Below are 71,431 nucleotides of genomic sequence, written 5' to 3'. Positions count from 1 at the left end.
ATCCGGGCTACTGTATTTAGGTTTCTCTACGATGCTAGCAGATGCAAAGGTACTCTTGCCGGTAAGAACTTCCTTACGCAAATCCTGATCTAGATTGCGAGCCTTAAGCCGGTTCTCCGGCATCCTAGCAGCATGAGCGCTAACAGAAGCAAAGCCATGGGCAGCGTTGTACTCACGTAGGGTTAGGTTCAGCTCGCACTGCGCCCGGACGATGTCGGCGCCGTTCGCGAGCAGCTTCTGGCGTTGCGCTTCCAGCTCCGCCTGAGCCGCCGCCGGGTCGATGTTCTGCGCGATGGGCGTTGCCAGCACGTTCATCGCCGCCTGGAGAGGTGTTGCCGGTGGTGCGGAAGACGCTCCCGGTGCGCGGGTGTCGCGCTCCAGCGGTGGCTTGGCCGCACGGGTCGAAGCCGCACGACCAACACCTTCATCCGCAACCTCCTTGCCCGCGCCGGCCACGCCAGCCATCATCACCTCGACGCTGCCGACGGCGCGGCCAGCACGGAGCCACCTTGGCGGGTCCGGTGCCACCAGCACCGGCGAGAGGCGCTGGCGCACGGGGACGGTGCCGAAGTAGACGCGGTGGCTGCCGAACTCGATGATGCGGCCGTTCTTGGGAAGATGCCGCCGTTGGCGAAGCAGCCCGTGTTGTCGTTGATGAAGTCGATGGAGCAGAAGCGGCCGGACGAGCGCAGACACCGTCCGCTCGCCGGCGACCTCGAGGATGCCCGCCCGAATGTGTACTCCGGCAAGCGCCACTTCATGCCCCACGGTGGGCGCCAACCGTCGTCGTGGTGAACGGACGGATGCCATAGGATGGCTTAAGTTGGGGCCGAATGGACGCAAGAGGATTCGGGGGAGGGTTTGTGATTAGACGGGATGAACTTCCGGATGGTTTCCTCAAGAACTTAGCCAAGGCTAGAGGTTGAAGAAGAAAGACATAAGGAAGAACTCGCTCTAGATCATCTCCTTTATTGATCTCAACAGGTTACAAGTTTCTCAGTACAAGTGTTCTTCTAAACCTAGCTCTCTCCATGTGTGCCCGTGAGAAGGGCTGCCCCCTCTCCTTATATAGGGGAGAGGGTGGCTTACAGGGCAAGAAACCCTAATGGCATCTTTGACTAGACAAACTACTTTATAAAGCTACTTTAATCATAGATGACACCGGAGTCCTCTTTAATCAGGGATGTCGACGTCCTCCGGCTTCTTTGACCGTCATCCTCCTCTTTATCGTCAGCCCTTCGTTTAAAGCTACTTTGCTTAGCTCATCTTTGTCTTCTAGCTCTGGAGAGAATCTTTGACCAGTCCTGCCGACATGCTCTTCTTTCCGGTTGCCCGGTATCTTCTTTACCCGGTTCCGGCATACCCCTCTTGGGGATACCGGCTTAGCCTCACTTAGCTATGTTCCGGTATGAACATTAAACCGGTATCTTGATGGCTCAAACCATCCGGTTTGGCATGCCTTTGGCATACCGGGGGTCATCCCCCCAACATTCTTCTTCATGATGATAGTCCCCGTCGACATGATGATAGTCTTCTTCATGATGATAGTCGTCTCGCTCGACATGGTCATCATGCGCACCATTTGATGGGGCCGGCCACGCCTGGTTGTCTTGCATGAAACTGCGCCTCAGCAGGTGCTCCTCCAGTTGTCCGGAATCAGGGTTGATCCAGCGCTCGAGTTCGCATGATCGACACAGATATCTTATATGGCGTCTATTGTTCCGAATCATGTCCTCCTTCGCGTCTATCTTGTATCTAGAGATTCGAGCGGAACTCATCGAGAGGACCATGCTTTCCTGCAAATGGTATACATAGAACAGGAAATTAGAACCGCAACACATGCACATACATGCATGGGCCGTACCTCTCCTCAAGGTATTACATGGAGCGGAAAAATTCGGCATGACCTCTCCTCAAGGTAGGACATATGGGTAGTGCAAAAATTTGCCGAAACGGAAATGAATCAACATTTCGGCAAACATCCATGCACCACACCGGCACACACACAAGCGCTTCACCTGCAACAAGCATCCATACACACGACGGCCACACAAGATCTACAAGCATATGCATGTCTCCTCCAAGCATATGTATGTCTCCTCCAACTACTCACCTTGTAGATTCGATACCGAGACGAGACCGCGATCGATGAGTTGGAGAGGAGGAGAGAGTATGGAGAGCTTTCTCCTCAACTCCAATTATGTATCAACCAAAGTAAGTGCAATAAATACCCAAACAAGTGAAAAGTATGGCCAAAATGGTATGAGAGAGAAGGGGGGACGAGCTAGATGGAGGAAGAAGAATGGCATGGGTAGTCTTGTAGGTGGGAGGTTGGCTCTACTTTTGTATATCTGGTTCACTAATTCGGTGGCGCACCTGGAACAGTGCGTCACATAATAGCTTATTTTTGTGGCGCAGCCCAGCCAGTGCGCCACAGAATAACTTATTTTTGTGGCGCACCAGGGTCAGTGCGCCATAGAAATAGTGAAACCAATGATTGGGGTGGCAGGGTGTGGGCCCCACCAAGTTTCTTTGGCACATGGATTCCAGGTGCGCCACAAAAATAAGCTATTTTTGTGGCGCACCGCGCCTGGTGCGCCACAGAACAACTTTCTGTGGCGCATTTTTGGTTGTGCGCCACAGAACTAAGCTCCACCTATAAGCGTTTTCCTACTAGTGTTTGGCCATGCCCGCCCTGCTCAAGCCGATGTTGCCCCTCACCGCTGGTGGCCGAATCTGTCCGTGGCTAGGCAGATCTAGCCGTTGCCGCTCTTGCGGGGGCATGCTCCGTGGGATCCTCGTCGTCTCGGTCAGGGACCCGTTTGCCATGCTCGATCTGTTATGAGGCCTGAGAGTTTACTAAAAGAAATTAGAAGGAAACAGTCCACTATGGCATCCTCCTTGACGGGCTATGTCAGCATTCCTCGTTGTCCGGTGATTTTCGATGGCACCAACTATGTTGAGTTTGCCGGCTTCACGCACATTCATATGTGTGATCTTCGCCTCTGGGGTGTTCTCACTGGTGAGGTCCCATGTTCGTCGCGCCCTGTTGCTCATGTGGCTCTTACACCCCCCATGCAACAGGTCCTTGTTCCCGATGCTTCCTAGGATGCTAAGGATGTAGCCAAGACCACTGAGCCTGATGCACATGGTGTTTATGATGCAGAGTGCTGGAAACTAACTAACAAGAAATGATAACAACAAGCATAAAAGGAAGGAAATGAAGAGAAACTTGAGCTTTGTGTCCATTTTCCAGCCTTGTAGTCCGGTTGTATAGGAAGCGAAGTTGGTGAAGAAAACACCATTAAGGGATTCCCACCATCGTCAACCTCCAAAGACCAAGCAACATCCCATCGCCATCCGTTTCCACCTCTGAAAGAAAGCTCCCTGCATGCCCGGAAGTAGACAACTCTCCCTGAGCACGCATGGGCAATGGAAACCTTCTGTCGGGGAGGAGGACTCCGAGCACTCACCTCTCTACACCGCCTGATACGGGCATGGAGGCCTATGTGGAGGCCAATTTTAGGACTCCACCAAGCTAGGCGATACGCCATCGATGATTCAGGAGTGACATGCTAGGACGACCTACGCCATGTAATAATTAAATCTAAGGTTGTGTCATTCATTCTATGTTAGGAAATAATGTAGCCAAGTCATGTGGTGGGCCAATTAGGGTTAAATTAGTGTTGTGTTTGGTTTTGGGCCTGTCCAAACCAAACCAGGTCAGCCCACCAAGTGGGGCGCCCCAGCCCAATAGGGGCTGGCCGGCCACCTCCCCCTCATATAAGGAGGTGGGGCGGCAAGGGTTTGAGGGAGAGCTAAGTTTAGACTAAAGTTTAGGGTTTACCCTATTGCGTGTGTTCACGTGTATCATCCCTCCAGGGGTACGGCGCTACCGTTTATCTATTATATCCGCTGCGAAGGTTCTTGTGTTCATCAAGGATTGTCTAGCTCGAGGTTTGAGGCGTATCGTTCATCGATCCGTTGCTTGCTGGATTCGTTCCCTCTTCTCCAGGCTGCGTTTATCACGTTGTTGAGAGATTCTATCTACCCGGGTTCTCGCTGTGAAAGATCGGGCAACAACCGAGAGGATCAGGTTGGATTCTCGTATCATCTTGGTATCAGATTTCAGCGTTTCCTCGGTAAGCCATCCACAATCCACCCCATAGTTGAGTTGTGAGTGTTTCCTATACAGAAAAAGCCATAAAAAGTTAGGGTTAGGGTTTGCCATAGCCTTAGATTGCACTAATTTCGAGTTTTATTTGCTTTTCGTAGTTGTTTTTGCGTATCTTTTTCTTCCATCTAGTTGTTAGGGTTTGTGTTTCCATTATCATCTGGTATCAGTTTTCTGGGTTGCTCACGGCGAGGTTTTGTTGGTCGATCGCATCTAGATCGGTTTGCATCGGAGAAGGTTGGCTCTAGATCGGAGGAGATTGGCTCTCGGTCAAAGGAGGTTGAGTTGGAGGAAGTTTGGAGCTGTCTGGGCGAGGTTTTGCCATCGTTTCGGGCAGTTTCTGCGACCAGAATCGTGAATTTTCGAGTTTGGAATCGCGAGGAAGAAGAAGATTTCCGTCAGGAGACCGGCACTGCCGGCCTCCCAGAATTTTTGACAGTTTTCTCTGCCGCGGCAGGATTTCTGCCAGTTTCTCTGCCGCGACAGGAATTCTCTGTCGTGAGCCTGTTTTTGCTGTTTTCTGCTGATTGTTTGTTTCGCGCACAGCTATGGTTTCTTCACGTTTTGGTGCATGGAAGATAGGAAGGAAGATGTCTATCATGATTACCTTAGTATTGTGACGGGTTCGCACTTCGATGCATCTACCATCAAGTGGAGGTTGGCTAGCTCTACGACACCGGCGGAATTTCAGTTTTGGGAATCCCACATTGATGGTGGTTTTGAGCGATGCAAGGCGTTTGATAAGACATTTGGTGGCCAAACTGAATTTGCTATTGCATATCGGCGCGTTGATGATGTTCTGGCTGGTTGGTATCGTGATGCTCTGACAGTTGAGGGTATCATTGGTGTACGGTCTAGTTGGGCAGATTTCAAGCAATTTCCGCGTGCTAGATTTGTGGTCAAGTCCACGGAGATGGACAAGGAGGAGGTGTGCTCTAACACTACCATGGAAAAGGAACCTGGCTCTGATACCATGGGCACTACTGTGGTTATGGAGGAGGATGTACCATTGAGCGGGCTGAATATGCAACTCAAGAAGGTGCAAGATGATGCTTGCAAGATACTTGACAAGGGTCAGCGGTGGAGTTTGTTTCAGACTCAGTGCATTATAAAGGGCAAGGCTTGCAAGTTGATGATTGATGGTGGTAGCTGTACTAATGGCATAAGCAAGGCGATGGTGGCAGCATTGGGGTTGTCTACATGGCGTCTTCCTGAACCTAAGCGTCTTGAGTGGTTGAATAGCTGTGGTATGCTTAAGATTACTCACAAGGTGCGTGTGCCATTTACAGTTGATGACTATGTTGATGAGATAGAGTGCGATGTGTTGCCATTGGAGGTGTGCGGATTGCTACTTGGGCGTCCTTGGCAGTATGATCGTAATGTGACACATGCTGGGAGAGCAAATACATATTCTTTTATGCATGGTGGCAAACAGCGAACTTTGAAGCCTATGAGTGATGATCATATCAAGTCCGATGTGGAGTTAGTGGTGCGTAAGGAGAAGTTGCACAAGCCTAAAGTGCAGCAAGAGGTGCATGATGTTTCGAGCATTGATGTTGCTGTTGTTTCAGCCATGCCTGTAGATGACAAGCCAGTTCTTGTTGGTGACAAGCCGGTTGAAGTCAAGCCTATTGTTGATGAGGATATTGTTCTACACTTCCAGTTTGTGTTGATGCCGGTATTCAGACTGATGATGGTTGTGCTGATCATGTCTCAGTGCATAAGGCGCAGATGCGCGAGGGAGGAGCGGGAGGCGAGCGCGTCAGAGGAGATATACACCAGCGGAACTGCCGCCCTGTATCAGCGGCACTGCCGGCATGTGCACCACGGCACTGCCGCCAGGAGCACCCCGACACTGCCGCCAGGGGCACCCCGGCACTGCCGGCCTGTGCACCCCGGCACTGCCAGCCTCGTACCAGCGGCACTACCACCTAGTTTTCAGCGGCATGGAGGCTGCATAGAGGAGATGATGGTCGTGTTCGACAACTTTGTGGCCCAGGCATTACTCGTTTGCAGGGTTGTACAAAGAAAGTTCATATTCAGCAACACAAGGTTCCATCAAGACCTCACAAGAACAAGGTTTTAGCGCCGAAGTCCGAGTTCATGTGGAGAAGAAAGGAGGCGCCAAGTGCTGTATCGAGTCAAGCAAGCCGCGAGGGAGGATGTGGTGTGGAAGGCAAGCAAGACTTGAGGCCGGCGAGGACGTGTCATGTTCATATCACGTCACCTTTTCCAGAAGACCCTCACGCGTTGGGGACAACGCTTCTTGAAGGGGGGAGGATGATACGGGCATGGAGGCCTATGTGGAGGCCAATTTTAGGACTCCACCAAGCTAGGCGATACGCCATCGAGGATTCAGGAGTGACACGCTAGGAAGACCTACGCCATGTAATAATTAAGTCTAAGGTTGTGTCATTCATTCTATGTTAGGAAATAATGTAGCCAGGTCATGTGGTGGGCCAATTAGGGTTAAATTAGTGTTGTGTTTGGTTTTGGGCCTGTCCAAACCAAACCAGGTCAGCCCACCAAGTGGGGCGCCCCAGCCCAATAGGGGCTGGTCGGCCACCTCCCCCTCATATAAGGAGGTGGGGCGGCTAGGGTTTGAGGGAGAGCTAAGTTTAGACTAAAGTTTAGGGTTTACCCCATTGCGTGTGTTCACGTGTATCATCCCTCCGGGGGTACGGCGCTGCCGTTTATCTATTATATCCGTTGCGAAGGTTCTTGTGTTCATCAAGGATTGTCTAGCTCGAGGTTTGAGGTGTATCGTTCATCGATCTGTTGCTTGCTGGATTCGTTCCCTCTTCTCCAGGCTGCGTTTATCGCGTTGTTGGGAGATTCTATCTACCCGGGTTCTCGCTGTGAAAGATCGGGCAACAACCGAGAGGATCAGGTTGGATTCTCGTATAACCGCCACCTACAAACATCACCGCTGTCCGCAACACCGACCACAACACACTAGACCAAGCTGCCAGGAGCAGACATCTAATATGCAACCAACCACTGCCGAGATCGCCAACCACCCCGCTATCTCAAGGCGACGCCTCCATTGAGGGAATGACGCCGGGCGCCGTCGTTGCCCAAACCGAAGCTTTGGGTTTTCACCCGAGATAGGTGGGACATGGAGGGAGGGGATAAACCTCGATGTCGCCTTCAAGAATGTGAATGATGCGGCAGCATCGTCGATGTCATGGCCGCCACCGTCGGCCAAGGGTTGCCCCCAATCCATCCACCCCCGCCCACACCCACCAGCCACCAGAGCGAGATCCGGAGCGGGGGAGGTGAAGCGAGCACCACAAGGAGGATCCACCTTCAGATATGATGCATGAGGCCCAACGGGGTGACCTCCGCACCACACCCACGCCCACCGCCCCTCACCACCCACGCTACCAAAGAGCATAGTTTGCAGAACCAACGCCCGCCACCCACCGCCAGGTTGACGTCGTCTCAATCTCTTACTAGGGACCCTACTAGGGGCGCATCGAGCAGCACCCCCATCGGGCCACCCAAGCGCCGACGGGCCTGAGCGGAGGGTGGGACGGAGGAGAACCGCCGAGCAGCAGCTAGACTGCTAGAGGCAGAGGCCAGCCCCCCACACGACGACCTGCCTCCATTCCGCCGCACAGAGGTCCCACGTGCAGATCCCCACCGCTCCATCGTTGGTGCTACAGGGCTTCGCTGACAACGGCCTCAGGGGATGGCGAGGAGGAAGGGACTAGGTGGTGGGGGAGGCGGCGCCGGTGTTAGGGTTGCTCCCCTCACGTCGCCTAGAGGTAACGACACTAGGGAAATGGTTTAATTGGAGGAAGTTGCCACACCAAAGTATTTTTTTTGCGAAACCACATCAAAGTTTTTTTTAGGGAAAAACCACACCAAAGTTAAAATAGTTAATTAACGACTGCACTTACACAACCGTGCATCACTATTGTAGTCATCTGGCTATTTTTTTTTTGAAACACATATATATTAAGCCAGCAAGCCGCCTCATTAAAAACCTTCCAGCCCCCTTTGGTACCCTGGAAGGAAAAGAGTGCGTCTGGTACTTGCTGCTTTTCGAACACAGAGGATTACATCGTGAAGAGGTTTACATCGTTTGCTAAATCAGCCCCTATACAATCAGGTGGTTCATCAATCCAAACGACAGATTGATACCCAACGGCATTAGCAACTAACCTATGAGCAACCTGATTATTCTCTCTTGGGCGAAACTAAAGCTCACCTTAGCAAAACCCCTAGCTAGAAAAGCACACTCCTCAAAGATCGCCGCTGCTACCCCCGCTGAATTGCCGTTGTCTAACATAGTCTCAATTACCTCTATGCAATCACTCTCCACCTCAACCTTGGTGCAACCAATCTGTCCCGCCAGGAGTAGTCCATCCCGGACCGCTCTGGCCTCTGCCGTGGTAGCATCACAAATGTGCTCAATGCCGCAGCTACTCCCAGCTATGAAAACCCCTTTCTCGTCTCTAATCACTGCTCCCGTTGCACCCGAGCAAGAATCCGGGGAGAAAGCCGCATCAACGTTTAATTTCACATAGTCTTCCTTCGGTTTCTCCCACCCGAGGCTTCGGTCCCTTGCATTCTTCTTTAGCGCACGCCGATAATTAAGAGCAATGGCCGCTATTGCTCGCGCCGATTTAGCAGGCTTCTGGACTTTTTCATCATGAGCAATTTTCCTTCTCTCCCACCAAATGTACCAGCAAGCTATCGTGATCAGCTCCTTCAACCCGAGTTCAGGCAACAGAGGCGCCTTCTTGTCAGGAAGTCTGAGCATCGCCTCAAGAGCTCCAGACCCCTCTCTATCTACAGTGCATGCCTCCAAGATATCATTAGCTATACCCAGATTTTCCCAGATCTCCACCGCCCTTGAGCACTTGAAAAACAGATGCTGGGTATCCTCACAATGCACCAAGCAAACCGGGCAGACACTACTGGTGATGATATGTCTATTAGCCAGTGTTGCCTTACACGGTATAGCCCCGTGCGAAACCGCCAAGCAAAAATTTTCATCTTAGCGGGGATTCGGAGAGACCACACCTTTGCCCATACAGGATTCACACTTACCGATCCCTGCTGCATAGTTCTACGTAGCTTCTCCCCATGTTGGTGATCCCATTCCAGGTGATAAGCGGACCGAACGGAAAAGATGCCAGATTTAGTAGCATTCCAGGATACAAAATCATCCATCATTCCAACCGAGAGTGGAATTCTTAAAATTCTCATCACATCGACACTCCTGAATATGGACCTAATCAAAGGTTCATCCCAAGATCTTGTATCGGGGTGGATGAGTTCAGCTACTTTTGTAAGTACCGTATTACCTCGAGGAGTGATAATCTTCTCGGAACAAGCGAGACGGTATCCAACGGTCGGACCGGATATTAATATTTGACCCGTCCCCAACTCTCCAAATATGGCCGCGCTTCAAAGTTTGTAACCCGGCCCGGATACTCGCCAAGAGTAAGAAGATCCCTTTTTCAGCTGCGCATTAAGAATATCGCACGAAGGGTAATATTTTGCTCTAAGAATCTGAGCACATAGTGACTCTGGTTCACACAGGAGCCTCCAACTCTGTTTAGCTAGCATAGCAAGATTGAAACAATATAGGTCTCTAAACCCCATTCCACCTTTCGACTTCGGAACGCACATCTTCCACCAAGCAAACCAGTGCATATGTTTCTGCTCCTCATCATCTCCCCACCAGTAACGGGACATAGCATCTTGTATCCCTTTAATTACTTGTTTGGGCAGCTTGAAGACTGACATAGCATATGCGGGAATCGCCTGAATCACTGCTTTCAACAGCACCTCCTTCCCACCATAGGATAGTAACCTCTCCTTGTATCCTGCTAGCCGAGCACAAATTCTATCAATAAGATGTAAGAAGCAATCAGTTCTGTCCATACCAATCAGAGGCGGTAGACCCAGATATTTATGCGTTATCGCTTCCGTCATAATATCCAATTCAGTGCAAACTTCTTCCCTAACCTCCACACGAGTACACGGACTAAAGAATATGCTGGATTTCGCCCCACTCACCAGCTGACCCGAGGCATTACAGTAATCCTCCAAAATATTCTTGAGACACCTGGCGTTTTGTAAATCTGCTCTCATAAGAATAAGAGAGTCGTCAGCAAATAATAAATGAGAAACCGCCGGTGCCCCTCGACAAACCTTAACTCCGATGATATTGCCCGCCTCCTCCTCATACCGAAGCAGGCTAGACAGTCCTTCAGCGCACAATAGAAATAAATAAGGGGACAGGGGATCACCCTGCCGCAGACCCCTTGTTGGGCGGAATTGCTCTGTCTCCTTCCCATTAAAACGGACTTGGTATTTAACCGACTCCACACAAGACATAATCAGATCAATCCATACCTGGTCAAATCCCAACCTGGATAAGATCTTTCTCAGGAAACTCCATTCAACTCGGTCATAGGCCTAATGCATATCTAATTTGATCGCACATGTACCATATTTACCTTCCCTCTTCCTCTTTATTGCATGGTAGCACTCAAACGCCACCAACACATTATCAGTAATCATCCGACCAGGGACAAAAGCACTCTGTGTAGGTGAAATAATTTCAGGAAGAATAACTTTTAATCTTGCTGCCAGAACCTTAGAAATCACCTTGTATAGAACATTGCAGAGACTTATCGGCCTATACTGTGATATACTCTCAGGATTCTCAACCTTAGGTATAAGCACAATGTTGGTGTTGTTCCACCCATCTGGCACAGCCCCAGAATTAATAGCCTTTAGAACCTCATCAGTAAGCTCTTCCCCAATAAGGCTCCAATATCGCTTGTAGAAAATAGCATGAAGACCGTCCGGCCCTGGAGCTTTCAGATCCCCAATATTAAACAGCGCTTTCTTGACCTCCTCACGAGAGTAGGGTGCACAAAGAGCTGCGTTCATGTCGTTCGTAACACAGGGCTTGACCTTACTAATCACTTCCTCCTCTGGATCAGACACCTCCCTGGAAAACAAATTTTCAAAATAGTTATTAATATGCACTTCCAAGTCCTTATCATCTTCTATCCATCCTCCCCCTTCGTCTTTCAGCCGTTTTATAAAATTCCTCTTCTTGCGAGCAGTCGCAAAATTGTGAAAAAAGCTTGTATTTCGGTCCCCCGACTTCATCCAATTAGCCCTGCTCCTCTGGACCCATCTGATCTCCTCTTGCTCATGTAGATTTTCAATCTGTAATTGAATGTTTTGCGCTGCTGTTGTTGCTTCATCAGACAGTGGACCCGACAGTATTGTATTGAGCTCATCCTGTAGCTCCTTCAAGCGCCTCTTCGGCTCCCCCAAGACCTGGCGATCCCATGCATGGAGTGCTGCATGCACCGCTCCCATCTTCTGGGCAAAGCCCCTATTTTGCGGTATGTTGGCGTCCTCCCAGGCTCTCCCGACAATGTCATCGAAAGAATCCTCAATCAGCCATTTTGCTTCAAACATCCGTTTCCCTCCGCCAGCTCTTATTTGGGCAACATCAAAGTGCTCACTATCAACCGAAATTGGTCTATGATCTGATTTCCAAAAATCTTCATTAATGACCCCAGCCAAGGGAAATAAATCACGCCAGGCTTGGTTTGCCACCGCTCTGTCTAGGCGTTCTCTGATCCGTCCTCTTCTCCACGTAAAGGTATCACCCAGAAACCCCAGATCGGTCAAGTTACAATGAGTAAGAGCATCTCTGAATTGTTGCATGCATCTTTGTGGTCTTAAATTACCACCTTCCTTCTCACTGTTAGACAGAATTTCGTTGAAATCTCCAATCACTAACCAGGGTAAAGCATACATTCCTTGCAGATCACGCAGGTAATCCCAAGATAGGTGTTTACGCTCACCACTAGGCTCTCCATAGAAACCAGTAATCCTCCAAGCATTCGCTGTGTTCTCATCAATCCTTATATCCAGGTAGTTTGTGTGGACCGAAGAAGATGTGACATTAAGCTCTTTTTTCCATAGCATTAACAAGCCCCCACTCCTTCCATCACTCTCAGACTCTATCATATGATCATATCCTAGCTTCTTCTTTATAGTTACTGCCCTTGCTTTTGTCAAATGTGTCTCAGACAGGAAGAACACATCTGGTCTCAAACGCCTATGGAGATCCATAAGCGCACCAACTGCCGAGGTTTTACCTAAACCCCGACAGTTGCATCCACATGTTTTCATTGTGCCCGGCGGTCACCCTCGAGGGGTGCCGCCGATCCTGCATTTTGGTTTGTTTCTGATGTCCCATCCTCCTTTCGCTGTCTCTTGGAATCGGAAGAATCCTCCTTCTCAAATAATGGGTTTACCAAGACTCCATCCACCACCATATCTGGTGCTATGATAGCTAAGTTAGCATTAGCATTGACATCGCCAAACTCGAGTCTCCTCTTTGCCGCCTTCTCAGCATCTGTCATGATTTCATCCTTATTCTTATTGGGGCTATTCGCAGTGTCTAAAAGGTCAGGATCCATTGTTTCCATAGCTCATGCTCTCTCCGGATGCTGCCGCCAATCAACATAACCACCTCGACCTCGTCCTCTTCCCTCTGTATAGCCCCCTCTCCCTCCAGCTAGTCCATCCCCAAACCGTCTGGCATCCCCAAACGACCCCCTAGTATTGCTGTTCGCATAGGCATAACCACGTCCACGCCCTCCTGCATAAATCCAGTCCCCAAACTTCAGATTCTTTTCTTCATAAACCCCATCGCCACACTCCTTATACTCGTGGCCTAACAACCCACACGCAAAGCAAAATTGCCCTAACTTCTCATACTTGACTGCAAATAGAGATCTCTTCTTATCAAGAACAATGGAAACAAATCTCGTCAATGGCCTTCTCACATCATGTTTAATCCGGAGTCGCACATAGTCACCCTTAAATGCCCCAGATGGAATCATCTCCAAAGTTATAACTTGTCCCGCCGTTCTCTCTATCAAGGGCTTGATCACTTTTTCCTTCCTGTATGCCTCTGGCAGTTTATGAACTTGAATCCAGATAGGCATATGTTCAAGAAGAACCGAATTCGGGTCTGAGAATCCATCATATGGTGCCGTAACTAGCACCCAATCGCGGAACAGCCAGGGGCCTCTCTCCATAACTTTCTCCCAATCTGCCAAACAGAAACATTGTATCACAAACCTGTTATCATTGACAGCTCTGATACTTATCTTCTGCGAAGAATTCCAAGCAGCAGTCATCTGTTGAAAGAGCGCTTCATGGCTGAACCTCTTCCGACAATTAACTCTTGCCACCGCCAACCAGCGGATGCTTTCAGCCAACTCTTCCTCATCCTCTTCTAGAACGAAGTCATCGAATTCGTCTTCGCCTATCTCCAGGTTTCCAAACATGGAATCGATCCCATCGTCACCACTAGCCTGAGTATGGCTCGGCGTGGACCTGCTCCCGTTCCCCTCATTACCGTCCTTCACACCTCCTCCGCCTCCTCCAGCTAGCCCCGTCCCATCTGTCTCGCTCGCCGCAGACCTGGTTTCAGACATCCTGAGATCGGGGCACCTCGAGCCCTAACCGCAAGAGCAGCCTCGGAGAACGGTTGCCAGAAACACTTCTCCTTCCGCGAGACCTAGCACGGAGACGGCAGAAAAACCTTGGGCAATCAAGCCGATCTCGTCTCAAACTCGCCGCCAGAGACGGAGAGGACAGAAACCCTAACGGGGAGTTTTTCCGTAGAAGCTGGTCATGTGCACCACGGCACTGCCGCCAGGAGCACCCCGACACTGCCGCCAGGGGCACCCCGGCACTGCCGTCCTGTGCACCCCGGCACTGCCAGCCTCGTACCAGCGGCACTACCACCTAGTTTTCAGCGGCATGGAGGCTGCATAGAGGAGATGATGGTCGTGTTCGACAACTTTGTGGCCCAGGCATTACTCGTTTGCAGGGTTGTACAAAGAAAGTTCATATTCAGCAACACAAGGTTCCATCAAGACCTCACAAGAACAAGGTTTTAGCGCCGAAGTCCGAGTTCATGTGGAGAAGAAAGGAGGCGCCAAGTGCTGTATCGAGTCAAGCAAGCCGCGAGGGAGGATGTGGTGTGGAAGGCAAGCAAGACTTGAGGCCGGCGAGGACGTGTCATGTTCATATCACGTCACCTTTTCTAGAAGACCCTCACGCGTTGGGGACAACGCTTCTTGAAGGGGGGGGGAGGATGATACGGGCATGGAGGCCTATGTGGAGGCCAATTTTAGGACTCCACCAAGCTAGGCGATACGACATCGAGGATTCAGGAGTGACACGCTAGGAAGACCTACGCCATGTAATAATTAAGTCTAAGGTTGTTTCATTCATTCTATGTTAGGAAATAATGTAGCCAGGTCATGTGGTGGGCCAATTAGGGTTAAATTAGTGTTGTGTTTGGTTTTGGGCCTGTCCAAACCAAACCAGGTCAGCCCACCAAGTGGGGCGCCCCAGCCCAATAGGGGCTGGTCGGCCACCTCCCCCTCATATAAGGAGGTGGGGCGGCTAGGGTTTGAGGGAGAGCTAAGTTTAGACTAAAGTTTAGGGTTTACCCCATTGCGTGTGTTCACGTGTATCATCCCTCCGGGGGTACGGCGCTGCCGTTTATCTATTATATCCGTTGCGAAGGTTCTTGTGTTCATCAAGGATTGTCTAGCTCGAGGTTTGAGGTGTATCGTTCATCGATCCGTTGCTTGCTGGATTCGTTCCCTCTTCTCCGGGCTGCGTTTATCGCGTTGTTGGGAGATTCTATCTACCCGGGTTCTCGCTGTGAAAGATCGGGCAACAACCGAGAGGATCAGGTTGGATTCTCGTATAACCGCCACCTACAAACATCACCGCTGTCCGCAACACCGACCACAACACACTAGACCAAGCTGCCAGGAGCAGACATCTAATATGCAACCAACCACTGCCGAGATCGCCAACCACCCCGCTATCTCAAGGCGACGCCTCCATTGAGGGAATGACGCCGGGGCGCCGTCGTTGCCCAAACCGAAGCTTTGGGTTTTCACCCGAGATAGGTGGGACATGGAGGGAGGGGATAAACCTCGATGTCGCCTTCAAGAATGTGAATGATGCGGCAGCATCGTCGATGTCATGGCCGCCACCGTCGGCCAAGGGTTGCCCCCAATCCATCCACCCCCGCCCACACCCACCAGCCACCAGAGCGAGATCCGGAGCGGGGGAGGTGAAGCGAGCACCACAAGGAGGATCCACCTTCAGATATGATGCATGAGGCCCAACGGGGTGACCTCCGCACCACACCCACGCCCACTGCCCCCTCACCACCCACGCTACCGAAGAGCATAGTTTGCAGAACCAACGCCCGCCACCCACCGCCAGGTTGACGTCGTCTCAATCTCTTACCAGGGACCCTACTAGGGGCGCATCGAGCAGCACCCCCATCGGGCCACCCAAGTGCCGACGGGCCTGAGCGGAGGGTGGGACGGAGGAGAGCCGCCGAGCATTAGCTAGACTGCTAGAGGCAGAGGCCAGCCCCCCACACGACGACCTGCCTCCATTCCGCCGCACAGAGGTCCCACGTGCAGATCCCCACCGCTCCATCGTCGGTGCTACAGGGCTTCGCTGACAACGGCCTCAGGGGATGGCGAGGAGGAAGGGACTAGGTGGTGGGGGAGGCGGCGCCGGGTGTTAGGGTTGCTCCCCCTCACGTCGCCTAGAGGTAACGACACTAGGGAAATGGTTTAATTGGAGGAAGTTGCCACACCAAAGTATTTTTTTTGCGAAACCACATCAAAGTTTTTTTTAGGGAAAAACCACACCAAAGTTAAAATAGTTAATTAACGACTGCACTTACACAACCGTGCATCACTATTGTAGTCATCTGGCTAATTTGTTGACTTCTCAGAGAAATGTTGTATTGAACCTTAACCGACGCTTCATCCGAACTCGATCACATACCACCACACCACCCCAAGCCAAAAAGCCCTCCACAATCCACACACACACACACACACAGTCCACCCGCTTCAGTCCGGTCCACCTCGTCGTCCAATTCCCCATATTCCCCCCTCCCGCCTATATAGCCCACCCTTCTGTTTCAAAATTCGAAATCCAAAACCCCAATTCTCACACATCCTTCGCCATGGCGCCGCTCCTCGACATTTTTGGTAAGCTATCCCCAAACCCTAACCCCAGCACCACCCAAGCGCGCGCGCGGGGGCGAACCCTAACCGCTACTTCTGCCCGTCGTACGTGCAGCTACCTCCGCTCTGCAGGTGCAGCTCCTCCTGGCGGCCGAAGCCGGCGACCTCCCCCTCTTCAAGAGTACGCGCTCTACGCCGCTCTCCCCTGCTTCTCCTCTTCTCGCGCTTTTGAACTCGCTCCGACGCTCATTTTGGGGGTGTGCGTGGTAGGGACGGCGGGGGCGCTGGACGGCGGCAAGGGTCGCCTGAGGGAGGCGGCGGAGGGCGCGATCGCGAGCGATTGCGGCTGTGGGGTTTTGCACGTCGCCGCCGCTCACGGGAGGTTACCCGTGTGCGCCTACCTGGTCGAGGACCTCCAATTTAATGTCGACGCCCTCGATGACAAAGGTTGCCTCTTCTGTTCTTCCATCGCCTGCTAAAGCAAATTCCCCTACGTTTTCAGAAAACGAATGTCTAGTCACGTTGGCAATTGTGGGTGGCTGAGCAGCACTCCAGCCGCACACAGGATTTTTCCGAATTTGTATGTTGGTATATGCCGCTGGGCAGCATTTGCCTTGCTCAGATTTTTCTGATTGTTCGATTTGGCTTATCTCATCAAACGTTTTTCACTAGTTAAGATAAGATTGTGCAGGGGAATTATATACTCCCTCCGATCCATATTCGAGGGAGTAGCAGAATTGATTGAGTTGGTTTAATTTATTACTGTAACATGTGATGGATTGATCGACAGGTTCATGCTTCCAATCAAGGCAAGGATACCTGCATGAGTTAAATTTCTCGTTTGATCATCAAATTTAACGTAACCTCATTTGCATGTTGCATGATTGTGAGGATCCATTTCCCTATGTAATCATGTCTCTGAACTCTCAAGTCCTGGTATCATATACTACAGCCACTATTGCATAGGCTGCTTCCGGTGTTAGCTTACTGGATTAAGCATAATGGTTTCATGTGTAAGCTCAGCCTATAGCGTTAACTCACATGTCTATTAGGTTGTCCTCCACGCTTCTTGGTCTTTGTATTCAAAAGGGGGAGGGAGTTTGATTTCATTATTTCATTTATGGTTTGCATCATGGGCACTGGCTTTTGCTTAACTTAGCGGGAAATAGGCTTGGTTCAGAAGCATAAAAGGAATTAACAACATTTTTTTAATATGGATTATGTACCAGCATCACATGCACTGTTTTGACATATATATACTCACGCAGAGATGTTTCATTTAGAAAGACCATTGACTGCAAATTTCAGCATCATCTACTACCTCCGTTCCATAATATAAGCCGTTTTTGCAAACTATTTTAGTTTGCTAAAACTGCTTATATTGTGGAACAGAGTGATACTTCTTTCAAAAAGCCTCTACCCACTTGTCGTCCACTCTATGCATCAACTTGCTGTCCAACAAAAAAAAAACAATGATTCATAACTTGATCCTCTTCTTTCTACATCCCATAGTTTACTTTAGTTACGTAAGCAACTTTAGGGTTATGATGTATCAATTTTGAACTGCACAATTATTTCTTTATATATGCATGATTGAGTCAGTCTTGGTGTTAATTAAGTAGTTTCTTATTTCTTTAACTGTAACATCCGAACATAATGCTGCCCAATGCCCATGCCAATTCTTCAAAGCTGAGTCAACGAAGATTATTTGTGCGTATTGAGTAACATATCTATCCTTGTTTTGTGTTATTATTTTATTTGATTTCTTTTGGTTCTTATCCTTTCGAAATCAGCATTATGCGCTTCACTTACAGAGCCACATCAAAATGAAGTATGTTTATAGCATATACTATAGCAAAACAAAAATTATTTGCTGTTAAAATATCAGTTTTGGTAAGCTCATTTTCTTGATGATTCTGATAGGTGAGACACCTCTGAGTTATGCAGTTGTTAAAAAAGGAACTGTGAACACTGTGAGGTATCTTCTTGATCATGGTGCCGATCCAAATAAGCCTGGTGGTGATCGAGACGGTACTCCTCTCCATCTCGCAATTGCAGAAGGTCAGTTATCTATTTTTTAATGGTTCAGTTATCTATTTTATTTTCTGCAAGCGTCTTTTTTATTTATTATATGCTAAAAGATAAGGAATGAGCCATGTAATAGTAAGATTGTGCACATCTTTTTAGGACAAGCTTTGCATAGTTATCCACTTATGATAGTACTGTATTTGTATCAAGATATTTCTCCATGCTGAATGAGTTGGCGGAGTGATTTTGATCATCTCTTCTTCATGTTTGTGCAAGTAAATGACTTTTTTTTTGCATTAACAGACTAGATAGCATCTGACTGTTCATTGACCTAAGCAGTGAGCAGTCAAACTTAAAAAAGTCACCAACTGATTATCCTGTAGTTTCAAGACTTTTCTATATAAGTTGTAATTATGCTACCCTGTGTCTTTATTTAAATTTTAAATTTGAGAATAATGGTTCTTGTTAGGAAAGTCAAAACTCTGTAATCAGATTGTTATCAGTTCAATTAAATTTTGTGTTCAAATTTTCAACTGAACCCACATAGGAGGAAACTATTTACTGATGATATCTGCCAGAAAAATTTGCTGTCATGGTCCAGAGTTTCCGTAACCCCTTTTTAAATCCTTGCTAGGTAGTATCAGAACTCTTGCTTATGTGAGTTGAATTGATCAGAAATTGAGCTGTATAGACAACAGTCCATTCCTACTTAAGGTTAAAAATAATATGTTTATTTATATACCAATGAGGAAAAGAAAAAAATCTAAATTTGATTGCAGCTACTATTCTAACCAATTCTGACCATTTAGTCATGCAATCTGGATCATGGTTGCTGTCATATACTTTCTTTGACCATTGGGGTCATCGGCTTGATTTGTTAGTCCTCATGAGTTTTGTAGTTACAACCAAAGTTACTATCAAACTAAACTACTTTTTTCAGATTCAATTTAGAATGTGCGGATGTGCCTCTTAACATTTGAGATGATGCACATCACATTCGGACGACCAGAAGGTCTTTTGTTCCTTTCACAGACATAAGTGATAAGATACATGCAAGTTTTTTTTTTTGGCTTGCGAACTGCCTATTCATAAAGAGGAAACACAAAAAAATTCTTTTTAGATATGCTCTATTATTATACTTGTCCACAATCTATTGCATGGTCTGTATTTCTGATTCAGGACACTGTGAAATAGTGAAGGTCTTGCTCTTAAAAGGAGCTGATGTCAATTTGTTTTCCTACTGGGGGACACCACTTTATATTGCTGCTGCATCTGGGTTCGATGATGTTATGAAGATTTTGTTGGACCACCATGCAGATGTAAGTCTCACTAGATTATTTCACTTGGTAGGGGTCTGGAATAACTGATTGGTCAAACTAGCCAAACTGTGTTCAGCCTGAAGTCACTAGTTTGGTCAAGTATATACTGAATATGGCCTCAGTACACAAAGATTAATGGTCACTTTGGATGCAATGGTAATAATACTTTAAACCGTGGACATAACTAACTGCCACCCTATTCGTTTGTTCTATTAGGTGGTTTGCTGTTTTACCTTTGGGACTGTGAGAACTTTAAAATTGTGGGTCCTGTGCTGGCAACCTAGCCCTCAGATAACATTTTTCTGTGGGATGGTTGGAGGGGAGTGCTTGAAATGACTTGAGTAGATTAAAAAATTTGGGTTACATTACCTAAGTCAAAGGAACTTATTTCTAAACTCTTTGGATGTTTATGGTTTGACAGATTAACGTCATGTGTTCACTAACAGCCTGTATATGTTATATGTTTGCACTAATTATGAGATTACAAATTTGTAACTCTGTTCTGGTAATATGGTTCTATTTGTGTTTATGTTGATACCACTTCTTTTGTCTGCTAACGTCAATCATATAAGGTTGCTAATTTTTCTTAGTGTAGTATGTGACCACATATTTTTAACAGTGTTCTGCCAATATAGTTCTACTTGTTCATATTTTGTGTATACCTCTTTTTTTGTTCTCCACATCTACCAACTTTAAAATGCACAAGTGCTAATTTTCTTAATCTTCCTTGTCAGCTTAACAAAGCAGTTTGCATTGTCAGTACACCTCTCATCGTTGCTCTCCGAGCTCACAAGCAGAAATGTGTGGAACTTCTGATTGAGGTTGGCATGCGTTGTTCTTGCAACCAACTGAAAGTAATGACACTCTTATTTAGCGGTATCTGCAACCTTTTTTATTTGTAGGCTGGTGCTGATCTGAAGGGTGTTGGTAGTGCTGATCCCGTAATAATTGCTATAACTGAGGGCTTAACTGAGTGTCTCAAGTGCTTGATAAAGGCTGGTGCTGATCCTAGCGTCCCCGATGATGTAAGTTTTAACCTCTTAACTCTGTTGGTACTGGGTAGTGCACGTTCTTCACAAATGGAAATTGAACTGGATAAGCAATTATTATATTCAGATTTCTTGAAAATGTTCTGATGGGAACGTATTTGGCTAGGATCTGGGAGGGTGGGAATATATAGTGGTAATTCCCTTGTAACTAGCCATACCACTCAAACTAGGTCTGTTACAAGATTTGGACTCAGACTCCAATGGATTGTTGTGTCTTCCTTCTGCATGCCTTCCTGGGAAGTCCTGACAGCCTCAGGGCAGCACTGGTATTGTACACACCAGAAAACATCTCTACCTCCCTTGCTATACAACTTGTCTGAGAGCTAGAAGGTAGGACAGAGATCCTGGAGTGCTCGAACATCGTGATGTTCCAGTGGCCTGGATACCTTCCTTCTGAACTTGAGACCTGTCATACGCTCAGGTAAAGTCGGCTGTGCTCGATCCTTGTTGGCCTGCGTGATAGCCTGGAGACCTTTGAGCATGACTTAGTTTAGGTGGCTGCCGGAAGACCTATTCCTCATTGCATATGGCGATGAATTGAGCATTTCTATGATGTATTAATTTCTTTGGTAAGGTGGATCTAGTAGTAGGAGAGGTGTGGGCGAGGGAAAAAGACGGTATTGTTATCAGGGAGAGGATAGTGGCGACGCTACAAGTGGTTGTGAGGACAGCCAAATCCTCATGGCTAATGAGTGGCATCTGACATGAATTAGAATAGGTTGGTGCTCTGTTGGATACTATTTCCTTCATGCACAAATGCGGGTTCTTCAGCGTTCATGGTCTGATGCAAAATTTAACTATGATTTCCAGTCATATTATACCATAAAAGTAAAATACTCTGTTATCGAAGGACTTTGCACAAATAATCCGATTGCATTATATTTGAAGCTTGATCTTTTTATTTTTCATAAAATTAAAACATTAGACAAAGGCTCAAAAGGTTCATCGCATGGTCCCATGCTGATCTATAGTTTTGGATGGAGGGAGTAAATTAGAAGAGTGTATAGGTGAGATTTTCGTTATTTCCATGTTCAGCTCTAGCCAGATGTTTATGCCACTTATGGCTCCTATGTTAAGATGCTGCTGTGATACTGCCCTAACTTTGGTGGGTGCTTTCACTGTTTGAACTGGAGTACATTGTGTTCGTTTATACCTTTCTGTACTCATGTTTGTATTTCTTGCCCTTGCAAGTAAAATATGTCTTTCTTCTTAACAGTTTGGACGCCTGCCAATAGAAGTTGCTGCGTCTCTCAATAGCCGAGTAGACGTTGAGATCCTATTTCCGCTAACTTCTCCTATTCCATCTGTGCATGATTGGAGCATTGATGGGATAATTGCTCACGTAAAATCAAGAAAGGAGGTATGAACTAGAGCAACTTTCTATTTTTCAGATTATTTTAGACAATCTAACATTGACAAGTTCCAGCAGTAGAGCATTTCTTATACTAGAGAATCTTCAATGTGCGCCCTGATGAAAGCAAGTATTTATTGCACTAAAGTGTTTCCTATCCTATTCATTCTTCAATGCATGCCCCTGAATTGAAAAGCTGAAATGCATGTAGGCCAAATCATCTTTCTGGAAGGAATGAATGAAGTTTGTTTGCTGTGAACTATGGATTAATAAATTTATAAATTCATCGACACTTAAGGTTCTAGTAGCTAGCAGGACAGAAAATACTAACAAAGTAATGATTTGACTTTTGCTTTCTAGCAATGTTCCACATATTAGTTATAAATTGTCAAAAGTTTCTGATATGGTTCCTGGGTGGAGTATCAGCATTGGGGTAACGTAGTTCCTTTCATTGGTTTGTAAGTAGTTCTGGATGTGTTGTGTGTTGGCACTTTGGGTTTGGGTGGGTCGGTGGAGGATATGTAAAAATAAACACTTAATTCGCGGCAATAGAGCATAGTTGCACGTCAGATTAAGTTATTGTTTGGTCTTGACAATGTAACATTGAAAAGTTCCTGCAGTAGAGCATTTCCTATTATATAGATTCTTCAGTGTGTGCCCTGACTTGAAAGCAACTATTTCTCGTGCTGAAGCATTTCCAATCCTATTCATTTTTCAACGCCTGCCCCTGAATTAAAAAGCTGAAAGCCAGTCGATAAAAGTCAAGGGTGCATTCCATATCATCTTTATTGAAGGCAACGATGAAGTTGGTTTGCTATGAACTATGGATTAGTAAATTAATAAATTCATCAAGATTTAAGGGTCTATAACAGGAATATGACGTACCATTGATTTGACTAATGCTTTATATCAGTATACCAAATTTAATTCTTTAACATTCAGTAGTTCCTATTATGAAGTATAGTCCGATGTTTACCTCATATAGTTCATGTTTAATGAGGAATGGATGGTGGATGCAGTAGTTTACTGGTCATGGAGAAGGTGGGAACCCTCAAATAATTTTTCAACACTTGAGGGGAAAATTCACCCAATTATGTCACCTTAGACTCCCTTGATTCTAGTACGCTCATCCCTCATTCAATTGTTTGAGCGCAAAGTTTGAAGTTTGCATGATATCACTTAAACCTGACTGAATACTAAACATGTTCCATCCCATGTTTATGCGGTAATTCCTAAATTGTTAAACATTTATGATATGGCTTCTGGGTGGCTGGGTGGAGTATCAGCATCGGGGTAACATAGTTCCTTTCATTGGTTTGAAGTAATTGTGGATGTGTCGTGTGTGTTGGGAGTTCGGGTGGGGTGGGTCGCTGGAGGATATGTAAAATAAACACTTAATTAACATAGGTCCAACTAATATCAAGTTGGCTGATTATATCTGCTACCTTCCAATCCAGATGTATCTAATATATATCAATGATACAGGATGATCCTATTCTGAAAATGGATCCAGCTAATTTGAAGTTAGAAGCAAGCAAAGCATACAAGAGAAATGATTATATTACTGCAGCAAGGATCTACTACAGGGTACCTTTTTTTTCACTCCCTCCAATCCATAATAAGTGTCGGCAATTATCTTTTTCTCGAACACACGCCTAGACGTGTGTCTTTGTATATTAGAAGAAGACCGTCAAGATGACGGGAAAGTTACAGCGTTGGTAGCAAGGCTACAGCAGAAGGCAAAACAAAAAAAAACAAAAAACAAAGAAAACAAGAGAAGAACACAAGAGAGAACAAAACAAAATATATACAAGGCTAACATTCTGTTAGCCTGCATTGTTTGCTCAGGTAGCATCCGGAGGCCGAGCATGGAGAGGTAGACGACTAAGCTCATTGGCCCCAGCCGACAGCCACAACCCGGCTTCATCAAGAATGGAGAGCGATAAGTCAAGGTGGTTGGGTGTGGTGTTGTTGAAGACGACATCGTTGCGTGATTTCCACAGTCTCCAAAGTAAGAGGATGATGATAGATCTTGAGGCTTTCTGGAGATGGGGGGCAGCTCTCATGGCAGCAGATTCGAACCAAGAGTCGAATTCCTCATCAGGTCCTGGGATACATGCTTGGAGGCCAAGCTTGGAGAGGGTATCAAACCAGATTTGTTTGGCAAAGGGGCATTGCAGCAGAAGATGGGTGATGCTCTCACTGCCTTGGTCACAAACAACACAAGTGTCGTCATCAGCAAGACCATGTCGCATGCGTCGCTCAGCAGTCCAACAGCGATCAGCAGCTGCTAGCCATGCAAAAACCTTGCATTTGAGAGGAGCCCAGCAGTCCCAAATAGCCTTGCAATGCGGAGAAAAAGTCATACCCTCAAACAAGGCACTGTATGCAGATTTACTTGAGTAGGAACCTGAGCTGGTGAAGTTCCAGGAAAGCTCATCCGCATTGTCAGGGGAAAGTTCTTGGGCATCAATAATTTCGACCAGGTGCAAAAACTGCATTATGCCGTCGACCGAAAGGGGGCCAGAGATATCTTTAATCCAAGAGTTTTCATGAACACCAGCAGCGACAGTGCGGGCATTGGCGATACGTGCACTGACAGCAGCGAACGTGTCGGCAATTATCTTATCACTCCTAGTTTACAGTTATGCCAGTTTTAGAAGTTTTGTAGTTCCAGAAAAAGTATTACCTTGATGTGTTGGCAATTGTATGGCTTACATGTGTATTCATGTCATATATCAAAAAATAGTAGTCTATTGACTGGTTTATTATGGCAAGCCATTTTCATTGTGATAAGTGGAAAATGTGTTCATTTGTAGGGATGTTGTTTGAGAACTAAGCTTTAGCACAGTGGTAGAGTGGCTGTCTTGTATTCTAGACCAGACAGGTTTGACCCCTCGTGGGCGAATACCAACCAAGTTTCTCATCATCTCCTATAACAAAATGTCGAGGGATTCCTCCACCTCTGGTCTTGTTTTCAAAGTGGAAAATCTGTTCCTGCCACTTAAAAGTTTATGCAAATCTGACTTTCAGTGTTGTGAACCAAGGCGTTCCCGGATGGCTAGGGCATGCTGATATAGTGATATGTCCTCGCCCGCCTGTGTTCGAGCTTCCGCGCTCGCAAACATGGTTCGCACACACACCCATTTCTGCTAACAAAAACAGCGCTGAAGGTTTCTTCTCCTTACTGAAAATCATTTTTTGTACTCCCTCCAATCTATAATAAGTGTTGGAAACTTAGTACAAAAGTTGTACTAACTTAGTATTAAATCCTGACACTTATTTTGAATCGGAGGGAGTAGCATTTCATACTTCCTGTTACTGCTGCTGCATATTTAGTTGTTCCTTTAGCCACTGCTGCATATTTAGTTGCTCTTCAACCTTTTTTTTAGAGTAACAAGGGCCTCTGTTCCATCTTTCTCTGACCTTGTGCATTGAGTTCTGAAAGATAAAAAAAGGCTGTAATTTGGATGTCTTAAGTCTTAACCTAGTAAAATCTGCATCCTGTCCATCGGTAATTCGATTTATCGGATAATTCATGTGCAGCTAACAAGTTTAGCCCATTCAAAAAGGTTTTGCCAGTTAAGTTCTACTCATACAGGCGCCCTGAAAAATTAATTGTTTAGGTGTATCAATTAGCTAACGTGATCATTGCTGGTATGATTTGTTTTTGGTGTAGGCGTTGGCTCACAACCTGGAGGATTTAACATTGATTTCAAATAGGAGCCTTTGCTGGCTTAAGATGGGTCAAGGAGACAAAGCTTTGCGGGATGCTCAAATTTGCAGACGAGAGCGCTGTGATTGGCCGAAGGCCTGCTACCGGGAAGGGGCTGCTCATATGCTATTAAAGGTATTTTTTTGTATGATTTCATTCTTTGACTGGATTTTCTGCAGGAAAATCCTTTCTTGATGATGCTTTGGTCCTTCTGTCTTCAGGACTATGAAAAGGCGCGTGATGCATTTGCTGATGCTCTCAAGTTAGACCCAGGGAACACTGAGATTGAGAATGCCTTAAGGTAGCCTTCTTTTCTCTGTATGTTGAAGTCTTAGTTTGGAAGGACGGACTTCACTAAATCTGTAGCGCACAATAATTCAATGGTAAAATATGTCTTATCTATAGCTGTCATATAAAAACACATATATTGACTCACCTGGTGAACTAAATAAATCAGCTAAAATAAACATGTAGCCCATCGTCTGTAGACGATTTTAATTCCTGTCATTTGGAATAGGATGTTTCAGAACTACAACAAAATCAGAACAGTTTGCTATGATATTCCTGTATACTCCTACCAAATAGTGGTTGGAACCCCAGGAGCATTACCTAAGCGTGCACCATATGCTTTTCAGCTTTTGAACATGTTGTAACTATCCATATCTGGTTATGCAGGGAGGCTTTACATTCCTTTAAGATGTCACATGATAACCTGAAAGACCACTGAAGTGTCATCTGCTCCGAAAAGGAAACATCATGCTGAGCAACACTGACTTATCTAGTTCCTCCTTTTTTTTGTGTGTGAGGACATTCAGTTGGGAAGATCCACCGGTGTATTATGTTTATGAGTCCATCAAGATGAACAATGGGTCTCAGGTTTCTGGCATGTGTAGGCCACTAGTGTGTCTGTGTGTACTCGTGTGGGACATCTGATGGTTGCTCTATTCGTGCTACAGGCATTGCCTTCCTCCTGCTACATGCATAGGTTAGAGATTCTGGATCAGAACTTCAATCTCTATTTACTGTTATGCCTGTTGTGGGCAGAGGTGAGGGCCTAACCTGAGGTAGGAGGCTGCAGGGAGGAACTCTCTCTTCTTAGGGTTACAGAGATAGAAGCACCTTATATAGGTTAGGACTGGGCTGGGCCAAATGGGCCACAACAGAGAACAAGAAGACAGCCCAACAGATACACCAACAGTTGTCTAACACTCCCCCTCAAGATGGGTGATAAATGTCAATCATCCCCATCTTGGCACAGGCAAGATTACACTCCTTTGAGCCCAGTCCCTTTGTTAAACAGTCTGCCACTTGTTGTCCTGATCTCACATAAGCCAATGAGATAATCCCTGCATCAATCTTTTCTTTAATAAAGAATCTGTCTATCTCCACATGTTTCGTTCGCTCATGCTGGACAGGGTTATTTGCTATGTTTATGGCAGACATATTATCACACCACACTTTCAAGCTTCCTTGCCTTAAAATTTTCAGCTCTCTTAGAAGGTTTCGTACCCACAACATTTCACCCAGGCCCTGTGACATAGCTCTGTACTCAGCTTCGGCTGTTGATTTCGAAACAACAGATTGTTTCTTACTTCTCCATGACACCAAATTTCCTCCAACAAAAACACAATACCCTGAGGTGGATCTTCGATCATCTAAGCAGCTAGCCCAATCCGCATCACAATATCCATCTACATTTAGGTGTCCATTACTTTTAAACAACACTCCTTTTCCCGGAGTGCCCTTCAAGTATCTCAAGATTCTTTGAGCTGCTTCCAGGTGTCCATCCCTTGGATCATGCATATAGCGACTCACTACACTTACTGCAAATGATATATCTGGTCTCGTGTGGCATAAGTATATTAGTCTCCCAACAAGTCTTTGATATTTCTCCTTGTTTATGGGTTCTCCAGACTCTGCTGTGATTTTAGTGTTCTGGTCAATAGGTGTTGAAGCCACTCGGCACCCCAGCATGCCCATATTATCTAAGAGATCCAATGTATACTTTCTTTGAGATAGTGATATCCCTTTTGACGATCTTGCAACTTCTATTCCAAGGAAGTATCTAAGTTTTCCCAAATCTTTCACCTCAAAGGCTCGACTCAAGCATCCTTTCAGCTTTGCGATTTCCACAACATCATCTCCCGTGATGATAATATCATCAACATACACAGCAAGGATAGTGATTTTCTGCTCCGAATGTCTGTAAAATAAGGTATGGTCTCCATTGCATTGACCATAACCCATGCCACACACCACTTGTCTGAACCTGTCAAACCAGGCCCGTGGAGATTGTTTGAGACCATATAGAGATTTCTTCAGTCTACATACCTTCCCTTTAGTTTCAGGTCTGACAAATCCTGGTGGCATCTCCATATACACCTCCTCTTGAAGATCACCATGCAGAAATGCATTTTTGACATCAAGTTGATGCAAGGGCCATCCGAAATTTGCTGCACAAGAGATCAAAATTCTGACAGTGCTCATTTTTGCCACTGGTGCAAATGTCTCATCATAGTCAATGCCATAAGTCTGACTATATCCTCTTGCCACAAGTCTTGCCTTATATCTCTCCACTTTTCCTTCTGCATTTTGTTTCTGACAGAATAGATCCACTTACAGCCTACTGTATTCTTTCCTTTAGGGAGATCTGTTAACTCCCATGTTTTATTTTTCTTCAAGGCCTCTAACTCTTCCATCATAGCATTGCACCATCTCGGGTCCAACCTGGCTGCCTTCCAATCCTTAGGAACAGATACAGTTTGCAGTGAAGCAACAAAAGCCCGAAAAGTGGGTGACAATGCCTCATAAGAAATATAATTTCCTATGTCATAGTCATCATAACTCAGTCGCTTTGGGGGCCCAACATTTCTTATCCCTTTCCTTATTGCAATTGGCAAGTCTAGGCTATTATTGGACTCAGTCTGAGATTGATTCTCCTCTGCAGAATCTACACTTGTACTTCCTTGATTTTCTGGTCCAATGGGTTGCTCCCCTGCCCCTGGTCTTGTTGCTCCTCCGGTGCATCTACTTGTTCCCTTTGTACTTGTCTTCTAGAGTACACAAGTGGATTCTGCAGCCATCTTTGTGGTGGTACAGGTCTAGGTGGTGTAGGTGTACCAGGAATTGCAGGAATCTCCGCAACAATAGGAAATTGTTGATGTTGTTGTTGGTCACCATCTTGCTGCTCTTGATCAGCACCTTGCTGTTGCTCCCCCTCTTGAGCATCACCAAGATGGTCAAGCCCCTGGAACAAGCCACTAAGATCACTCTCACCGTCATAAAATGGTTCTGACTCGCGAAACGTAACATCCATGCTTACAAATGTCCTCCTGTCAGTGGGACTCCAACACTTGTAACCCTTCCGTCTGGAGGAATAGCCAATAAAGATACATTTGATGGCCCGATGATCTAGCTTGCCAACGGATGGCCTGTGATCCCTTACTAAACATGTACAGACCAAAGAGTTTGGGTGGTACAACAAAGTCATTGTTATTTAGAAGGAGTTGGCAAGGAGACTGCATACCTAGAATCTTTGAAGGCATTCTGTTGATCAAATATGTAGCAGTCATAACCGCCTCACTCCATAAGAATTTTGGAACATTCATGGTAAACATAAGAGATCGAGCCACTTCAAGAATGTGCCTATTCTTCCGCTCGACAACTCCATTCCGGGAGGAGTGTCGGGACATGAAGTCCGGTGCGAGTATACCTTGCGAAGATAAGAAAGCAGCAAAAGGTTTGTTGATATATTCAGTACCATTATCGGTTCTGATCACTTGCACTCGAACATTGAATTGGTTTTTCACATAGGCACAAAAACTGCGGAAACAAGTGAACACTTCATCTTTGTGACGCATAAGATAGATCCAAGTCATTCTGGAATAGCAGTCAATAAAAGTCACAAAGTACTTCATGCCACTTACTGACACAACAGGACACGTCCATACATCAGAGTGCACTAACACAAATGGGGATACACTTCTGATCCCTCTACTAACATAAGAGGTTCTCGTATGCTTAGCATATTCGCAGGCATCACAACATAATTTGGTTTTGTCCACTCCATTCATTACATCAGAAAAAACTTGAAACATTTTATCAAACGCCATGTGACCCATTCGACAATGATGAACTAGTGTCATACTCTCCTTTCCTCCAACAATCGCAGCAAGCACAGAACTAGCATCATGCCCCATCTTGTCACGATCTATGTGCCAAAGACCTCTATGCCTGGTTGCAGTCCCAATCTTCTTGCTGCTCTCTCTTTCCTGAATTAAACACATATATCTATCAACTATTATACGGTAGTCCTGCTGATCAATCAAGGCACTTAGAGATAGCAGATTTACTGGAAAAGCAGGAACATGTAGAACTGATGACAATTTTATGTTGGGTGTACATTGCACCGACCCCTCCCCTTTTATAGATTGTGCTGTGTCATCTGCTGTTTGGATAGTGCCTCTATGTGTGGAAGGATACTGAGTATAAGAGTCAAACTCACTAATATTTCCAGTAACATGTTTGGATGCTCCAGAATCAATAATCCAATCTGAATTAGCATTATGAGTGGCTATAGAAACTCTATCAATATTACCTTCATCTTTGTAGACATAGTGAGCAAAGTTCCCAAAGGTTGCTTCATTTTGTCCTTCTTCCTTTGATTGTCCCTGAGAGGTACTGGTAGTTGACTCTGAAGCTGCTGCCATATGTGCCTTGGGTGATATAGCGTGTTGCTGTCCTCCACCCCTGCCATACTGATATCCATATGGCTGTCCACTACCTCTGCCATAGTGCTGTCCACCACCTCTTCCATGGTGCTGTCCATATGGCTGTCCACTACCTCTGCCATCACCTCTTCCTCTGTAGCTTCCTCTGCCATGTGTGTATCCTCCTCTCCCCCTACTGGATGTAGCAAAGGAGGTACACAGATGCTTCAAGTGTCCCTTCTGCCCACAAGTATAGCAGTCTCTCATCTCTTGTCTCTCGTTAGTGTAGAAGGTTGGATGAGGGACAGAATCGCTTCCCTTTGTCATATTCAGACGCACTTCCTCTCTGGACATAGCTGCAATGGCTTCTTTGAGAGAAGGGGTAGTGGTTTGATGCAGTAAAGTAGCCCTTCTCCCCTCAAAATCTTGATTAAGACCCTTCAAGAACTTCATGACTCGCCTACGTTCAATCCAGCTTGCAGCAGCACTCACACATTCCCCATGGGCAAGTTCCAGAGGATCAACATGATCTAAATCTCCCCAAAGATGCTGCAACTCAGCCACATATGCCATCACGAGTCTTGTTTCCTTGTTGCAAGTCATGCACTTTATCCTCAATCTCAGCAATCAACATAATGTTCCCCTTTCCAGAATAAAGATTTGATAGGGTGTCCCATACCTCTGAAGCTTTTGTGAGTGCCTCTACAGAAGCAGCAATGTTAGGAACCAAAGAGTTAAGCAACCATGCCACAATCAGAGAATTTATGGCATTCCACTGTTTCCATTCCGGACTGGTCTTGTCTGCTGGTTCTGCAGCTTCACCACTCACACGTTCATCCAGCCCTTTCGAGTTCAAAATCAACAGCGCCCTCCTTGACCACCGGAGATAGTTGGCCACTCCTTCCAACTTGATTTCATTCGCCGGCAGCTCAAGTTTCTGACCGATGATGGTATGGGGAACGATTGCTCCCCCTCCAGCAGATCCTCCTCCATCTCCTTTGGTAGTGATAAGTTCTGCCAGCTTCTCCAGAGCCTTGGCCAAATCCCTGTTGTCCCCCATGCTTGACACCAAACTAACCTCTCAGAACCACCAAAGGACTTACCCGCAGGATGCCTCTTCGTCTCCTTACTTGTCACTGCCTTCCCCTCCTTGCCGCCGCAGCAGCCTGCTCCCTTCCTCTTCCTCCCAGCCACCGCAGCAGCCTACTCCCTTCCTCTTCCTCTTCCTCCTAGCAGCCACAGCAGACTAGGCTTCCAGATCGGCAGTCCTTCCCGTCGTTGCCCTCACTGCCCCTTGCTCTGATACCATGTGGGCAGAGGTGAGGGCCTAACCTGAGGTAGGAGGCTGCAGGGAGGAACTCTCTCTTCTTAGGGTTACAGAGATAGAAGCACCTTATATAGGTCAGGACTGGGCTGGCCCAAATGGGCCACAACAGAGAACAAGAAGACAGCCCAACAGATACACCAACAGTTGTCTAACACCTGTGGTCCTGATTTTTTGTCGTCTTTTTTTCGAATTTACTCTTAAACCCTACTGGCATTCTTTCTTAGGGAGGGTCTCAGAAGTGGTGGAAGTTTGTTTGGCCTCTAAACATTTTTTGTCAGTTAAGTATGTACCAGAGTCCTTTAACAAACCAAATAGCAAATATATGCCAAATGGCGTAGCCTGTTATTTCCTATGCCTTTTCTAGTTCTAACTCCTGCCAAACAAATTTTGATTAAATATGTAATTCCATGTCTACATGTTGATCATCATTGCAGCACACGCTAAAAATGTTAAGACGTGTTATTCAAAGTTTACTGACCATACGAAGAACATTGGCCGTCCTTCAGCACCAAGTGACTTAAATTGAGAATAGTGTGATTTAAAGTGGATGCATAAAAATAGCAAAACCTACAAAGGAAACCTGGCTGGATCTTAGGGCTTTTCTAGAATCGATATCCTTTTGTTCTTGTTGGATTTTTCATGACTCATGCTGTGTGGTCTAACATTCACGGTGACCTTCATCTTCAGTTTGGCAATCATTGGACCATAGTCGCACAAACATATGAAAAAAAAGTAAATTGAAAACATTATGGTATTTTTTCTTTAACAAATCTGATCCTTTCGCATTTTTTTTTGAGATAGACCCTTTCGCAAAAAAAATGCCTTATCTGACCTCTGAAAGAACTATTTTGAAATCTAACCCTTGGTTGCGGTAATAACAAGAATGCAGCCAAAATAGTGCAGGTTGGCCCAAACATCTCCGGTGCTGAAGCAAGGTCAGCGCTAAAGATAGGTTGACGCCAATGAGTTTGGCGCCAAACACATTAGACCATTTACTACTGAAATTCCTTGATGCCAGTGGCGGACCCAGTATTTGGGCATGACCAAGGCAGGACTCTAATAAATTGACTAGAGAGCAATCCTTGTTGTGATGCCAAAATGGGAGGCGATGACTATGACTGGTGTGCGTGATTCTTTTTTCTTAAACAAGGTAAACGGTTTGTCATTTTGATTAATTAAAAAGAAGTTTAGAAGTTTCGAACAAATGTTAGGGTGAAGCCTATGATTTTATTAAAAGTCTACTCTCGTGTTACACACGAATTTAGCCCTGGATATATTCCGTAATCTAGCATTCTCTTTGATCTTTGTGATGATGATCGTTGCCGTTGAAGCGTGGTTACGGAAGATCCTAGCATTTGTGTGTTTTCAAACTCTCCCAGACACAAGCATGATCATTGCGGGCATGACATTCTAATTATCGCAGTTTCTAGGCATTATAATTCTTGGAAATAGAGAGTGATAGTTCAGAGTTTGCTCTTGTGGCACTACTATCTCTACACCGCAATGGTTCGAGCGAAAGACATAGATACATCTTTATGGGCAAATGAGATTAGCATCAAAGATTGGTGGACGGAAAAATTCGTCGAAGAGTGTGGTCTTATAATTCTTGGAATGGTTCAGAGCTTGGTCTTGTGGCACTACTATCTCTAGACCGCAATGGTTTGAGCGACAAGACATAGATACATCCTTATGGGAAAATGAGATTAGCGTCGAAGATTGGTGGACGAAACAAATTCGTCGAAGAGTTTGGTCTTATAATTATCACAATTTTTAGGCATTATAATTCTTGGAAATAGAAAGTGATAATTCAGAGTTTGGTCTTGTGGCACTACTATCTCTACACCCCCAGTGGTTCGAGCGACAAGGCAAAGATACATCCTTATCGGCAAATGAGATTAGGCGCCTATTTCCAAGAATTACAATGACTAGAAACTGTGATAATTATAACCTCAACTAAGCATCGCAGCTAAAGTACACCATAAATGTTTAATTGACAGCTTGGAAAGTGTTTGACCTCTTTTTTCTCCTGATCGTCTAGTTTATATGATCGAATTGAACAATATAACCTAATTTCCGTTTGCAAAAACTAAAGAAGAAATGAATATATTCAAATCAACTCTGAAGAGACTGAGACATGAAGGATTAGAAGAAAAAATACATATCAGCGGGATCTATCGATCTAGCCTGCACCGGCGAGTAGTTGGCGATATCTGAATTAGTCTACACCAGCGAGCAGGATCTACCGATCTACTGCCTCCGGTCTCTTTTAGTTGACTCAGATTTAGTATAAATTGTACTAAATTTGTGAGTACAAATCAGCCGCTGCAGATAAGCAAAGCGCGGATCGCGGTCGCGGGGGCAGCATCTGAATTAGTCTACACTGCCTAGCTCTGCAATATTGCTATGTAAACATCATCTGCTCATCGCGTGGTCTAGAGCATCGTGCATACCGTCGCGGCGGCGGCACGACGGCAGTACATATCTGAGTCGAGCCTGGGTTGTGCAACGAAACGATATGATCAGAGCAGCTACAGAACGAGGGATGTACGTGGATGCGAACATGTCTTGCTGGCTTGCACACTAGACCTCTACGTGATTAGTGGACTCTCAAACTAATTACTACCTCCGTTTCACAATAAGTCGTACATTTTTTAAGACGAACTTTGACTGAAAAAACTTAGCAACAAAATCTTGATTATTATACCATACGTAATTAGTATTGTTGAATACATGTTGAAAAGCAATTTTTAATAATATTAGTTTATAACAATAATCTTTATATATTTAGAGTAATATCTTGGTAAAAAAACACGAAAAACTGTATCCCGATTGCCAGGGCTGAACTATTAGTGGACTTGAATTTCTAGGAAATTAGGATGGACGGTGCCTTGCTACGTCGGCCAAGACACGGGCTGTAGCCCTGGCTGCCCGGGTGTAGGTCCGCCCCTGCTTGGTGCCAACCTGCATAATTCCAGCTTCATCTTGTTGGTGTCAAAATCAGATGTTAAATTTCTAAATAGTTTCGTCGGAGGGATAAATGAGCCATTAGTTACCATGAAGGGCTAAATTTGTCAAAAACAAACCACATTATGTTTGCCATGTTTTGTAAACCTGCCATGAGGGGCGTAAATGGACTGCTACCATTGGATGTAGATAAATTGTGTTGGATATAATATTTTAGTCCGTTACAAATACCTTGAATACATGTACAAATAAGGATTTTTTTCATTGCAAAGAAGCCATACCTACCATTATAGGATCTCCTTGGAGAGAAGGAAAATTACACATATCATTGGGGGAAATCGGCACCTTCTTCCTCTTTCATTTACAAGCGTCACGCCTTGAGTGAAGTCCGGAAATCTTTGTTGACGCGACAACCGGAAAGTCACCGGTCAGAGCGAACATTGGTATGTCGAAAAAGTTGGCTGGACAACCACCATCATGCATGAAATATACAGGTTGACCCTGTCTCACTAGCTACGTGATGAAGCCGATGTTGGCCGAACCTCGTATGTCGTAGAAGAAACCATTGAAACGCGACACAAAGGCCACATGCATAACATGAAGATAGAACTAGACCCACCACTCTAGAAAAGCAACAACCATACGGTTCCCCATCCTCCTCTACACCACCGCCGACGAGTGGACATGGAGTTGGAGAAGACTTATTCTTATTTTGCATAGCTCTGCCATCACCAACAATGGGCTACCACCGAGGACCAAAACCTAACCCAAAAAGTTCTAATTACAATACCGCTGCATAGACCCGGTGTTCCCATCCCTTCTGGCCACCGGAGGGGCAAGCAATGTAGGAGGGACCCATAGCTTCAACAGGAGGATAGAGGCGCATTTCTTCTTGCGAGAGAGGATACATTCCTGAAGATTTTTGGTTCATAATATTTGTGATATGCTCTCTCTTTGAATTTGGATAGACATATAGATATTTGGAGATTTAAGGTGGGTAATCATTAAGGAGAAATTACTCCAATGCTAAATAAGTATTTTGTATGTGACAAATTATAGTATTAGGCTCCAATGTGATAGTACTGATCATGGTATACTTATACACCAATATACCGCAAACAAAATTGACAAGCAAGAATTAAGGATACTACATCATTTCAGATGTCCAAAATCAACATAGGAGGTACCAAATATATCGTTAGCATTTCACATGGAAGTAAATATTAAAATTAAAATTCTGAGATTCCATGTGACGAAAGTAACATAACAGGATTAAAGACAATTTGCAGTAACCAAGAAGGAAATTCCACTAGGCATTCAAAACAAGGTCCCAGAGCGAAACAAAAATATGAAAACAAAAACAAACAACATAAGGTTCCCACTTAACAATGCAAAGAATGCAAGACAAACAAACATAAACGGAAGAAAAAAAATCAGCTACAGACAAATGCCCAAATGACAACCTACTCAGAACTGAGCTTGCATCATGTCTACTGTTTCCTTCTCCACCTGAAAGGCCTTGGCGAGAATCGCATTCGGGATGGACGGGGTGGATCCAAACACAGAATTGGCGATAGTGATCACCCCAGGGTTCTGGCTGCTCAACGCCGCAAGGACTACCGCGGGCGTTGGCCCATAATTGAACTGGAAGTGGATGAGACCCTTGGGGAAGACGAACACGTCTCCCTTGTGGAGAACCTTGGTGAACATCTTGTTGTCGGGGTTGGAGGTCACAAAGCCCACATAGAGGGAACCCTCTAGCACGGTCAGGATCTCGGTGGAACGTGGGTGAGTATGGTGAGGGTTGAGGCCGTAGGGCGCGTAGTCGATGCGGACCAAGGAGATACCCATGGTGTTCAGCCCGGGGATCTGCGCCACGTTAACTGCGGTCACAGCGGCGCCCTGCTTGTTGCTGGTGTTGCCGGCCATGTGGAGGCCTGAGAAGAAGAAGTCCTCGGCGACGATGTCCTTTGCGTCTTTGCACGCCAATCCATTGACGCGCACTGTATGGATGCATTCGGATAAGATAACTGAGGTAAGTAATTGCTTAACTAGAACCAGTTATGTGAGTGTCCCTGCCAGTGTATGTTAGTATGTAGATACCTTGCGAGAGTTTATCTGCGACGCAGAAGTCCTGGAGAAGGCTTGGATCGGAGGCCATGGCGCCATGAGAAAGTGCCAAGGCCAAGAGAGCTGCTGCAAGGATGGCCATACGAATAGCCATTTCTCTCTGTTTGTCTTCGACGAATTGAGCTTGGACGCCGGATAGTAAGCTGCGTGAGGTCGATCGAGCTGCTAGCTATGCTGGTTGTGTGATCAGTAAGCGTAAAGGAGGTTGGTTTTTATAGTGACAAACTAAGCGTATCTTGCCAACACGGGCACGAACGAGTCTTCTATTGTGGTGTCATGTTTAAGCTTGGTGAGTACAGCCTGATGCACGTATGTCCATATGGGACGGCCAGATCATCATATTATAACCCACAGTGTCTCATTTTGTATGCTTCAACATGTCCGCATGCATACAACCATATCGAACAAGAGTATGCAGTCCCTCCAGATAGAGATTATTAACTAGTGGTGAAAAATAGTACCTTATCTTTTTTAATAAAAAACATTTTATTACTTAATAGTTTAAGTATTACACCTGACCTCTGCATATCTAAGATACACACTGCCACACATCCACCCACACGCAAAAAAAGTAGCAAAAAAGACTGAACAAAACCAAGGCATGGATGAACATCTAAGACAAAGGAATCTCAACCAGCAGATTACGTCGTCATTCATGTTGGAAAACATATCTCTCGTCACATCCTCCAATCGTGTAGATACCTCCATAAATAGGTCTTGATTCTCCGCGTGCTGAAGCAAAGACCACGAACGGAGCAAAGCGGTGCGCCGGCAAATAACCAGTGACAGGGAAGAATTTTTATCAGAAAAACCTTGTCATTTTTACATAGCCATAGCGACCAAATAATGGCAATCGCTCCCATCCTAATAAAAGTTTTAAACCTAAGATCCACCCCATTAAGCCAGTTGCCGAACATATTCGCAACACTACGAGGAGGATACAAGGTAGAAACTATTTGGGTTACTGACCATATAGATTTTGCGAATTGACACCGGATGAAAAGGTGGTTAATGGTCTCGTCATGATGACAAAAGAGCTCACTTTTTACTTCCTTGCCAATTAGGGTTTGCAAGGTTGTCCTTAGTAAGAATTACCCCTTTATGGAGGTACCATGCAAAGACCATTGTCTTTAATGGTATCTTCATAGACCAATTTTTTATTATTATCAACTGGCATGCCAGATTGAATCATAGTATTATACATCGAATCCACATATAACTTTTCACTCTCTTTAAGATTCCAACGTATCTCATCAGATCCTTGCGATAACTGGACCATCTCTAGCCCCAAGCAAAGCATTCCAAGATGCTAGCCTAGGACCAACAAGATCATGTCTGAATGTCACCTCCGGTGGTGAATTTTGCATCACTATGGAAGAGTATCGGATTTGTGGCGAACAATATTGTGAAATGCATGATATTGTTCGCGAAGAGTGGCATTACCTAACCACCTATCTCCCATAACCTTATCTAAGATCCATCCTTAATAGAGAAAGAAGTATATGGAAAAAAATTATTTATCGTCATAAGGTCAGTCCAGAAGTGTGAGTCGCCAGGTTTCCGTATAACCTGGGACAAAACCTTTGAGCTAATATACTTTCTCTTAAGGATGATTTTACATATTTCTTCTTCCGATAGAAGCTTGAATAAACATTTACCTAAGAGAGTTCGGTTCTTGACCTCAAGATCATGAATACCAAGCCCTTCTTGGTCCTTTGGTCAGCACACAACACCCCATTTAGCTATTCGATATTTCTTTTTATCATTATCTACTTGCCAAAAGAATCTATATCGAAAAATAATCTAGTCTATGCAAGACTTCTTTAGGCAACTGGAAGAAATAAATCATGTACAATACCATATTACTTAGTACACAATCGTCCACCAAGAGATAGTAACTTGCATGTCCAAATCGATAAACGTTTCTTTAGTCTTTCCTTGGTATGTTTCCATTCAGCTAAAGTTAGGCGCCAATAATGCATCAAAATACCTAAAAAGTTGATGGGAAACAGACCGATCCGACACCCAAAAAGCTCAGCATAGCTAAACAAGTGGCATAACACTGTAAGAATGATGGAATTAAATAATCCACTTTATGTCAATATGGGCGAATGAACCCGCTGGCCAAATGATAATTGAGAAAATGTCATGAATTTTTTCCCAAAATGGTGTAGCCACGGCCTCTACATCCAAGTGATGCATATAGCCTTCTTATTAACTTATTGCGAAGTATCAAATTCAGTCATTACAACTAATTGGTTATGAAGATGCATCTAGCTAGAGATTAAGGCAATTCTTATCGTTTTGTTTGCTTTAACATTTACTGAATTACTGTTGTAGTGTTGCACTTCTGTGCAAGTTTAAGAACTCTGGAAGGCACCTAGTTCTCGGTGAAACTACATCAATTTATAAGAAAACTTGCTCTTATCAGTCTGTTACTCCCTCCGTTCATAATTACTTCACGTTCTAGGCTTAGTTAAAGTTAAACTTAATTTATAAAATTTAATTAAATATTTTGAAAAATATATAGACATTTTGTAACACCCCACTTTTTGCAACCTTGTTTATTTGTCCATAATGCAAAAATTAGGGGGAACAAAAACTTTTTCTTAAGACTATAGATAGATGAATTGCCTTGATCTGTTGGTTATGATGAATTGCCTTGATCTGTTGGTAGATGAATTGTCTTGATTTGCTTGTTGAGTTTTGTCTTGAGCTACCTCTTAGAACAACACCCCTAGTGGTTAAACAAGCAACTCACCAAATAAAACACATGTGTGACTTAGGAAATGTTGTTTTCCTTCTTACTACATCAAACCTCTCTCCCGATGACAACATGAGTGTGCCATCTTGATTTTTCTCTTTGTGGTACAAGATAGCTCAATCATCCTTAATTCAAAACTTGGTACCATCTACCCCTTGCTACATCCCTCTCTTATACCCACTCATCCTTGTTGGTTTTGAGGCCATGTCGACCATCTGTGTTGACAGGCTTAACTTGTCTACACTTTGGCAATTGATCTCTAAGCACTCACGACTGTTTTTGGTAACCTCAATGCATGGATCTCATCCATGCAACACCCTCTTCAAACTCCACGTCCTGCATGTCTCAGTCAATCCTTGCAACTCATATATTCAACTTGATCTGGTATCCTATCCCATGTTCCAGCACCAGATCACTTCTTCCTCTTTTACCTCTTGTTTTTGTTTTCATTTTTAATCTTTACAAAACCAAGAGTGGGACTGATGGGTACATTATGTAGCCACCACCTACCCTTGAGAACACTCCTCTCTAAATGTGTTTCCTTTCTCAAAACCCCTTTGTTTTCCTTCTCTGGTTTTGGATCACAAAACTACTTCTAGTTTTATTAAATCTTTTCAAGATACTTCTTCAAAGAAAACAAAGAACTGAAATGGGTTTTGTTTCTCATCCCATTTCTACCAAGTACTGATTTCTAAAACAATATTTCTATTTTGCTTTGTTTTAACAAAAAGCTTGCTTATGGTACCTATACCATTTCTTGTTTCCTCTTTCTTATTTTAAGTTTGAGAAAACTCTACTTCACTTGAGAAAGTAAGTAGAACATTTTGAACTCCTATGTTCCAACTAGATCTCTAGACATTTTCAAATCCCATTCCACTTGAGTTCATTCCCAATTGTCCCTAGACAATTGAGGTGTTTTAAATACTTTTCAAATGAGTTCTTTTTCAAATGGCAAAACTTGCACATCTTATGCACATCTCTGATCCACCACATTGTATCCCCTCCATCCTCCAATTCTTGATCGAATGATACTTTCAAATCACTCCCAATTGACCTCTTATTTGTAGAGCAACTTATATTTCATTATGCCTATCTCACTCCTCTATTATTTTCCATCATCACCTTGACCTCATGACTTGATGTCACTTTCATACTCATTTTTATCTATATGAATCTACTCCTATTTTTTATCATTTTCAAAGTCACTCATTGATATTATCTTCTCTACATCATACCTTGTCAATACACATTGATGTTGTGCCTTTCTCTCACATTGCTCACTTGTGCTTGGCAAGAATGGAGCCGGCCATGACAATTTCGGCCAGCCATGTTTCTCCTCACTTTCTTCTCTTGCAAGCATTGCCTCCCAACTACTCCAATCAATAAATGGGCAGCCACCTTCCTTGGCCAATGAAAAAGGAGGCAGCCACCCCTCTCCCTCTATAAAAACTCCCTAGCCGGCCACCACCTCCCCTTTGGCTCATTTTTCTCACTCTCCACTCCCTCACACTCTCTCTCTGCTCTCCCCCACGAAATGCTGCTGCTCCTTGCTCCCATGGCCGGCCATGGCCATGAAGATCCACCAAGATGAAGCTCCCTTCCTCCCTCAAGCTTCCCCTCACCATGAGAGACTCCCTCTCCATCTTCTCCCCAACCCTAGATGGTTTAATCTCCTCTTCTTCTTCCTCCATTGCTAAGATTGGATCTTGATGCAGGTGCATGTTGGTCCAAGCATGGAGAAGATTGAGCAATCCTCAGATCTGAAGTTCTTGAGCAAAGTTCGTCCAAAAACTTGCTGTAATTTCTGCTATCTTGCTGTTTCAGATTCTGGTACGATCTTGTAAAATCCGCCAAATCTCGTGTGCAGATCCAAATCGAGTGGTTCAAAGTTCTGAAGATAGGTATTGAAAAGATCTACAACTTGGCGTTGGTCTCATCCTCAAATTCGTTACGGATTTTGCATGGTAAATAAAGTTCTGCAAACATGCAGAATCACTGTTTGTTAGATTTCTCCCGTTTTACAAAACCTTTTTGAGCAAATTAAACTGTGGGTGAAAGCCCTCTCCAATACCATCATTTTGGCGGTGGTTTCACTTCGATTGACCTCCTGAAACTGAAATGGTTCACAGATCAAGATCTGGTCAGATCTGACTTTGTCGAATTAAACCAGGAGCTTGGAGACGAATTTTTGAATGAAACCAACTGGGTAAGAACCACCTATTCAATACCTTTCAGATGCAGCAGACCTCATATTTTTATGATTTGTGTATGATTTTTGATGAATTAAACTTGTTCTGTATGTTCTGCAGACATGGCTGTTAGCTTTTAATTCATCAAAAATCCATTTTTGAACATAATTGAGTGATTCCACTTCTGTAGGATTACTGAATGTTTTCTTAATCATCTCAAACAAGTTTCAAACCTTTATCTATTCTGTAACTCCAGAGGTGAAGCAAATGGTACAGACATGCAGTAATCTTGTCAATCTATTTATGGGAGTTTCAGAAATAATTTGAACCCAAATCCAATTGTGTGTGAATCTCTGTTTAAATATCTTTCAAATGCCAGTGACCTCATATTTTTAGGATTTTTCTACGATTTATGGCTTACAGATCTTGTTTTCTGTACAGTCAGATTCAAAGAAATTCCTAAAATTGTAGGTTTAATATTTTTGGGTGATTCCAATTGGGTTAGTCTTGTATTAGTACTGGCTATATAGGAAAAATATTATTAGTCTCTGTTCATACATATTTGTTACTGTTAGTAATGTTTTTGTGTGACATGCATTGTTGAAGCAAAACCTTTCGGTTTATTTAAAACCCTTGACCAACACTTTTTGGTAGAGATGGGCAACCTTTGTTTTATGCTTGCAAAACAAAACATCTGCAACTTAACATTAGCTCTTTTGTTTTGTTTAAGTTTTCAAATGATGTGGAATATGGTTTGCTTCCTATTTTGGATGATGTGTTATGTGAGCAAACTAAGTTAGGAAAACTGTTTTCTACTTTTCCAAAAATGGTTGAAAATGTTTAGTGAATGTATTTGGTGTCAAACTAATGCTCTTGTCCTCTTTATGATGTTATCTACCAGGGGATATTTGGTTTACACCATGGTGATAACCGAGAGAGGCAATTGCTAAGTTGTGATGCACTCATACCTTTACTAGGTAAATAAATGGGGTTTTCTAAATTAAAACTCTTAAAGTTGTTTTGTGGTATCTATAAGTTCTTAGTATGTTATACCTTGGCTGCATGGTTAGTTGTTGATTGTTGAATGTTGTCTTGTTGATGCAATGAGATTGATTGTGTTCCTTTTATATTTTCCGGCGATAGATGCGAACAATTCCGGAGAAGAAGAAGAAGTGGATTGGACAAGGATTCTTTATATGTTGATGGAATTCTTATATTGATGGAGTTGAAGACGTACAGGGACAAATAAGCCAAGGCAAGCCATCTTTTGATCTCTGATTCGGTGTCTAGTTGGATGTCATTTGTTGATGTCCAAAGCACCTCGGTTCTATGTGTGTTGTTCTCCTTATTATTGTCATCTATGTATGGTTACTAGTGGAGTACTCCCTAGTGGTGATACTCCACCTTTGTCATGTGATTATGGGATACATGGTATCATGGTCGTGCTATTCCACTTGGTCATCTTGTATGCTCAACTTGAGCATCTTCCCTCTCAAGATAGTAACTTTCACCACATTCACAACTTTTGTAATTTAGAGGTATCAATGTCATGATGTTGGTGTAATTCTCAACTTGAGAGGAGTATGCCGAGTACCCTATTGGAGAGTTGGTTGGGTAGTGATTCTCCACTATCCAAATTTTATAGTTAGTACCACAAATCTGAAAGTATAATCCTCTTTGTGTTGTCATCATACATGCTTATCTTAAGCGAGTATGATCCACCCATTACCCCTTTATACCTTCTATGGCAAGATGACCCTCATCTCGGCCATAGTGCAATTCTAGTTCCACTCATGAAACTATAGGTTGGGAACCCCTCAAGGCTTACCTTGTTGTAAATGTTTTATGAAAACCTTGGGTGAGTTAACCCAAGCGTATGGTTTAAGAAAGCAAAGGATCTTGGTAAAGATGATCGGAAAAGTGGTGTATGGCTGTTTGTTGAACAACCAAGGTGTTGTGGGAAAAATGGTTTTAAAAGGAGCACTGCGTATAAGTGTACACCAGCCCAACTTTTATCGCGCAACCACTCTACCCTGGTGTGGGACGGGGCTTAGCCCGTAGTTTGTTGAAGGTGGCAGGAGCACCCTTCACAACTTTCTAGGGAGGGTCATGACGACCTCCGACGCCGGGTTGCGCTCTGGAGGAGGCAATACACTGTCTTAACTGATAGCCGGACGATTGCGAGGGTCTTCGTCATGGCGCCGGAGATACGCTCAAAAGGAGGTATGCTTGCCGGGGTGCCGGGAAGGGGTAAGCCCGCGAGGAAGGACTCGTGCCGGTGGAGATGGGCGAAAGGTTATGTCCGGGTATCCGTCGTGGCATATGTTGTTATGCAGGGATGATGCCCACACGATAGGTATCCGGATAGTTGTGGGGAAAGTGTGCAAACTCTGCGGAGTCAAATCTATTCGAATAGCCGCGTCCGCGGTCATGGACGGGTTGCAAAGGTCTACCTTTACCGGGGCTTGTGTTTTGTTTTGATAAAAGCTTTGCAAAGAAAGTGTTGTGTTGGATGTACCGGAAGGGTACGGAAAAAGGGCGCGTGTCGACCATATGGAGATGGTCGTGGAAAAATAAGACCAAGTGGGGAGCTTTTTCCTAGTGTTTCATGTAGAAGAACTCTTCTTTAACAAAGATATAGAGATGTCATAGGTATCTTTTGAATTATCTTCTTCAATAAAGATATAGGTATGTCACAGTAATTCTCTAGCATTCCCGTCAACTGAGATGGACTTATGCTACCTCATCCTCAATAAAGGTCTAGATATGTCTTAGAACTTCCTAAGCGTTCCCATCAATTGAGATGGCGGTGTGCTATCTTTCCTCCTAGATGTTTAGTGGGATGTCCTTGAAACACCATAGTGTCCGCATCACTTGAGATGCCGTCATGCTATATCCACAAGAGAAACTGATTCTCTTTCACATGCTATATCCACAAGAGAAACTGATTCTCTTTCACATGCTATATCCACAAGAGAAACTGATTTTCTTTCACATGCTATATCCACAAGAGAAACTATCCTTCTTCTCTTGTCTCTTTTAGTTAACATTGTTAGCACCTTTCTTGATGGTTTGCGAGTACAATTCCAATGTACTCACGGCTTTGTCCCTGGCTATTTACTTGGCCAGACTTGAAGGAGTTCGAGAGATGAAGAAGGAGTTGGCGACGTCTATGCGAGCTAGGAACGTCTTCCCAGTCAGTTGCTCGTAGGGTTATGGCAGATGACTTGGGTGCTGCTTGCTGCTGAAGTGATGATGCTACTCGATGTTTAGTTAGCCCTTCGAGGCTATTATGTAAGTATGGGTCATGTGACCATGTTGTAATTTTCTTATTCCGCTTTGTAATGGATGGTGTAATTTGATATCGGTTCGGTTATGTGTTCACGACGCACCGATAATGGGATCGTGAAGCTGTATACATAACGGGGAATTTCGGGCTGCTAGTCCGGGGTCCCCACGGAGCTGGTATCGAGCTATCCCGATCGTAGGAGACCTTAGTTAGCATGGACGTTAGTTAGGAAAACAATTACTTAGGAAAAACTATTTATGAAACAAATTGTTTCTTTAGTCGAAAGTATAGCTTCTACTCCTCTTATTTATTCAAAGCTTCTAAATTCTTACCTCTCCGCTTTATAAATGTTTGAAAATTCTTACTCTATTGTCTCACCCATTTCAAAACTACATATTGGACGATGTCCCCAACTCAGACCGGAGACTCTAACTCAAAGATGGATCAATCCCTCGGGAAGACTCGTGTATGTCCAACAGCAGCTGTTCAAGATTGGAGGCCGACTTAGTGTGCAGATAAAAGAATAATAAGATCATGTCTTGGGTTGTCACCAAAGTCTGTTAAGGAGCTGACCTTGTTCCTCCATGGGCTTGCACTTTTTGCGATCGTCCGGGATCAAGTCCTCGGTTCTCGACTAGTAATTTTTAGGCCAGCCACCAGAAGTTGCCGACTTCGGGAGTACCTCAACAACTACCCCTTCGAAGACCTCACGTCCCCGGGATGTCGAACAAGAATACTACGCAGTTTTCGCCTCCGCCTCAACATAGGAGACCCAACACCAGGCCTGCTTTGCGACCAACGGCCCCAAAAATCCATGAAGGAGTCTATAGAAGCAAAATGAAGACGGCGACATATGTGACCAGCCCCAAACCAATAGGATGGATAGGACAAACTCAATCGCTTTGATTGAGCTACCCCGCGCATTAGGAATTTTTGTGTACTTAGAGTATCATGGTTGGTGTGATGATTGCTTGTTGCTTCTTAGTGTGCTGCCTTGAGTGTTTGTATCTGTTTGCTGTGTGCATGTATGTCTTGCTATTTAGACGTTCCCGCCCTTTTTAATTGTTTGATATTTGAAAAACTGAAAATTAAAAATGGGAATCTGCCAGTGTACTGTTTTGCTAATAAAAATAGTTTGCTAGCTCCGATTGATGTGATTCCAATTGCACTAGAACCAGTAAGAAATTATCTTTCAAATGCCACTGACCTTGTATTTTTAGGATCTTTGTGCGATTTTTAATAAATAAAACTTGATCACTGTTTCTGGTTAGTATTTTGAGTCTCAAAAATTGAAAAATAAATATTTTTGAATGATTCCAATTGTGTTGATCTTGTTTTGTTTCTGTGCATCTAGGAAAAATACCAATAGCACCTGTTAGTGGTATTTTGTCTCTGGTTATGATTGTATGGGTGTCGCATGCCATGATAGGATTAAAGTTTGCCTCGCCGGTGTATTGTTAACTGCTAGTTAGTTGGGTAGATTAACGAAAGACTCTAACTCTAAACCCGTTGAGTGAACAATAGCGTCAAAGCCAAGCTACATCACCTTGTTCATCTGGTCCTTACCAAGTGAAGCTCCTGAGGATACCTCAAGACTCAAGATTAAGTGTAGTTTACCCACTAACTTCTCAACTGGTATAAGTCAGCACTGACCGTGAAGCTGAAGATTGCCTCCGACGACCTTTGTTGCTGCTTCATATGGACAACAACCCGACGTTTCATCAACTTACTAACTTACCGCGCGTCCCCTATGGTTGAGTTAACACCGTGAATGCCTCTTGAAGTTGTGGTCTGCACGTCGCCCCCGAAGATTCTTCAACTGAACAAGGAAGATCGACGACTTTTTCAGAAGCCCGATAGGACCGCAAGACAGACGCTCTGAGTTTTTTTCGAAGGCCCGATGAAAAATCTTAAGGGTGGAAGACTTCGTCTTCCACTAAAATCAAGCTAACTCTAAAAAAATTTCAGCCCTGCTCAAGCACAGTTGGGTGCACTAACCCTCCCACAGCCTTGAACCCCCTCTAGGATCGGGAAGAAACTACAGATCCAACACCTGCATGGAGTAGTCAACCTCTTCATGAAGCTGGCCATCGGCAGAAATCCATCATGTCTCCCAGAAGATGAAGCAACGACCTTCTCTACAACGGCACGTCTACAGAAGAATGGAGTCTGACTTTGGTTAAACTTTATAACCCCTCTAGTTCTACACTCAGTAATCTCGGGACGAGATTAGTTTAAGGGTGGAAGATCTGTAACACCCCACTTTTTGCAACCTTGTTTATTTGTCCATAATGCAAAAATTAGGGGGAACAAAAACTTTTCTTAAGACTATAGATAGATGAATTGCCTTGATCTGTTGGTTATGATGAATTGCCTTGATCTGTTGGTAGATGAATTGTCTTGATTTGCTTGTTGAGTTTTGTCTTGAGCTACCTCTTAGAACAACACCCCTAGTGGTTAAACAAGCAACTCACCAAATAAAACACATGTGTGACTTAGGAAATGTTGTTTTCCTTCTTACTACATCAAACCTCTCTCCTGATGACAACATGAGTGTGCCATCTTGATTTTTCTCTTTGTGGTACAAGATAGCTCAATCATCCTTAATTCAAAACTTGGTACCATCTACCCCTTGCTACATCCCTCTCTTATACCCACTCATCCTTGTTGGTTTTGAGGCCATGTCGACCATCTGTGTTGACAGGCTTAACTTGTCTACACTTTGGCAATTGATCTCTAAGCACTCACGACTGTTTTTGGTAACCTCAATGCATGGATCTCATCCATGCACCCTCTTCAAACTCCACGTCCTGCATGTCTCAGTCAATCCTTGCAACTCATATATTCAACTTGATCTGGTATCCTATCCCATGTTCCAGCACCAGATCACTTCTTCCTCTTTTACCTCTTGTTTTTGTTTTCATTTTTAATCTTTACAAAACCAAGAGTGGGACTGATGGGTACATTATGTAGCCACCACCTACCCTTGAGAACACTCCTCTCTAAATGTGTTTCCTTTCTCAAAACCCCTTTGTTTTCCTTCTCTGGTTTTGGATCACAAAACTACTTCTAGTTTTATTAAATCTTTTCAAGATACTTCTTCAAAGAAAACAAAGAACTGAAATGGGTTTTGTTTCTCATCCCATTTCTACCAAGTACTGATTTCTAAAACAATATTTCTATTTTGCTTTGTTTTAACAAAAAGCTTGCTTATGGTACCTATACCATTTCTTGTTTCCTCTTTCTTATTTTAAGTTTGAGAAAACTCTACTTCACTTGAGAAAGTAAGTAGAACATTTTGAACTCCTATGTTCCAACTAGATCTCTAGACATTTTCAAATCCCATTCCACTTGAGTTCATTCCCAATTGTCCCTAGACAATTGAGGTGTTTCAAATACTTTTCAAATGAGTTCTTTTTCAAATGGCAAAACTTGCACATCTTATGCACATCTCTGATCCACCACATTGTATCCCCTCCATCCTCCAATTCTTGATCGAATGATACTTTCAAATCACTCCCAATTGACCTCTTATTTGTAGAGCAACTTATATTTCATTATGCCTATCTCACTCCTCTATTATTTTCCATCATCACCTTGACCTCATGACTTGATGTCACTTTCATACTCATTTTTATCTATATGAATCTACTCCTATTTTTTTATCATTTTCAAAGTCACTCATTGATATTATCTTCTCTACATCATACCTTGTCAATACACATTGATGTTGTGCCTTTCTCTCACATTGCTCACTTGTGCTTGGCAAGAATGGAGCCGGCCATGACAATTTCGGCCAGCCATGTTTCTCCTCACTTTCTTCTCTTGCAAGCATTGCCTCCCAACTACTCCAATCAATAAATGGGCAGCCACCTTCCTTGGCCAATGAAAAAGGAGGCAGCCACCCCTCTCCCTCTATAAAAACTCCCTAGCCGGCCACCACCTCCCCTTTGGCTCATTTTTCTCACTCTCCACTCCCTCACACTCTCTCTCTGCTCTCCCCCACGAAATGCTGCTGCTCCTTGCTCCCATGGCCGGCCATGGCCATGAAGATCCACCAAGATGAAGCTCCCTTCCTCCCTCAAGCTTCCCCTCACCATGAGAGACTCCCTCTCCATCTTCTCCCCAACCCTAGATGGTTTAATCTCCTCTTCTTCTTCCTCCATTGCTAAGATTGGATCTTGATGCAGGTGCATGTTGGTCCAAGCATGGAGAAGATTGAGCAATCCTCAGATCTGAAGTTCTTGAGCAAAGTTCGTCCAAAAACTTGCTGTAATTTCTGCTATCTTGCTGTTTCAGATTCTGGTACGATCTTGTAAAATCCGCCAAATCTCGTGTGCAGATCCAAATCGAGTGGTTCAAAGTTCTGAAGATAGGTATTGAAAAGATCTACAACTTGGCGTTGGTCTCATCCTCAAATTCGTTACGGATTTTGCATGGTAAATAAAGTTCTGCAAACATGCAGAATCACTGTTTGTTAGATTTCTCCCGTTTTACAAAACCTTTTTGAGTAAATTAAACTGTGGGTGAAAGCCCTCTCCAATACCATCATTTTGGCGGTGGTTTCACTTCGATTGACCTCCTGAAACTGAAATGGTTCACAGATCAAGATCTGGTCAGATCTGACTTTGTCGAATTAAACCAGGAGCTTGGAGACGAATTTTTGAATGAAACCAACTGGGTAAGAACCACCTATTCAATACCTTTCAGATGCAGCAGACCTCATATTTTTATGATTTGTGTATGATTTTTGATGAATTAAACTTGTTCTGTATGTTCTGCAGATATGGCTGTTAGCTTTTAATTCATCAAAAATCCATTTTTGAACCTAATTGAGTGATTCCACTTCTGTAGGATTACTGAATGTTTTCTTAATCATCTCAAACAAGTTTCAAACCTTTATCTATTCTGTAACTCCAGAGGTGAAGCAAATGGTACAGACATGCAGTAATCTTGTCAATCCATTTATGGGAGTTTCAGAAATAATTTGAACCCAAATCCAATTGTGTGTGAATCTCTGTTTAAATATCTTTCAAATGTCAGTGACCTCATATTTTTAGGATTTTTCTACGATTTATGGCTTACAGATCTTGTTTTCTGTACAGTCAGATTCAAAGAAATTCCTAAAATTGTAGGTTTAATATTTTTGGGTGATTCCAATTGGGTTAGTCTTGTATTAGTACTGGCTATATAGGAAAAATATTATTAGTCTCTGTTCATACATATTTGTTACTGTTAGTAATGTTTATGTGTGACATGCATTGTTGAAGCAAAACCTTTCGGTTTATTTAAAACCCTTGACCAACACTTTTTGGTAGAGATGGGCAACCTTTGTTTTATGCTTGAAAAACAAAACATCTGCAACTTAACATTAGCTCTTTTGTTTTGTTTAAGTTTTCAAATGATGTGGAGTATGGTTTGCTTCCTATTTTGGATGATGTGTTATGTGAGCAAACTAAGTTAGGAAAACTGTTTTCTACTTTTCCAAAAATGGTTGAAAATGTTTAGTGAATGTATTTGGTGTCAAACTAATGCTCTTGTCCTCTTTATGATGTTATCTACCAGGGGATATTTGGTTTACACCATGGTGATAACCGAGAGAGGCAATTGCTAAGTTGTGATGCACTCATACCTTTACTAGGTAAATAGATGGGGTTTTCTAAATTAAAACTCTTAAAGTTGTTTTGTGGTATCTATAAGTCCTTAGTATGTTATACCTTGGCTGCATGGTTAGTTGTTGATTGTTGAATGTTGTCTTGTTGATGCAATGAGATTGATTGTGTTCCTTTTATATTTTCCGGCGATAGATGCGAACAATTCCGGAGAAGAAGAAGAAGTGGATTGGACAAGGATTCTTTATATGTTGATGGAATTCTTATATTGATGGAGTTGAAGACGTACAGGGACAAATAAGCCAAGGCAAGCCATCTTTTGATCTCTGATTCGGTGTCTAGTTGGATGTCATTTGTTGATGTCCAAAGCACCTCGGTTCTATGTGTGTTGTTCTCCTTATTATTGTCATCTATGTATGGTTACTAGTGGAGTACTCCCTAGTGGTGATACTCCACCTTTGTCATGTGATTATGGGATACATGGTATCATGGTCGTGCTATTCCACTTGGTCATCTTGTATGCTCAACTTGAGCATCTTCCCTCTCAAGATAGTAACTTTCACCACATTCACAACTTTTGTAATTTAGAGGTATCAATGTCATGATGTTGGTGTAATTCTCAACTTGAGAGGAGTATGCCGAGTACCCTATTGGAGAGTTGGTTGGGTAGTGATTCTCCACTATCCAAATTTTATAGTTAGTACCACAAATCTGAAAGTATAATCCTCTTTGTGTTGTCATCATACATGCTTATCTTAAGCGAGTATGATCCACCCATTACCCCTTTATACCTTCTATGGCAAGATGACCCTCATCTCGGCCATAGTGCAATTCTAGTTCCACTCATGAAACTATAGGTTGGGAACCCCTCAAGGCTTACCTTGTTGTAAATGTTTTATGAAAACCTTGGGTGAGTTAACCCAAGCGTATGGTTTAAGAAAGCAAAGGATCTTGGTAAAGATGATCGGAAAAGTGGTGTATGGCTGTTTGTTGAACAACCAAGGTGTTGTGGGAAAAATGGTTTTAAAAAGGAGCACTGCGTATAAGTGTACACCAGCCCAACTTTTATCGCGCAACCACTCTACCCTGGTGTGGGACGGGGCTTAGCCCGTAGTTTGTTGAAGCTGGCAGGAGCACCCTTCACAACTTTCTAGGGAGGGTCATGACGACCTCCGACGCCGGGTTGCGCTCTGGAGGAGGCAATACACTGTCTTAACTGATAGCCGGACGATTACTGAGGGTCTTCGTCATGGCGCCGGAGATACGCTCAAAAGGAGGTATGCTGCCGGGGTGCCGGGAAGGGGTAAGCCCGCAGGGAAGGACTCGTGCCGGTGGAGATGGGCGAAAGGTTATGTCCGGGTATCCGTCGTGGCATATGTTGTTATGCAGGGATGATGCCCACACGATAGGTATCCGGATAGTTGTGGGGAAAGTGTGCAAACTCTGCAGAGTCAAATCTATTCGAATAGCCGCGTCCGCGGTCATGGATGGGTTGCAAAGGTCTACCTTTACCGGGGCTTGTGTTTTGTTTTGATAAAGGCTTTGCAAAGAAAGTGTTGTGTTGGATGTACCGGAAGGGTACGGAAAAAAGGGCGTGTGTCGACCATATGGAGATGGTCGTGGAAAAATAAGACCAAGTGGGGAGCTTTTTCCTAGTGTTTCATGTAGAGGAACTCTTCTTTAACAAAGATATAGAGATGTCATAGGTATCTTTTGAAGTATCTTCTTCAATAAAGATATAGGTATGTCACAGTAATTCTCTAGCATTCCCGTCAACTGAGATGGACTTATGCTACCTCATCCTCAATAAAGGTCTAGATATGTCTTAGAACTTCCTAAGCGTTCCCATCAATTGAGATGGCGGTGTGCTATCTTTCCTCCTAGATGTTTAGTGGGATGTCCTTGAAACACCATAGTGTCCGCATCACTTGAGATGCCGGCATGCTATATCCACAAGAGAAACTGATTCTCTTTCACATGCTATATCCACAAGAGAAATTGATTCTCTTTCACATGCTATATCCACAAGAGAAACTGATTTTCTTTCACATGCTATATCCACAAGAGAAACTATCCTTCTTCTCTTGTCTCTTTTAGTTAACATTGTTAGCACCTTTCTTGATGGTTTGCGAGTACAATTCCAATGTACTCACGGCTTTGTCCCTGGCTATTTACTTGGCCAGACTTGAAGGAGTTCGACAGACGAAGAAGGAGTTGGCGACGTCTATGCGAGCTAGGAACGTCTTCCCAGTCAGTTGCCTGTAGGGTTATGGCAGATGACTTGGGTACTGCGCTGCTGAAGTGATGATGCTACTCTGATGTTTAGTTAGCCCTTCGAGGCTATTATGTAAGTATGGGTCATGTGACCATGTTGTAATTTTCTTATTCCGCTTTGTAATGGATGGTGTAATTTGATATCAGTTCGGTTATGTGTTCACGACGCACTGATCATGGGATCGTGAACTGTATACATAACAGGGAATTTCGGGCTGCTAGTCCGGGGTCCCCACACATTTATAATGTAAAATCTATACTATTAGAATCATCATAAAGTATACTTTTATCTTATGTGTATTTGGTATGGATGTTAACGTTTTTCTCTATATTTTTGATCAAATGTAACAAATATTGACTTTGACTAAAGCTAGAACGCGAATAAAAACGGAGGAAGTATGTTCAGTGTTCACGTCGCATCGTTCCACACCTGTGACGTGCATAATATATATTAACACCTGAGATATGCGTCTTACATGTGTATAACTAGATGACTTATTCAGAAAACAAAGCGGATGAAAGCTTTCAACACGCTTAGACCTGTTCTGAGTAAAGACACTCCAAGGTTATCCCTTATACAAACCCCTATCCCTATACAAAGTTCGAGACAGCTAACCTACATGTGAACATATGATATGCCGAGTGCCTTCCATTAGTAAATACTAAGCATGTGAACGGAATCACAACTCCTTCAAAATGCTTTGTCAAACTGAGTTGCTAAAAAGACAGTCAAACATATACAGGTATAAACGGATTGGATCGGTTTTTGTACTTCTTGCATTCTTTACCATGCATATCGTTCTGCCGGATCTGAAGGTTGATCAAGCTCTTTTTTGAAAACTTAGCAAAATTCAAATCTGAAGCTTTAAAAAGGTCCAACAAAAATGTCAAAATGCAGTGAATGATTTAGAGTTGTTTTACAGTGCAATTTACTAGCCATGTGGCCTAGTAGTATTGAGCCATATCCACCCTTTGTTTACAAGGGTATTTGTGACATCCTGGCTCGGTGCTCAACATGATTGATAGTTACTCATATTAACAAGTTGCAACTTCTTTTTTAGAAGCTCATTTCGAAATAACTCCAAAGTTTGCAACAAGTCGGTAAAAAATGGTTGAAAAGCACCGGTCTCAGAGGTGCTGAGAGGAACAGCCTAGGCAATCGGTTATTCAGGACGAAGGGATAAGGGAAAGACCTCAGCCTTGTCTTGCCTGCATGAGAGTCGATCGATGTGAACACACACGTTAAGAACCAGTCTTCTACGTAGGAAGGCGTCATATAAAACGTGTGCTTGTGTATGGGCAGTCGGCGGGCCGGCTGCATAATTTGCGACGGCCGGAACAGATCACACTGCGAGTTTGAACCAGGGACGGCTGCTATTTTAACGAATATTAGAACAAGCCACCATGTGGATTCATGGTAAGCGGCACACTGCAAACTGCAGGTTGGTTGCTTGCTTATTTATGCTGACATAACGTCATACGTGTAAAAGACGTACTAACTAGTTTTCGTTATAAACTGTACTGTAGGATGCGAGAAAAATTTGCAATTTAGCTGGCTAACATATCTGAATAGGATCTTTATTACACGAATATCATTTGTGACTCCCAAGCACACCTAGGCACGGCCAAAGATAAAGAATTTCAAAAATTCCAAGAGTTCTGGTAAACTCTCCATAGCAATTTTTTTTTTGAAACGGAGGCAAAAGCTTTGCCTCATTCATTCATTAAGCAGAAGGTGCCCAGTTTTTATGAGAAAACCGGGCAAAAACCAAACAACAATAGTGCCAAAGCACACCCAAACCACACACTTCGCCACAAGGGCACACCCAGCCACCCTGGCTACCCACAAAAGTTAAGAAGCTCAAGCCGGCCTATGCCAAACAGATGGCTCTTCGGAGAGAGACCGGCAGCTCCGCTTCTGACGACGAGCCTTGGAGAGGAGATGCGCAAGACAAGCGCCGAATAGGACCTTCACCGGACTGCCCCTCGCAGGTCATCGTACACCGCCCGAGGGTGGCTTTGACTTCACAGCAAGAAGAGACCACCACGAAGACATTTGAACACGCCGGAACGGAGCCGACTAACATGACCTTGCCGCAACCAAACCTTGGTCGCCACCATCGACGTTGCCTCTCAGGCCTCCACCCGGAACACCCGCATCTCCGGTTGACCTCCTGCCAACCCAGATGCCCTGTGTGTCGAGGCCGCAGGAGGGCGCGAAGGGGATCACCAACTTCAAGACGACGCCCTCAAGAGGGGACACGACGAAGAATCGACGCCGTCGTCCGATCCCGCGGGATCTAGGCTTTCACCCGAAGATGTGAACCCGAGGCAGTGAAGGTCTAAGAGCTCCACGACCGCCCCCAAGAAGGACGGCGACATCCGCAGACGCCGCGCGGTCAGGCTTTCGCCCGGAGCACACGAGCCACCACTCCCTCACGCGGCCGAACATCGAGAAACGCTGCCAGCCCGCACCCCGCAGACACACCTCATGTGCAGAAGCGGCGCCACCGCCGCACACAAGCCACCACCGCCACCACAACCAGACTAAGGAGCTCCGCGAGCTCCGCTGCCACCACCCGCACCGCGCGGGGCTGAAAGCCAAGTCGCACCAATACTGCCGACCAAGATCGCCAAGAAGAGCTCCGCGGGCGCCGCCAACCGCCACAGAGAGGGAGCTTCGACGGACGCCAACACAGGGATCCAAGGCCAAGCCGTCGGCCGCAGCAGCGCGAGCTCCCCGGTCCAGCCGCCATGCCGCCCTCGCAGCCACCGCAGCCGCCAAACCACTCAGCGCACACACGGGGCCGCCGCCCCGCCGTCCAGCACCGCTCCCACCCCTGCAGCATCGCCGGTGAAGGCCGGGAAGGAGGACACCGCCTCTGTCCCGGCAACCACAAGCCGAGCCAGCGCAAGCCTGTGCAGGCCCGCAGGAGCCCATCTAGGCCCGTGCGCGCGCCGCCAAGCCCCGCTTCGCCTCGCACCGCTGCACCACCGCCGCGCCCCGTCCTCGACCTGGCCGCGCGCCACCACGGCCGCCCGCAGCCCTGCCAGCGCCCACCCGCCGGCCCACGGCGCCCGCCGCACATCGCCGCGCCCGGACGAGCTCCTCCTCGCCAGGGGACGCGGGAGGGGAAAGAAACCGCCCCGCCGCCACCTTCCCCGGGGCCCGCGCGGCTTTGCCGGCCCCCCTCCGGTGGCGGCGAAGCAAGGGAGAGGGGTGGGGGGGCTAGAGGCGGCGGCGGCAGGCTCCCCCCCGTCGCCGCAGGAGGGTGACGCGGGGGGGGGGGAATCGTTAGTGAAATTGTTATAGCAAAGTTTAGAGTTGTTTTATCTGTGAAAGAAAAACAAACTTCGTCTCCTATTCAAGATTTGAATATTCGACCCATTTAATGTTTGACTATTTTGTACCACACAAAAAAGATTACTTTCTGAAACTTTCAGAACTTTTTTCAACTCGCAGAATTTTCAGAACCTTTTTTTGGCTCATAACCAGGGAGCAAAAAGAAAAATCTGGGCGCATCCGCTTATTACATCATTGTCAAAACTGGTCTCCCATGAACAATTCTAACTTGTTATTTTCCTATAATTTGGATGGGTTGATGGCGTCGACGTAAGTCCACCTGGGAGAGACAAGAGAGTACGTTGATGGTGTCTCAGATTGTAGAAGCATGCTTCTCGTTGAGTCGTTGACCCAAGTGGCCGGCCAGCAGCTAGGAACACGCTTTGGACCTCTTCCTGATTACCCACAGAGATACTAGTGAAGACCGTTTCTTCCATATCCTGATGTCTATGTCTGGCTTTTGTTTGAAGAGGAGAAACACTAACGGTCCTCCTATCCCTCCATCTCTCTATATATTCTTCTTCCCCAACCCTTAGAATCATCACTCGGCAGCAGCAGCAGCAGCACACGGACTACTACAGGACTAGCACCACACTCTACATTAAGAAACCAAACTCACTTGAGATGGCATTCCGATTCTTTCTCCTAGCCGTTTTGGTTGCATCGGCTTCTCATGCTTTCGCCTCCGACCCAAGCATGCTCCAGGACTTTTGCGTCGCTGACAAGACGTCGCAAGGTACGTTGATGTGTATAACCACCCATATCGTGGGTGGAATATTCGAGGTCTGCATTGTTAGTTATCACAATCTTGAGGTTAGCCTTTTTTCTGAATCTGTATGCATGTGTGCAGTTCTTGTCAACGGATTTGCATGCAAGGATCCCAAAGCCGTCAGCGCTGAAGACTTCTTCTTCTCCGGCCTCCACATGGCCGGCAACACGAGCAACAAACAGGGCTCCGCCGTGACGGGGGTCAACGTCGCCCAGATCGCCGGGCTCAACACCCTGGGCATCTCCCTCGCCCGCGTCGACTACGCGCCCTACGGCCAGAACCCGCCGCACATCCACCCGCGCGCCACCGAGATCCTGACGGTGCTAGAGGGCTCGCTCTACGTCGGCTTCGTCACCTCCAACCCAGACAACAAGCTCTTCGCCAAGGTTCTCAACAAAGGGGACGTCTTCGTCTTCCCCCAGGGGTCCATCCATTTCCAGTTCAACTACGGGACCAACAGCGCCATCGCCCTGGCGGCGCTCAGCAGCATGAACCCTGGTGTGATCACCATTGGCAACGCCGTGTTTGGATCAAAGCCGGCCATCTCAGGCGATATCCTCGCCAAGGCCTTTCAGGTGGACAAGATGGTTGTAGACCGCATTCAAGCTCAGTTCTGAAGTATCTAGCTACAGATTTCTTTGTTAACGACCATAGAGATTATTTCGTTCTTTGTATTCATTTATGTATTTTTTTGCTTATTTGTAATTCTATACACATTTATTTGAGAAAACATCACCTGTTCTTGTGTCGATCTACTCTTGATGAAAAATAAACTGAACGATTCCTTTTACGGTATGGAAGGGCTTTGACATGTGGTGACGTAGGCTATTTTTGTTCTTATGGATCAACAGTTCAGGATTCATGATCTGAGAGTGCGGCTATTTGGTCGTTTGGAAATCTTCTTGTGTTTGTTTGTCAAACTGTCGATCCAGCATTTATACAATCAAAATAACCTCTTAACCAAAACTACGCGCGCGAAGCCGCACCGAACACCCTAGCTCAGCGGATCTGAAATCCTAACGTTACGCGACGCATATATCGGAGTTGATCCGACCCGTCGATCGGCACCGACCTACGAGGACGGAGTTACCGTCAAACGGAGCCTATAAATACAGCTCCTGATCGAGACTCCTCCGCTCCTTACAAATTTCGCCAGAGGATAGACCGGAACCCTAATACCTATACGTCGTCGCAAGGTAACTAATTCTCCTCCTCTGATATTTCGTTTTAGTCGTACCATATGTTGTTCAGAATCAGAGGCCCCAATCTAATCTTGGCGGAGGCGGGACTTGTTTAGTTGTTTTCCGTGACCCAAACCAAAACATGTGATTCACTTCAATTCGGCAATCATCTATTGTTTTTGTTCGATCACCGGTTGTTCTTTAGATGTGTTCCGTCCGCTGTAGAGTTATTTTAGCGGATTTGTTGGATTGCTGTTGCTCCTTGGCTCCCTTGATTTCATTGTGATCTCGCTGTCTATTTGCTAATCAGGGGCAAGTTGTGCTCGTTGGGATTATGGTTCACACCGCTATTTGAAGCTGATCAACATGAATATGTTGCTCTCTATCATTACTAGTTACACGTACATGATGATCCACTTGTTTTACTTTTACCAACCTAGGTGTCCTCGTCAACTCATTGTTTATTTTATACAGTTAACTTTTCTCTTATTTTGGATATGCAAGGGGTTCAGGGAAGGGCAGAATTTGGATTGCTGTTTGTAGTAGTCTGGGCGATTTTTCTGTTGCCGTTTATGCATCTTACATACTTCCTAGAATTTGACTATATTGAGTTCAATGATTCATGTACCATCTTCTCATCAATTGTTGTCTTCAGATGCAGATTTTCGTAAAGACCCTCACGGGCAAGACTATCACCCTTGAGGTGGAGTCATCCGACACAATTGACAATGTCAAGGCCAAGATTCAAGATAAGGAGGGCATTCCCCCGGACCAGCAGCGTCTGATCTTTGCAGGAAAGCAGCTCGAGAATGGCCGTACTTTAGCCGATTACAACATTCAGAAGGAGTCCACCCTGCACCTCGTCCTCCGTCTCCGTGGTGGTCTCTAAGTCTGCTCTAGTGTTCCTTATGAGCTTTCTGTCTTCGTAGACATCTACTTCTGAGCTTTAGGTCTTCTTATAAATAGTTTGTCCGCAACTATCTTGTGCCTATGCAGTGAGAACCCAGCAAATATTACGTATGGTATCCTAGAACTTTGGTTGCTTAAATCAGGTCATTCCGATGTTGCCTCTTACACATGATCCATTCTTGGTCGACGATCTGATATGAGCAGTTTTATTTGTGAGTTATTAAAAGCTTCAATTATGCCTGGTAGTTATATGTGAATACGAAAGGGAAAAAATGAAAAACAAGTAAGCACAACACTGTCCGAGATTGCAATGCATTCAATTGAATCTCATGATGCTATGTTTTACCCATCAACATGGTTATCTAATACAGTGACAACATCCATAGAACATACTAGTATTGGTAACTAGTAAATCAAACAGCAGATGGATTCATGTACAGTTCACACGAGTGTTCCTCCTCGTCAGGTCAAAGCAGTGCAAACCATTGGCACGGTACACACAGAGCTGGGCAAGATCCTTAGGTCTAAACACAGAAAACAACATAGCATGTACACCTGAAGAATAACACCCAGAAACCAAAAATCTGGGGTGAAGAATATGCAGAAATATCTGAGACATAGCAGGGTCGCTGCGAGAACATGTGTGGAACAATAATAGCTAAGTCAGCTTAGCCAATAGCATCCTATGTTAGAGTGACGGGTATGTACGAATTGTAGCCTTCATCCAATAAAAAGTGTGCTGTGGCATAACATGTAGCCTGCAAGAACAATAGTGATCATTACCACCAGAGAGTTAGCAAACATGAAGTAAGCGGCATTGTCTATGCAGCTGAGCGATTGTAGTTGACTACTTATTTTTGCAATCTAGCCACGGCTGAAACATGTTCCACTAAGAGTTACTCAATATAAATAACATGCTATCTGTACCTAATAATAAAGGGAAAAGAGCTTCTTGTTCATCCGTCTTTTATTGCCCCTAAAGTTCTAAAAAATTACCCACCAATGCCACCGGTAAATGAAAATAACTTTTCATCAGAAAAAAAGCGGACCACGAATGAGACCCCAATCTGCGGGGGCAGACGCCAACGGACCACGAATGAGACCCCAATCTGCGGGGGCGGAATCTCATCGTCCTTCACTAGCCGCCGCGCCGCCCCCGCCTCTTCTTCCGGCTCCCCAGCTTCCGCCGCAGTAAACCAGCCCCTGAGTCTGCCATGTTGAGGAGCAAACAGGTGCCCGAGGACCGCTCCTGACCCCTCCATCCAAGCCAGTGGATTCAGCTTCAGGGCCGACGGCAGCTTTGGCAGGTGCTAGCCGGGGAACCGCCGCGGCGAGGCCATGTCGTTCCCGGCGCAGGCCTCTCCATTCCCAGCCTATCCCACGTCCGTACGTCGATTCCCTCTGCTGATTAGGTCGCGAGGGTACGGAGTGTGCCTGGATGCGGCCGGACGGGAGTTGGCGGGGGACGCAAGGGCTGCTGCCGGGGGCCGCTGCCATGCGTTCTACAGCAAGCGGCAAGGACGGACTACCGCGGTGGCGCGCTCCAGGATGGCGCGAGCAAGCAGCGACTAAGTGACTAACCCACACTTTCGTCGGTGACCGTCCATAGTTTCTTTGTCAGGTAATTTCTCTAAATCCACCCCGGCAGAGCTCATGTCATCATGGCCAAGACCGTCGTGACTCGCTGGACAGCGGCAGCGAGCATCCATTCTGATTCTCCACGATTCGATGATGTTTTTTTCTCGGAACCAGAATGCTTTAATGGTTCAGAATTTGTCTAGGAACAAAAGCAAATTCTAAAAGGCCCTGAGAAGTGAGAAGGTGATGTGCAGATTCAACTTTCTGCACTTCTCTGTCTACATCTTTGTGCTAATTGGTCTGGTCCTATATAATGAAAATAGCATTCGGTAGCCATACACTTGGTTTATCTATTGATTGATTGTAGGGACACTAGATAAGTTCAGGAATTCACCCCATCAATTTGGTTTGGTGCTTGATCATGTAATGCTAATCTGAAAATAAATTCAGTAGGCAGACTCGACCTGTGGGTCAGTTACGAGGATGACAATCACTACTCCCGCGCCCTCCCAGGTCTTCAGAATGCTGAACCATGTTTCACTGAATAATAGAATGGCGACAAATCTCTAGCCATGAACGATGCTGTTCAGCTGGGCTTGTCTTTGCTAATCACAGTGTGAACCTCTTCCTAACATGGCTTCACCATGCACTTAGAGCACAGGCTCACATGAGACTCAGGTGTGTATGACCTTGGTAACAAAATGCAATAGCTCAATATCAGGCGTAGTGTCAGTTTTAAAGTTTTCATTTCTGAAAATGGCCTCCAAATCTAGACAAGTCTTTTGCTCTACGGGGTGACATTTGAGAATTTAAGACTCGCTGTGATTATTTACTTACGTGAGGGATTTTTCATAATTAGCATAGAGTATCAATAGTAGATTAAAGAAAAGGTAAAATTAAGTATCTTCCGTGCAATCAGGTGGACACTACGACCACCATCAATGAGGGTGGGAAGGATTATAAGCATCTACACGGATAAGCCGCCGTGTTAAAACAGGGGAGATTGATTTGATGGCGGTGTCCTTGAGCCATGCTTCTCAGGCTATGCCGTAGAATATTATATTCTCCTGGTGCAACGCATGGGAAATTTCCTAGTTTCATACATACAACAGAAGATAACATGCAGGTGTAACATCCTAACTACGAGACACTCAAGTTTTTAAGGTGTCTGTGAAGGTTCTCCTATATTAGATAAGATGCAAAATTAAGCTCTGGTTCAAGAAGATAAACACCTCCTAGGAGGATTGTAAACAACTCTATCTTTTCAATGAAATGAGACGTAAAGGTCCTTTGCGTTTTCTCGAAAAAAAAAAAAAAGATAAACACGTGCTTCTTTTCATAGGGACTCGAAGAAGATAGCAAACAAATAAACAGAAAAGCCAAAGTGTAGAACTTACCAGCCTATCTAATCCAATCCCGGGTACACACAAGTGCTTCAATTGTCTTGATGTTTAATGTGCTCCATTGCTTATGAATCACCGGCCCCCGACTGCTGAATGCTGCATCACAATGAACAGCAGAACATGGCATTGCTAATACATCCTGCGCCATAATTGAGAGGGTTGGATACTTTGATGAATGACTCATCCACCAGTTTAGAATATCAAAATCATCCTTCCGTGGAACAAGGCCATCTTCAAGGTAGTTGTCAAGCTCTGACAATAGTTGACTCCTTGTCTGTGCAGTAAGATGCTGATCCCAATCTTCCAATGAATCACTGTCAAATCCATACATTTCGACATCGTGAGCTTGACAATTTGAGGTCTGAATATTCGACTGATCCATAGAGGTGCAATATTCATGAAACAATTCCCTTGTTATTTCAGTTACATCATTTACATACTTAGCTGCATCAGCGCCAAAAGCTCGTTTAAGACGGAACTCAATAAAAGTAATTTTGAATCTTGGATCAAGAACAACAGGCACGGACAACCACAAGTACGAGTTTTGCCAATATTCATTGAATGCCTCCTGCATCTCTCTAACCATGCTAGCAACGTCAGTGTGTTCAGTAGATGCTTCTTCTTGCAAAATAGTCCTCACTTTCCATACTTCATGGAAGTATATATTTGCTGTCAGGCAAACAGAGCCAGAAATTACTTCAATGACTCGATAAAAAACCCTCAAAATCTTGCAGATAGGCTCAACAATTTTCATTTCATCCAGCGACACCAATTCTTCAGAAGGAAATGACTTCTTGTAATGCAGAAGTACCTCGAGTCTAAAGTAAATTTTGTGCCACCATTTTGAATCTTCATGGGGGCACTTCAAACCAACATGAGTAACAACTTCTAGAAGTTGCTGCCGAGTCAGCGATGAAGATACGCATGCTTGGATAAATCTCTCAAGCAGATCACCAACAAGGTAAAGCATTTGTTGCCCTTGTAAAATAACGCTGTTAAGGACGTCATCAACACAAGCAATATTGTACAGCTGACCTCTAATAGGAAGAGAGTTCCTCTGCATGAGCATGTCCTTCAGCTTCAAGATACTTTCGTCGTTTCTTATTTCGCTGACAGATGCCAAGCAGAAAAGCTTCCTGTCAAGATTCCAATCTCTTATAGCTTCACATATGACATTAGATGCCCCAATCTCACACTCTAGCACACATGCTTCCTTATAGTGTATAATCCTTTCCAAATTAGAAGGTGAGGACCAAAATACACCGAACTTGATTATTCTCCTTTGAAGCTTCCAGTCAGCATCAATAAAATGCGCTGTCAAACATAGGTACTTCATGGTGGGCTCAGCTCCGTGAGGAAACCACACACTTGCTGATAACGAAACTCGCTGTGACGAAAGTGCAATTTTCTCCTTGAGGTCAGACTTTTCTTTCTGAAACAGAAGGGTTGAATATTCTTCCATATCTAGGCTTGAAGCCATGTTAAACATAGGATTGAGGCCCTTCGCAAATCTTTTCATTTCTTCATGCTCCACAATTGACAGGGGATAACCATGCATTACTATCATCCTAGTTAGATCTTGGTAAGATGCTTCTTGATCCAGTTTCCTGGTGTGAGCAGACAAGTTACTTGGTTCTGTTGGGGTCATGCAGTCTGCTGGTAAAGCTAGAATGTGCTGATTCTGATGGTTTCTATGACCAGAAGTATTACCCTTGAGGAGCCGGCTAGCATATTCCGCAATTTGAACCTTACCATTTGTCAAGGCAGGTGAAAGTTCATCCTTCACCCTAGATTGTACACTGGATGCAAAAAACCAACTGTCCTGATGATTTGCACTAGTTCCAACCCGTGCTGAGCAAGACTGGGTGTGTCGGTTCAAATGACTTCTACCTTCTGCACTAAATCTCTTGTGGCAATGGACACAGTCAGCACCCTGGATTCTCCCCTCAACATAGACAGGCGTGAAGTCCATCCATACCTTTGATCTGTATCTGCTGTTCTCACTAATATTTACCAAGTTTATGTCATCAAGTGACTCTGGAAGAACCATGTTCACCGGATCAATGTCATTCACACCTACTGTACATAAAGTACACATAGTTTAGTTAGAATACTCTAATAATAATAAAAGATGCAGGGTATCATGCAGACAGCTGCTGCCACCCTGAATTTACACCAAACCGTCAAACAACAATATCTCTTGTAAAGTATAACATGTGACCCACACCTGATGATAATAGTCCAAACATTCCCATTCTAACCGAGACAAGAAAAAACTAGTAAAAAATTCCACTAAAGCAACCTAATCTTAACGAGGGCACAAACAAAAAACAGAATTAAATTGCAGCCATTAATACTCCCTCCGTTCGGAAATAAGTGACTCTGCTTTGTCTAGATACGGATGTATCTACAATTTCAGTGTGTAGATACATCCGTATCTAGACAAAGTTGAGTCACTTATTTCCGAACGGAGGTTGTATTAAAACTACTCCTCATGCTTAAGAGTTGTCATGAAAATGAATCTTATCTGTAATATAATTATAGCTTGCAAAACAAAATGGTAACTTGACTTGTAAGCAGTTATAAAGTGTATCAACAATGTGTGAGGCAATTCGAATGGAACCACCATGTGTTTTTTTTTTCTCATCAACAAATGCCTTACAAAGAATGTAGCTGTGACTCCGTGACAAGCTAAGATTAGCCTTTAAGAGGAAGAGGACCATACCAACACCAGTAGGCCATTCTGACCATATTGCCTGAAAGGAATGCCCTTACTGAGATATTGCTAACATGTCACTTTTTTTTTGCGGGGCAACATGTCACTTAATTAATACTCTCTAATTGCTTGGAAGCTTGAATGCTTAAAACATGGCAGACTTCTTAAGTTAATAAGCATCCAAATCTTTATAAAAGAACAAAAAATCGATAAGGGTCAGTCTGCAATTAAGTAAATGTAGAAAATATGATTAAGGTTTACTAACTTCCACAGGACATGGATAGTTGCCTACTCCCTCCGTCCCGGTTCATAGGGCTTACGCGTATCTCTAGGTCGTAAATTTGACAATGATAATACAACGTATATATTACAAAATATATATCATTGGAAAGCTCGTGTGTTATACTTTCTAATGATATAATTTTTTATGTTGTACAATTTCTATTATACTTGCCAAATTAAAAACCTAGGGATACGCGTAAGCCCTATAAACTGGGACGGAGGTAGTATGTAAAGGCAGATGGACAGCTCTCTTTTCTTGTTACATTCTTGTTGGCTGGATGCTATTTTAAACTATGCCTGCATCGACTTCAACAAAAGCTTGTAACCAAACGGCAACGTATGTAAAAGCGGCTCAACCCAATGGGATCATCATAACAATGCAAATGGAACCTAAAACAGCATAAAACTTAACGAACAGAAAAGTGTGCAAAGTTGTTCCGCCCACCGGAATGCAAACAGATCCTAAAACAGCGAAACAAATACAACCTGTTAAACCTTGAGATGACTGGCATGTGCACAGACACATAGGAAAATCAGCTACTCAAGTACCGAAAGTACAAGGCACGAAAGAAACAAAATGAACATACCATATGGAAAGTCTGTATCTTGCAGCTCGCTCGGATCAACTCCTCCTTTTGCTCGACAGTTTTTATGATGTCGCCACAAATGGCTCGTTCCGTTGGAGCGTCCCTCAGCACCTTTGCAACTCATGAGCGTACGGCAGTAGCGGCATTCTGCGCTCTGGATCACTCCGTTTATATATATAGGCGTGTACTCTTCCCACACCTTGGACCTCTTCTTCTTGAACCTGGATGCATCTCCATCAGAATCCAGCCCGGGCGGCACATCGTCGTCACTGTCACGCTCATCATGTTCCATAGCTGCAGCTGATACAGCACAATCAATTTTCAGCATAGCACGTGATTAAACCGCGGAGTGGACGGAATGAAAGCACAATAAGCAACCTCTCACCTACAGGTATAAGTCTTAACCTACCACAAAAACAGCACAAGGTTTTATAAGCACGATTTCGTACGGAGAAATGGTAGGCGCAAACGTCAGCAGTAAAATGGCACCATGAACCTTTTTATTCAAGCTAGCTAACGTTCAGCACTACTAGAATATGTTACCGTTTCCCCTGAAACCATCAGCTGGTTAACTCACTCACTAGAAGCAAGAAAACACGGAAGAACACATATGAAGAAAAACTAGAACACGTCCGTAGCAGCAAACAGGAGCCGAGAGTGAACGGAATTTGGAGCCGAAAACTAAGGCACGGGGATCGCGTTGCATACTGCTCACCGGAAGCTCAAATTTTCGCCGGAAATGGGAGCGCGAACAAAGTGAGGAACTCCGAATCAGGGGCAGAATCGGGGAGCGGGAGATCGACGCCGGCGAGCCGACGGGAGCGGCAGCAGCGGCGGAGAGGGGAATGCGGGTAGGGTTAGGGCGTGGAGCTGGATGGATCTGTGGGTTCGTGGGTGGCCCGACCCAAGTTGTGGATATGGGCTATCCTGGCCATTTCTCGTCGGACTATGAACGTACCGGATCAAATGCTACGGAGAATATCCGGTGCACCCAAACCTCCACAACACATGCTACACGTTTTTTAAAAAAAACTGAAAATAATTATGTACATAGACCTAGGATGTATCTATCATGTCACAAAATTCTAACTACAAATTCAACTCACAGGTCGAGTAATGAAAAACAACAAATTTGGTTGGGGTAGTGTTTAGGTGCTCAATTCATATAGCAGTTCGTTTTGTCTTTTTTGTTTCTCGGCCTGTGGGTTGAATGTACTTCCTCCCTCTTACAAAACTTACCTTAACCTTTTTAAAATTTAGATGTACATATACACTATTTAGTATCTAGATACAACTAAATCTAGATGTAGTTAATACATGTTTCATACCAAAACTTTGAGGTTTGATAGATGCATATTGTGCAAATTCATATAATTATTCTCAGAAAAAACTGAAAAACTTTTAGCATCCCATGGCTGGTGCACCGGTTGCAAGAAAACCTCGGGTGCACGGGATATAGTCTGCTCAAACATTAATAGGAAACTAGCTATAGTTGAGGATGCTATTATGTGGCGCACCAGACCAGCTGCACCAACTGAAATAGCATATTTTGTGTGGCATATTTTTGTGACGCACCTACCACGCATGCGCCACAGAAATAAGGTGGGCCCACCTCTGCCAGCTCTTCACTATTTCGGTGGGGCATGATGACCCACAAGTATAGGGGATCGCAACAGTCTTCGAGGGAAGTAACAGTAGTAATCAAATAAAAATAGCAGTAGCAATGATTGCAGTAGAAAGCATGATTAAAATACTAGAGATCCAGCAATAGTTTGGGTCGCTCCTTCATCCTTTCGCGCGATCCCCATTGTGGCACTCTAATGACTGCACACAAATCATCAAAGGGCAAGTTGACAGCCTTATTGTAAATTTTGTAGTGAACCATGGGGTTAGGCAAATTCGAACTACATCTAAAATCCTGGACCACAGACGTAGTTAGTTTTCCATATTGGTAAGGTTCACCATCAACAAAACTTTACAACCCTGCATTGGAGATCAAAGTCTGGAAATCCTGCAGAATCCCTGCAGCACTCATGAACTCCAAACATGGATAAAGAGAAGGGAAAACTTCTTCTTCCCGGTGGACCATCATGAATTCATTCACCTCCAATTCATGTTGAATGAGTTGGTGTGCATTGGCTTCCATCTCTGAAATTTTTAACAAACCTCATAAAAATGATTTTAGGACAAACAAATGAAGGAGAGCACCATAGAGACTTGTAAGAGGACTAAACATGCATCAAAACAACTTATCTAAGCATAATACAAGCATGCAAGCTCACTTAACGTGTCACCTACAGCAGCAAAATACTCAAGAAATACTCCATCAAACAAAATTCTACTTGGATAATCGGAGGAGTCACATACCGGAGAGAAAATGCATCAAATTTCAGCAGAAAATATGGGCTAAGCAAGGAGATCGAAAATTCGCGAGCAAGAACAGCAAGAACACAGGTTTGAGAAATGGTGATGTGTTTTTTCGGGAGAGAGAGTGGAATTGCAGAGGGAGAGCAAGTGGAGGGCCAGGGGGCCCACACCAGGCCATGGTGTGGCTAGGGTGCCTCCCGCGCCACCACATGGTGTGGTCGGCTGGTGGGTCCCCCTGGGTTGCCCTAGGCCTCTCTGCTCCTTTTCATGCATAAAATTTTTGTAGAGGTTTTCTGAAATTTTTCGAGAAACTTTATTTTTGTGCAATTTTCAGAATTTGAATAATGATTCTAACACAAGAAAACAATTATGGAATAATGAAATACAAATTCAAATCAAATCTACAGAAGTTCTAAAACATTCTAATATGAAATTAATCAATGGTACATAGGTGAAAACATAGTTTCATTCATTCAAAATTACTTTGTTAACAAGGTTGATCAAGCCTTGTTACCAAAACAATTTCATATGAAACAAAACTTTGCATTTCACTAAATGATTATGTTCACCTCAATCTTGACAAGCATAGTCCCTATTATAACTTTGCATTCTCTTTCACTAAATGGAATTTCCCAATGGATGGTCTCAATGTTAATAATTGAATTTAAACCATATTTCCTATCAATATTCTTGGGAAAATAAATCGTGTGCTCTTTGTCATCAACATTAAAAGTTACTTTTCCTTAGTTGCAATCAATAACATCCCCTCTAGTGTTAAGAAAGGTCACCCAAGAATAATAGACATATTATCATCTTTAGGCATTTCCTGCACAACAAAGTCAGTTAATATCATACAGTTATGCGCCACTTGAACAGGAACATCCTCACATATACCAAAAAGAATAGTAGTAGACTTATCAGCCATTTGCAAGGATATATCATTTGGTATTGATTTTTCTAGATCAAGTCTTCTATAGAGTGAAAAGGCATAACACTAACTCCTGCTCCCAAGTTACACAAAGTAGTTCTAACATAATTATTTTTGATGGAGCATTGAATAGTGGGTATACCTGGATCTCCAAGCTTCTTTGGAACCTTGCCATTAAAAGAATAATTAGCGAGCATAGTGGAGATTTCCTCATTTGGAATCTTCCTTTTATTAGAGACAATATCTTACATATACTTTCAATAAGGAGGCAGTTTAATAGCATCAGTCAAAGGAATTTGCAAAAACAAAGGTTTCATCCATTCACGGAACTTGTTATAGTGGTCTTCTTCCTTTGATTTGTGTTTCTTATCAGGAAAAGGCATTGGTTTTTGCACCCAAGGTTCTCTCTCACTACCATGTTTATTAGCAATGAAATCTTCCTTAGTGTACTTTGTATTTTTAGTATGTTTTTCAGGATCCTCTTCCATTTTTTCTTTATCGGAAGCATCATTTTTATCATTACCACTTTCAGTTTCAGCATCAGAGATAGATATACTATTAGGATCTTTAGCAGGTTCAGAGGATTCTACAGTTTTATGTTTCTTCTTCTTTTTCTTAGACTTAATCCTAGCATCATTAGCTTGTTGAGAATCTTGTTCAATTCTCTTTGGTTGGTCCTCGGGATATAAAGGATCCTAAGTACTAGCACCACTTCTATTACTTATTTCATAAGCATGTTTTTCCCTAGAAGCATTGACTAGCAAATCTTTTTGCACTTTAGTGAGCTGATCAATTTGAGTTTGAACCATATGGAAATGTTTAACAAGCATTTTAGTATCATTAGAGGTTCTTTCCACAATATCATGCAAATTATTGATAGCTCTAGAATTTTTCATTAGATGATTCTCCATTCTCTTATTAAAATTATCTTGCTTAACAATATAATTATCAAATTCATCTAATCATTGATCAGGAGGTTTGGAGTAGAGAATATCTCTACTATCAAAACGTTGGGGAGAGTGTACCTCAATGGTGGAAGAATGAGGGATTGGCTTACATAATTCTTCTATATGTGGTAAATTCTTCATATCTTCAGATTTAATACCCTTCTCCTTAAGAGATTTCTTGGCTTCCCTCATCACTTTATCATTTAATTCAATCATTCCTCTTTTCTTCGGTGTTGGTGTCGGCTCAGGTGTAGTCCAATCATCATAATTTTTGATTATTTTGGCCAATAATTCCTTAGCTTCAGCAGGAGTTCTTTTCCTGAAAACACAACCAGCACAACTATCCAGGTATTTCCAAGATTCAAAAGTTAGTCCATTATAGAATATATCAAGGAGTTCATTTTTAGCTAATGGATATCTAGGTAGTGCTTTAATTAAAGAACAAAACCTTGCCCAAGATTCAGGCAATTTCTCTCCTTCTACCTGCACAAAGTCAAAGATTTTCTGCAAAGCAGCATGTAGAGCACTAGCAGGGAAATATTTATGAAAGAAAGCATTAACCAAACCAATAGGACTATCAATTGATCCAGGAGACAAATTATCATACCAAATTTTAGCTGCAACTTTCAAAGAAAAAGGGAAAATTTTAGTGACAAAGTAACTGTGTTTCTTTATATCATCAGAGAATAAATCGCTCAAAGTGGAGAGTTCATTCATATGTTTCATAGCACTTTCATTTTCAGTATCACAAAAATGTTCTTTCTCAACAATAGATATATAAGATAAATCCAGAGAGAAATCATAATCCTTATCTCTAATGTTTATGGGAGATGTGGCAAAATCAGGAGATAGTTTATATCTAACAGCTTGTCCTGCAAAAAGACTTTTAATAGCACTTGCATCTCTAGTAGCATGACATTATTCAATGAAGTCATCATCAACTTCAATATAAGTTTCATCAAGGTCATACTAGGATCCCCTCTAGCCTTAGGTGAACTAACAGGTGTAATAGTATTTTCAGTGTTTTCAATTTGTTTAACTCTAGCAATTGTAGTATCTGGAAAAGGACCTAATGAACCACTCTTATCAAGCACAGTAGAAGTGAAAGTTCAGAGATGGTAAACCTAGAGGGGGGTGAATAGGTTTCTACAGATTTTAATTCTTTCTTTGCAATATTAGGCTTTGCGGAATATAAAGGTGAGCCTAATGCAAACTAGGTGAAACAACCTATATGAGGATACAACTAACTCGAGCACGAAGGCTCTCACAGGCAGCTAAATCACAAGTAAGGAGTTCGGTTAGAGATAACCGATAGCACGAGGAGACGAGGATGTATTCCCGTGTTCCCTTCCTTTGCAAGAAGGTACGTCACGTTTGGAGGGGTAGAGGTCCCACGAAGGATTCCCCACGCCACGAAGGCTCACCCTATTCTCCGGAGCCTATC

General features: G+C 44.1%; 4 protein-coding genes across 6 annotated transcripts; 2 read left to right on the top strand and 2 right to left on the bottom strand.

The window, feature by feature from the left end:
* The first annotated feature begins 16,256 nt into the window (after positions 1-16,256).
* LOC124654560 (ankyrin repeat and SOCS box protein 3-like) lies at positions 16,257-26,566 on the top strand. Its single transcript, XM_047193562.1, has 12 exons — positions 16,257-16,281; positions 16,373-16,438; positions 16,528-16,704; positions 18,181-18,318; positions 19,465-19,604; positions 20,339-20,425; positions 20,507-20,629; positions 21,870-22,013; positions 23,490-23,591; positions 25,684-25,854; positions 25,941-26,020; positions 26,395-26,566. Exons 1-12 carry the CDS (start codon positions 16,257-16,259, stop codon positions 26,444-26,446), a joined length of 1,305 nt encoding a protein of 434 aa, XP_047049518.1. The 3' UTR covers positions 26,447-26,566.
* Positions 26,567-36,186: 9,620 nt separating this feature from the next.
* Positions 36,187-39,819, bottom strand: LOC124683052 (putative germin-like protein 2-2). Of its 3 annotated transcripts, XM_047217627.1 has the most exons (3): positions 39,795-39,819; positions 36,823-36,912; positions 36,187-36,722 (listed from the first exon to the last, which is right to left on the bottom strand). In XM_047217627.1, exons 1-3 carry the CDS (start codon positions 39,817-39,819, stop codon positions 36,187-36,189), a joined length of 651 nt encoding a protein of 216 aa, XP_047073583.1. The 3 variants fall into 3 exon arrangements, with proteins under 3 accessions (XP_047073583.1, XP_047073581.1, XP_047073582.1); XM_047217625.1 differs by lacking the exon at positions 39,795-39,819 and having other exon boundaries at positions 36,187-36,718; positions 36,816-36,943; XM_047217626.1 differs by lacking the exon at positions 39,795-39,819 and having other exon boundaries at positions 36,823-36,943.
* A 17,064-nt stretch (positions 39,820-56,883) lies between these two features.
* Positions 56,884-57,751, top strand: LOC124689061 (putative germin-like protein 2-1). The gene is made up of 2 exons (XM_047222665.1): positions 56,884-57,056; positions 57,171-57,751. Exons 1-2 carry the CDS (start codon positions 56,945-56,947, stop codon positions 57,704-57,706), a joined length of 648 nt encoding a protein of 215 aa, XP_047078621.1. The 5' UTR covers positions 56,884-56,944; the 3' UTR covers positions 57,707-57,751.
* Positions 57,752-59,563: 1,812 nt separating this feature from the next.
* Positions 59,564-66,620, bottom strand: LOC124689050 (zinc finger BED domain-containing protein RICESLEEPER 2-like). Its single transcript, XM_047222658.1, has 4 exons — positions 66,454-66,620; positions 65,746-66,045; positions 62,155-64,239; positions 59,564-59,937 (listed from the first exon to the last, which is right to left on the bottom strand). Exons 2-3 carry the CDS (start codon positions 66,035-66,037, stop codon positions 62,159-62,161), a joined length of 2,373 nt encoding a protein of 790 aa, XP_047078614.1. The 5' UTR covers positions 66,038-66,045; positions 66,454-66,620; the 3' UTR covers positions 59,564-59,937; positions 62,155-62,158.
* Positions 66,621-71,431: the final 4,811 nt, after the last annotated feature.

Source organism: Lolium rigidum, chromosome 1 (genome assembly GCF_022539505.1).
Source record: "Lolium rigidum isolate FL_2022 chromosome 1, APGP_CSIRO_Lrig_0.1, whole genome shotgun sequence".
NCBI classification, from domain to species: Eukaryota; Viridiplantae; Streptophyta; class Magnoliopsida; order Poales; family Poaceae; genus Lolium; species Lolium rigidum.
The sequence above is the reverse complement of the archived record's forward strand: the minus strand, read 5'-3'. Positions and strand labels throughout refer to the sequence as shown.

What these genes read in the sequence shown, in the direction of transcription:
- LOC124654560 (XM_047193562.1), top strand. Translation starts at nt 16,257, where the DNA reads ATGGCGCCGCTCCTCGACATTTTTG. An exon ending in CGACGCCCTCGATGACAAAG is followed by an intron (nt 16,705 to 18,180) that starts GTTGCCTCTTCT and finishes TGATTCTGATAG; the next exon opens with GTGAGACACCTCTGAGTTAT. An exon ending in ACGTAAAATCAAGAAAGGAG is followed by an intron (nt 22,014 to 23,489) that starts GTATGAACTAGA and finishes TCAATGATACAG; the next exon opens with GATGATCCTATTCTGAAAAT.
- LOC124683052 (XM_047217625.1), bottom strand. Translation starts at nt 36,943, where the DNA reads ATGGCTATTCGTATGGCCATCCTTGCAGCAGCTCTCTTGGCCTTGGCA. An exon ending in AAACTCTCGCAAGGTATCTA is followed by an intron (nt 36,719 to 36,815) that starts CATACTAACATA and finishes CCATACAGTGCG; the next exon opens with CGTCAATGGATTGGCGTGCA.
- LOC124689061 (XM_047222665.1), top strand. Translation starts at nt 56,945, where the DNA reads ATGGCATTCCGATTCTTTCTCCTAGCCGTTTTGGTTGCATCGGCTTCT. An exon ending in CGCTGACAAGACGTCGCAAG is followed by an intron (nt 57,057 to 57,170) that starts GTACGTTGATGT and finishes GCATGTGTGCAG; the next exon opens with TTCTTGTCAACGGATTTGCA.
- LOC124689050 (XM_047222658.1), bottom strand. Translation starts at nt 66,037, where the DNA reads ATGGAACATGATGAGCGTGACAGTGACGACGATGTGCCGCCCGGGCTG. An exon ending in AGATACAGACTTTCCATATG is followed by an intron (nt 64,240 to 65,745) that starts GTATGTTCATTT and finishes CTTTATGTACAG; the next exon opens with TAGGTGTGAATGACATTGAT.